The following is a 72,089-nucleotide window of genomic DNA, read 5'->3' on the forward strand; positions in this document are numbered from 1 at the left end:
TTCATGTACTGAATTATTTTGAGAAAGAGGTCTCCGTACAAAGGAGACTTTGGCTAAATTTTAAGATTTATATTTTATGTACAAACTCAAAATTAAATACAGATGGTGCTTTTAAAAAAGTTGCATTTTGCTTTAGCATAGACATGCATTCATATCACACATAAGTGTTTTTGTTCAAAAAGATTAATTTTTTAATGGGTTGTTTTATAATGTGTTTTGATTTGATGAGAGAAGTTTTTCATGGTTGTTTCATAGTAAGCATTATTTGTTATTTAGAGAACAATCCATTTCATATGTGTGCCTTAAATCCCATGTGGGAAGCCTACTAAGTAAGTGGCTAGTAGTATATGTTTTGAGATTGAGATTTGGTATCAATTTACAAGGCAAATCTAATCGCTTTTTGACAAATTACATTGAAACGATTGGTTTATTTTAATTTAGTATTCATTATATTTATTGCTTTAATGGTTTGTTCTCTTAACATCTATTGCAAATGAAAACACACTACAATGTACAGTTCTGTTCATTTGCAGTTCAACCTGTATTTTTGCAAAAGCATATGCTTCTAAAATTGTTATGTTACTAGTATACATAAAATAGTGGGTCATTACATTCCGTACGAAATTCGTATGAGGGGGAATGGCTCATTGCGAGAACGTCTATATCTTGTCCGTATGTAGGGGGGCAAGTTAGCAAGTAAGATACGTACATAGGGGGGTTTCTCTAATTTTGATGCACGCAGGTGACATCCCCCCATTACTAATAGCGAATCCCCCGAGGTCATGAGCGGTAAGCGACTAAATACCTAAGCGGTTACCTTTAAGTTGCAAGCCCTAATAAACCGTTTGAATACCGAGTAAACCTACACGAGTAGCCCTAAGTCGCTAAGTGACTAAATAACGAAACTAGCCGAGCTACGTGTTGGACTAAGCAGGCTCGGTTAAATGATTCTATACATAAGCAGCGAAGCGCTCTATTTAAGCAGCTAACCTTCACCTGTCTAAATGTGAACCAGTGCTAAGCGATGAAACCACTTATTACTTAAACGGTTAATGTTAAAGGACTAAACCTAATTAAGCGAATAAGTCACAATTACAAAAATAACAATATAATTTTTTAATTTCTAAATTTATTTACACAAAAACAACAAAACTAATTATAAAATAGCATAAATCAAAATAAATCTTTTTTAAATGATAAAATGTCGTTATATTTCTTAGTTAATGATGATTTTTAATTAATATTATTTATAAAATAACATTTTTATTGAATTGAAAAATATGTGTGTGCATCGTAGATAGTGAGTTTATATTGTTTAGTGTGCATTTTATTTACTTGCGTGCATGTTTATGTGAATGTGTGTGTGTATATGTGTGTATGCAGCAAAAAAAAATGTTCCAGCACTCACATGCGGCCTATATGAGCAAGAAACAATTGGAAAATGTCCTCAAACCTACAAAAACACACCTACATGCGCGCGCGCACACACACACACACACAAGTGAACAAATCTACAAGGAAACTTGAAAAGAAGCTTACCTTGTTGATGGGGAGTAGCCTACGAGTGACAATCTCAGCTTTGACAAGTGAGGCAACAGATCTGCAACAAGTAAGGAGGAGGAGGGAAAGACAAGAAGAGAGGAAAGGAGCAAAATGCGCAGGGGAAACTCGCGGTTCTATTTTTGCAGAATTCATTGGTACAGGCATCAGTATAGACATCGACTTGCGCGCCGATATGTTCATTGTAATACGCGTCGAGAATTTGAAAATTAATTTTTTTAAAAACTTGATCTCTCTCCAAATTTACCTACACATATACCGAAGCCCGCCATTGACGTCAGTAATCTGACGTTGGAATTTAAGCGATCCCTTGTAGTGCATGCAATTTTCTAAATTTTGTGCTTCATCAAATGTAAGAGGTTCAACCTTGTCACACATACTTGACATACCCAAATCATAACAATATGATGCACGAGAAGCATGATAAGAACCCAAGTACGACTAAACAAAGGTGCATCCGATTTACTATCAGACAAAGTATGCATGAGCCATTTTGGTATACCTCTAGCTTTCTCATTAACAATTATATCCTCATCAAGTGCATCATTTACATTTACATAAAAAATAGGTTGATCTCTGATATCACTTGAAACTTGCATAGGCTAAATATTTGCCTCATTTGGACTTACATTTTTATTCCCACCATCGAAAAGAGACAACAAGGTATCAAAAATGTCTTGTAAACTTACACCTCTCTGTTTAGTACATGACAACAAAGACTAAATTGTAGGTTTCACGAAAACTACGTCTCAAGAAGTTAAGATACATTTCAATCGCTGATGGTATAACGTGTGATCCTTACTTTCAGCACTGTAACCAGCAAAGATACATTTGATAGCTTCATCATCAAATATTGTGTGTCGTTGTTGTGATACTAAAGTATAAACCAAGCAACCAAAAACACACAAGTGACCAATAGATAGCTTTCTATCATGCCTTGCCTTATATGGAGCTATAGACTGCAAAGCTTTGGTGAGACACCTGTTAAGTATGTAGGTAGTACACATGATAGCCTTTAGCTAAAAATCATGTGGCAAAGATTGTGTTTTGGCCATACATCATACCATCTCCATAGTATTGTTTTTCCTCTTAGCTACACCATTTTTTAAAGATGTGCACTATACATTGGTGTTTTGTTCCACGACTAGCCAAAAATGCATCAAACTCTTTTGACATATTCTCCCTCTCTATATCAAAATGGAAGGTACCCATAGTACAACCATATACATTTTCAATCAATAGCAAAAACTATTTAAAGCATATATACACTTGCACCCAAGTATGTCATGAGTAATCATGAATGAAAGTCACAAAGTACAAATTTTTACTAAAAGAGGGAGTGTGCATCGAGCTGCAAGCATCACTTTGAACAAGCTGCAACTTGCAAGTAGCCCACATTGAACCATTTTATTGTAACTTAGAATGTTGCATTTTTCCCAAGATACACCCTTCAAACATGCTTAGATAAAGCCTCCAAAGGAGGCAATGAGGCAACCATATCAAATTTTTGTAAACACATCAAATTGACAAAATTCAAGTGTCTAGAACGTGCATGCCATAATTTAGCATATGAAACATTTTTAGAATTTGTGACTGAATTTGCAAAGTTTTTCACACACTTAGAATAAGATTTGCACATGTACACCCCACGAGACAAAGTACATGATACCATAATAGTATCACCCGAAGTAAGATTGTGAACAATGCATCCATCATCCACAAACTTTACAACAAGACCAAGTCTTGCTAACGCAATAATAGAAAACAACTTTTTCTTGATTTGAGCTACAAAAAGTACATTAGAAAGTGTGAAGTGAACGAGTCATGATGAGATGTAATTCGCTTTCTAGCACCACTTTCAAAATACTATAAATGTGCTCAATCACCTATGCATCATGAGAAAAAGGTTCATATTGACACTAAGCACTAGAAGCCCTTCCTGCAATAGAATTTGCAAATTCTACAATGGCTGCATTTAAGGAAGACTCACTTTCTTTTTTCCGTGCCTCTTTAGATTTTAGCTTGGGAATTTTTACCAAATGCATTGGAGGCATTTGTTGTGGATGGTTTGCTACTTGAGATAGGAACATTGGAAGTAGGAGCATTGTTATTGCTATCTCTTCTTTGAGAAGAAACAAGAGTTCGATCAACAACACATTTCTTAGCCCTCTTTTTCCTCTCATGGCCTCTTATAATAGCAAACTAACCAACCCATTAAACCTAACATCATCATCAATTCCTTGTGCAATAAGCCTCAAAGTTGAAGCAAAAGTCCAAGACAAATCTAACAATACATCCAAGACGGTCTGCAAAAGTGAATGGCTAAGAATGAATTAAATTGTGGCATCATTGATATCTTTGATTTTAGCAAGAAAAATTTCCATTTCATCTTCCTCATACATGATCTTTGATTTTAGTTTTTTATGCATATATGCTATTTTTGTCTCATCACGACCTACATAAAATCCTTGTTTCTATTGAACAAATGTGAGGAATGATGGTGCGCTTGAATGCCAACACAATCAATACATGCACTTGAGCGTCGCTACTATCCATACAAGTGTGTTCAAACAACATGGGCAGTAGGAGAAAAATGCTAAAACCTGCAACATCCTTCACATAACCTGGGCATACACTAGTACCTTTAACAATGCTCCATATACCCTTGAAAACAAGTACATACTACATCATGTAAGCCGATAATGGATAGTCATCTCCATCCAGCTTTTCATCAGTAGAAAGCATTTTGAAAACATCATTATTTTCAACCAAAGTGAAAGATTGAGCATGACGTAGAAAATGCCCCAACTTAATAGAAAATAAAGGGAAATTGTGTGTGCTATATAGCACAAACCACAATGGATTGTCAAAGACTTGTTATGCAAATTTTTTTGATCAAAGAAAATATGCACAACATGATGAAATTGGTTGTGCAGCACTTCCAAGTGTTAGAGTGTAGTGAAAACGGAGGCTGAAATGAGTGCAAATCAAAATTGTGAGCACATCAAGCTCTGCAAGCTATCTTAATGTGTTTATCAATTTGCTGGCGACTTCAGTCACTATGCAAAGGAGATTTGACCTAGTCTGATGAAATGCCTAGACCTATCAATGTCAAGAAAGTTCAAGCTTTCATGGCACATTGCGGATATTATTGAAGATTCATCTGCATGTATGCTGTTAACCCTCACGGCTCACGGACACCCTATCACCTACGAGACGGACGTTGTAACCTACGGTGGACATTGTATTATTTATTTGGTAGAGTCAGGTACCGGGCTTGTCGGTCCAATAGGAAAAGGGTAAGAGTGATCGCCGATGAGAGGCGCACTCTAACTAGGACATTCAAGGGATTAGTTGGCTAAGCATGGGCGCCCAAGTGTGAATGGGGTGAGCTCATATAAAAGCCAACTAAACCTAAAATTCACTCATTCTCTCATTTGTGCAATAGAAGAGTGCTCTTGCTCCATCTCCATCTCCATCTTCTTCTTCTTCACCTCCTTGTGTGTGTGTGTGTGTGTGTGTGTGTGTGTGTGTGTGTGTGAGAGAGAGAGAGAGAGAGAGAGAGAGAGAGAGAGAGTGCGATCGAGCATTGCGGCGGCACGACGGCGGTGAAGCGGTTGAGCGCGATGTAGCGACGTCTCCTTCTTCTTCGCGGCGAGTAATCCTCCACGGTAGGAGCATAGAGCGGTGAGTGACACACCATTGCCCTCTTTTGAGCTTACTAGTTAAGCTAGTTGTGTGCTTGGAGCCGTCTGTGGCTCGCACACAGTGTTAGGCAAGTCCCTTGCTTCAACAGTGCGGCAAGGAGTGCACATTTTTGGTGCCGCTGTCGGGGAATCGCCCTGCACTAAGCCCAAGAGGCACTTTGTGCTTCTTCTATGAGTTGTTTGTAGTAGGAAAGAAGAGGAAGAGGAAGAGGAATGAGTTATTTTTCTGCAAGTTGTTAATTTCTGTATTGTCTGCAAGTTCTGTGATTTTTGCATAATCTTGTGTTTTCTGTTTGCACACAGTCTTTGCACAATTAGTAGTCATTAGCTTGTTCGCAGTGAATGAGTAAGTAGGTAGACAGTTCGCAATTTCTGTTTGCACACAGTCTGTACATAGTTTTCTGTTAAGGTTTGCCTGCACACAGTCTTTGCACAGTAAGGTAGTGAGAGAGGAAGTAGGTGGACAGTTAGCTCACTGTCAGTAAGCAGTTAGCAGAGTGGTTAACAGATTAGTTAGTGGTTAGCATCACTGTTAGTAAGTAGATAAGGTAGTGAGCTGTGAGCTGTTGACAGAAAGGTTAGGTAGGTCTTGACAGTGTGTGTGGCCAAGAAAGGGTCACCTAAACCGCGCGCGGTCGTCGCCTAAAAGAAAAAGAAAAAAAAAACCGAAAATATTTAAGCGTGAGTGACTGGGGGGCTACACTAAAATTTTGATTGGGATCGTTTCCCCAAGCCCAAGCCCAAGCCCAAGCCCAAGCCCAAGCCTCAGTCCTCAGTCCTCTGACCGAGACGCTCGTTTTGAGCTATCATACGTTCTATTCTATCGCTGGGTCAAAAAAAAAGGACCAAAAAATAATAAAAAATAATTAAGAAAAGACTTAGGTTGCAAAACACCCAAAAATACTAGATGAGCAGCCTTCACGGGCACTCACTGACACTTCTATGGGATCCAAGTCATATGAATCTACGCTCCGGACGAGTGTTAGAGCACGAGCATATTGGTAGTGCCTCCATTTACGCGGGCACCCATTATTCCTCCACCCTAGGTTCTGGACCTTCTGCCGGGACTCAAGGTAGCGCGACCCAAGATCCTCATATCGCGTCTAGTGATTCTTCCTCTGACTACGAAGTCATGGAGGGGTATCCTACACCAAACCCTGATAGTTCAAGTCAAGACATGCATGCCATGGGCCCACGGCCCGGGTCCAGCGTGTTTAGCCGCTTAAAAGAGACCCTTAGTAGAGCTACTCTCTCCGAACATGCGGTTAATGAAATAAATGAAGGGAGTGGGGAAGTAAATTCGTCATTCATGTCTAAAATAGACCCTATGCTTCTTGAGAGTGTGCATGTGAATGTTCCATCCACTGCACCTCCTGATCCTTTAGGACTATCTCCCTCTGAGGTTTTACTACCCGATGGTAGGAGTCTTGCCGAAGTACAAGAGATCGAACGCTATATGCAAGCAACAAGGGAGAGGGAAATTGAGAACCTACGAAGGCTAGAACAAAGTCGAGCCCTGAAAGCAAACGCTCCTATGACAACAATCATGCCAGCCGAGCAACCGAGTGCTCCCAAGGTAGCAGTCACGGAGGGGCAAGCGATGGGGAGCAATAATGCTTCCACTTCGAGGGAAACCTCCAGCACGCTAGGCCTAGATGGGATATTCCTAAACGAAAATTGGGAGTATGACCTGCAAGCAGAAGCTTTAACTGATCGGTACACAGGACACACCTATCATGTGGGTTGGTTAGATGTTCTACAATCCACATTGGGTGCTACTAGCATAGATGAGCAACAACAGAAAGTTTGTGATGTCCTCCATAGGATTGTCGAGTTAGAAAGACAGAACACAGGGATCAACATGCCTTCAATAGGCCTAATGAGATTCTTGGATACGGGAAAGGCCAACCAACCAACCCTATCACAAATGGAGACTCCCTCCGTGAGCCCCATTGATCCTCCATATGTTGTTTCACCAGGAGCCTCAGTACAATCTGAGCCCACAAGTGGCAGCTTTACCTTCCCAGATCTAGCTCATCTTTCTCTTAATGACACTACGGCTACCATGCATATCCCAGTGGTGAGCATGAAAAGAAGTACACCATGGAGTTCATTTGTTAATATTGCGCCGATGCCTAGTAGCACAGTGCCCCCAACTATACCTACATGTATGTATCAATCATGTGCACCTGTCGTACCTCAGCCTCATGTAGCTCCTACACCTCTGATTATTCCAAGAGCTTACAATCCACAATGGCATTATCCAAGCTCTTATACAAGTGGAGCCATGCCATTTAATAATAACATGCCATATCAGGCACCCCCTATGCCTACGGCCACGCCTGTAAACTTTGGACCACCATCTGGTACACCACCATACAAAATATGGGACCCAAGAGCCGCGTGTATGCTAAGGCCAAGGCCAACTCCCATCTCACATGTGGTTCCGAGAGCACATACACCCATTATACCTGCTCAAATAGGAGATTTGGCAGCATTTGCTCAAACTATCGGTCGCTCTATTGCGGAAAACATGCGTAGTGCACCTGATAGAGAGCCTAGGAGCAAGGCAGTTCAAGTAGCTAAGCTCACACAGAAATTAAGTGGAGACGGAGATGCTAGAAAGCATATGGAAGTCTTTGAACATGTGTGCGATTCCTTGGAAGAGCACAATGAGCTACATAAGTGTAAGGCTTTGAGTTTGACCCTAAGCGGAAAGGCTGGAGATTGGTATAGAACCTTAAGAGTAGAAGAGAAAACAATCTACTCTACTCTTAGGAGATTGTTCTTAAAAGAGCACATACGAGAGGGAGTACTTTGGGGTGTAGCCTCTCAGCTCCAGAAAGCCCAATGAGAAGAAGGTGAATCCGTGATAGACTTCATTAGTCGCCTAAAGAATTTGAATTCTCGATGTAATCCAAACGAGCGATTCAACAACAACCAATTGCTCGATAGATTCATTAGGGGACTACGACATGAAAGTATCTATAATGGCCTAGTCATTAGAGGTATCACTACTTGGGAAGCAGTCACCATGAATGCAATCCAATTGGAGGATAATTTAATGATTGCAGGAGAAAGAGTGTCTGCCAAGCCGAAGTCTAGTAGCTCGCAAGCGTCAGGGCATGAGCCAATGAAGATAAAGCTAATTGTGAAAGAGCAAACGATATCTGAGATTACTTTGGCAGATCTCACCAAGGCCATCCAAGAAAGCCTTAGGGGTAATCGTGCTCCACAAAACACTCATATGTATCCAAGAAGGGAGCAACAATGGTACTCAATTTGCTTGGGCCCACATACTACGAGTGAATGCCCTACTTTCAGAGTAAAGTTTAACGGGACTTGTAACGCATGTGGCAGGTATGGCCATCAAGCGAAAGATTGCCTAATGCTTAAACGCATCATGGAAAAATAGACCGCCTATAGCTTAGGCAGACTCACCTCGAGTTCCTGCATTGATGCCTACCCCACCCATGGAGCAACAGTTGGCATTACAGCACATGGTCCCTAGAACCCAAAATGTGGTCCAAACCACACCGTTGCCACCTCCAGTGCTAGGACCGCAACCCCCTCATCCAAGAGTTACACCTATGAACCAAATAGGTTGCGAGTCATCTAGTACTTATGTAGATTGCGAAGAGGACATAGACTCTAGTATCACCTATGGAGTCGACATGAGGAGTGTCCCATGTACTATATGGAAGACCATTGGGGACAAATCAAACCGGTATATCAAGCTACTGCGCTAGCAGCAAGAGGCCAAAACATTAATAGTTTTGTCAGGAGACCACCTCTTCAGTGCTACGAATGTGGTGGACCACATCGAGTAGCTGAGTGCCCCATTAGAATGCAAAAGAATGCTGCACTAATGCAAACAAGTCAAGGGAGTGCATTGGCAATGCCAATACTCACTTGTAATCGTTGTGGCATAGATCATTTGATCGCACAGTGTCCTAATAATCCAAACGCACCAAAAATCACACCATTGAACTTAATAGAGATTGTTGATGGGACACCACCAACTATAAACATAGTACCAGTAAACGCACTCACACGATCGATGCTCCAAAAAAAAAAAATATTCTTGAGGAAAGAGACACGGCATGAATTGCCCAATCTCAGAAAAAGAAGAAAACACGAAGAAAGAGATTGCAAAAAGCAGCGAAGCCAGACCCCAGCTCAAAGACCAACATAGGGACTGGTGATGACCCCGTATATATGAACGACGCTGAAGAAGATTCTGATTCAGGTGAAATCATGGAGACCAAAACGACCACTAACATAGAAACCAACAAGGAAGATCTTCATGAGCCACAATGGCCAGGATCCAAAAAGAAGATAGGAACTTACCCAAACCCTACAGAGGAGATTGAGCAAGTGAAGCATTTAAGGAGTTTGGTAGAAGATACCCAAAGGGATCTAGAACCAGCACCTAGGAAGATCGAGATTACAGACACCGTGTTCCCTACACAACAACAACCTCACCAAGTCCATAGACCCTTGGACATACCTAGTGTCATCCAAGAAGAAAGTGACTTAAAGTCATGGGAAAGTGGGCGTACTCACTTCTTGATGGAAAGAATGTTTACAGAGGGACTACCTGATCCTATCGAAGAAATGGAGATCCCATCTTCCCCACGTCAACGGACTCAAGGCCAAAAGGTGCCGTTAAACATTGACAAATTGATGGATTTCATGTCTTCAGAAGTTAGAACCACCAAGATGCCCAAACTATATAAAGACCCCGAGCTAGTCTCAGCTCTTCGAGCCTTCCTCAATGGAGAATTACAAGCTGGATTACCACAGTTTGCACATATGAACAAACCTGACTCGGTAATGAATGATGAGGAACATTTAGCACCACGATCTGACCTAGCGGGACATGAATCTGTAATTGAAATACCCGTTAACAAGTTGGGGCAATACTTTGAAGGTGATGAATCTAATGCTACTCTACCAATCACTACTAAAGGATTAACTGTGAAGGGGGTCCTTGACGGTGGTCGGGAGTCAGCATGGTGACAAAGAGTTGTTGGGAGTCTATGGGGAGACCTCACCTTGAAGCCACAAGCGTAGTTGTAAAAATGGCTAATGGATCTATTGTTACACCTATTGGAATGCTAAAGGATCTCAGGATCAAGGTCTTGGGACACAAGGTAAGGCAGACTTTCATTGTTATGGATTTTTCCAAGCATCCTATGTCATTTGAGATGATCTTAGGGCGTCCATTCATGAGGGAAGCAAAAATGGTGCATGACTGGTCCAAAAACCACGTCTACTTAGAGTTCCAAGACTCTGTCATTCGAGTTGATCTTTTAAGTGGTCGAACGCATCCTCTAGGAAATAAATTCATCATTGATAATCGATCAGACACAACAATTCACTCAGCTCCATTACAGTATTGTTACACGTGTAACGAAGACACGGATATTGGGGAGAACTCTCCTTATATGGATATCCTACCCGGAATGGCTGAGTCAGACAATGTTGATTGGGTACACCTAGCGGCAACTATAGATACATGGGGAGCTAGAGGAACAACCTGGGTAACACCAGATGGGGAAGAGATAGCACACATTGCACCCAGTAAACATGTTAGGTGTAGCGCATGTAACATTCGATGATAAGAAAGAGGCACACCTACCTGAGAGTGAAACCGATGATTCCTCAAAGGCTTCAAGCCAATACACATAAGAAACGGAATCTCAGGGAGAAATGGATTCAGAACCTGAGGAAACATCGAGTGAACCAAGTATAGAAACTAAACACTCAAGGCCTAGTATGACCATCTATGGTAATTTATATGAGAGTGAAGAAGATACAAGCGAAGACCTATCAGGCGAGTCGAGTTCAAACATTTACCAAAATCAAAACCTTAACAAGAAACAAAGGTCATATAAGAGACGACGATATCGAGCAAATGTGAGAGCTAGGATAAACAAGGAAAGATCTACTGCAGAATGGCTTAGCTATCTAGGGGCATGTGATGCTCATCGAAAGCTAGTAGACAATTGGGGTGAACATCTCTAGAGTGTCATGTGGTGCAGCCCACGACCCATTGACCTCGCTCAATTGGAGGTTACAGAGCCGAAATTGAGTCGAACTATAAGAAGACGTCAAAACCGAGAGTTAGCACAACAATAAAAGGAGGCAGAACTAAAAGAAAGGTCTCTATCAGGACAAGAGCCTGCTGACTTACATACGGCTCCTGAACATTCTAAATCTTATACCACGGGGGAGCGAAAGGTTGTGTATGCCAAAGCCCACGAATACCTACCAATGGAAGCAGTGGAGTCTATGATGGTCCAGCGGTAGTTAAAGAGATAGAATTAGCAGAACCAGGTTAGGAGTCTAAACCAGTCTTTATTGCTCAAGACCTTACCGAAACTGAAGAGGCTGTACTTAAGGAGCTCCTCAAGGAATACAAGGATATCTTTGCTTGGACATATCATGACATGAAGGGCGTTCCACCTTCTGTGGTGCAACATACAATTCCCATGATCAACATTGCTAAACCCTTCCAGCAACAACCCTATCCAATGAATCCTAAGTACGCCAAAATTGTACAAGAGGAGATTGAAAAACTTATCCAATGTGGATTCATATACCCTATTGAGCACTCAGAATGGGTTTCTCCAATAGTCATTGTGCCAAAAAAGAATGGGAAACTAAGAGTGTGCGTGGACCTCAAGAAAGTTAATGCAGCTACTAGGAGAGATCATTATCCCTTGCCACATTCAGAACATGTGCTTGAAAGAGTTGCGGGCAAGGAAGCTTATAGCTTTTTAGATGAGATGAGTGTTTGCATTTCGTGTTATGGCTTTTGGCTTAACAAATGCCCCTGCTACATTCCAACGATTAATAAACACTGCGTTTAAAGAATTTCTAAGGGAGTTTTGTGAAGCTTTCCTAGAAGACCTTTGTGTTTATTCTTCTTGGGAGAAGCATTTGTTATATCTACGAAAAATATTTGAAAGGTGCAGATTTTATCGCATCTCATTGAACCCTTTCAAATGCCAATTTTGGGTTAAGCATGGAGTCATTCTGGGGCATATAGTGTCCAAGAACGGGATATCCACAGATGAGAGTAAGATTAAATCCATTGCCGATTTGCCACCACCTACGAACTATAAAGGAGTTCAAAGATTTATGGGCCATGTTGGTTATTATCGAAGGTTTATTTTAAACTTTGCCGAGATAGCACGTCCATTGTACAAGCTTCTTATCGAGTTTCACTGGACAAAAGAATGTCATCAATCTTATGAGTTATTAAAGAAGGCCCTAACAAGTGCTCCAATCCTGCGAACACCTGATTGGAATGTACCTTTTCATGTGCATATTGATGCATCAAACTTTGCTATTGGGTGTGTTCTAACTCAACCAGGAGAACATAAATTGGACTACCCTATTAGCTTTGCAAGTCGCCAATTAAATGATGCCGAGATGAACTACACTACTACAGAGCGCGAAGGTCTAGCTATGATTTACGCAGTAAAGAAATTTCGCTATTACCTTCTTGCTACCAAGTTTGTGTTTTATGTTGATCATCAAGCATTGCTATATTTGGTAAACAAGCCGTGTTCCACAGGTCGAATTACACGATGGTTGTTAATTCTTCTTGAGTTTGACTTCACCGTTGTTGTGAGGACTGGTAGGAAACATGTCATGGCGGGTCATTTATCTCGTATCCCTAATGGCGAAGCTCCTACGGGGGTTGATGATGAATTGCTTGATACTCCTTTGTTCATTGTTGAGACAATGCCTGAATGGAATGAAAAGATTGTTAACTTCTTAGTTAATGGTTTTCCACCCAACGAGTTGCGAAAAGATATAGCTCGAAAATTAATCAAGGAATGCGAACCCTATTGCTTACTGGTTGGAACTCTCTATAAGAGAGGAAAAGATGATGTTCTTAGACGCTGTGCCCGCGAGGATGAGTATTTATATATTCTACAAGAGGCACACATGGGCGTAGCTAGTGGTCACATTTTAGGAAAGTTGAATGCCGAAAAGATCTTACACTCAGGCTATTGGTGGCCCACTCTGTTTAAGGATGCATCACTTTTTGCAAAGGGATGTGATGAATGCCAACGCTTCAACAAGCCACAAAGAAGGGATAGGATGCCTCTACATCCCATCAAGGTAATCCAACCATTTGAAAAGTGGGGCTTAGACTTTGTAGGACCAATTAGTCGGGCTGCATGTAACACGCAATCATGATATATCATTGTGGCTACCGACTATGTAACCAAATGGGCTGAAGCAAAAGCAACACGAAATGCGGATGCAAAAACAACAGCTAAGTTCCTCTTTGAGAACATTATCACACGTTTTGGCTGCCCCTTTGAACTTGTGAGTGACAATGGAACTCATTTTATAAATGAAGTAGTAAAAGAACTCACATCAAACTTCATGATATCTCACCACAAGTTTACACCCTATTATCCCCAAGCAAATGGCCAAGCTGAGAGTACCAACAAAACTCTCATCTCCATTTTGACAAAGACAGTTGAGGCTCATCGCACTGATTGGGACCTAAAGCTTACATCAACTTTATGGGCTTATCATACTGCGTATAAAGTTGCTATTAATTGCACACCGTTTAAGATGGTGTATGGCCAAGAAGCAGTTATGCCATGGGAGTTTGTCATTCCTAGTCTTCGAGTAGCTTCTCAAGAAGGTTGGGATGGTAACCCCTTAGTGGAGCGATTATATATCTTGGAAAGGCTAGATGAAGAGAGGCAATTAGCTGTGCGAAACGCTCTAGTGGAGAAGGATAGGAGAAAGAAGTGGTTTGATAGCCATTTAAAGGATAAAGACATCAAGGTTGGTGATAAAGTTCTTATGTACGGGGTACGTAATGAAAGGAAGAAATTGAAATACGCTGGTAAGGGACCATATCGAGTGTGTGAAATTACCCCGCAAGGTACCATTTGTGTGGAGACTCTAGATGGAGTTGAAACCATTGGATTCCTTAATGGGAGTAAATTCAAAAGATATTATGATCCTCTAAGCCAGGAAGAGTTGCAAGCCATCCATCAAAAGAAGGATGCCAAGGAACAAGCAGAGCTTAGAAAAATCCAAGCAAGAGTTGAGGCTCGAGAATGACAACAACGTCTTAGACGCCAACGAGAGGCTAATTTGGGAATCACGCAAACATTTTTCGAGGACACAGATGACGACTCATTAGAATCTGAGCCACCCCTACGATACCGAATTGAGCTAAATAGCCCCTATGGGAAAGTACTATACAATGCCTTATTAGATACGGGAGCTAAACACAATTTGTTATCCTATGGAGTTTGGTGTCAATTAGGGAAACCGACCCTATCCCCGAGTTTGATGCAAGTCAAGGGCATTAATAAAAAGAAAACTGCTATTCTTGGAGTCCTTCAGACCCCTGTTGTCTATGACAATGGAATCATAGTGCAGAGGTTTCTAGTCATGCCCGCGGGAGCTATGGAAGGCAACGTAAACCTGGGACGCATGTGGATGTTGGCAACCAAATGCACTATTGATTGGGATACTGGTAGTGTCACGACGCGACCACCGACTCTTACCCCTATCATTCAAGCAAAGTCACCTACGTTGCAAACTTTAGCAAAGTTGAAGGATAGCCAACATTCACAAGCCAAGGTGGTTAACTCGTCTTTGCCGGCTACCCATGAACCTAGCACTTCAACACTTGTAGTTGCAGCAAGCAGTAATATTGCAAGTACTCAACCTGCACGACCTAAGAGTACATATCAATGGGTCCCCAAGGCCTTACTTCCAACTACCTCAACCCTCCCATCCATTCCAAGAAAAAATTTCCCTGGAAAACCAAGAGCGGGCTCTAGGAGAGTCAAGACCAAATCACGATGGATTCCAAAACGGCTATTAGAAGCCCAAGGCTACTATCATGGAAATGAGAAAATTTGGGTACCTAAACGTAAAATGTGTCCTTCCCTATCGACAACAAACCCATATGAGTCAAACAGTGTAATGCTAAAGCCAATGGCAGACCGTGGGAAGGGAAAGATCACAGAATGCTACACACCTAGTCCAGAGCTAGTTTGGGCTCCAAGGAAAAACCAATTTATTCCACCTAGATCAAGAAGGGGGGAGTTCCATGAAGCTTCTAGCTCCTCATGTAATACATCCATAGAGGTAAAAGCTTCTACACAGCCCCCACCTACAATAGTGGACCTCCATGAAGCTACAAAGGAATCCACACCTTCCAGTGTTCAAGAATCACCTGATGAACCACTTCAAGTTCGATCCTGGGAGAGTACCTTACCACCTTTGCAACTCGACGAGGCACCTAAGGTAATAGAAAACTACTGGCAAAAATACTCACCTATTACCAACTAGAACAATTGGTTTCAAAGGGTGACGACATCATTTCAAACGGTATGATCTACCCAAGTAAGGGGGGAGTGTTTGTGGACATCCATTATTCACTTGCTTCCCTCTCAACCTTTCTCTCTGACCTCTTAATCTCCAATCTTAGGGAATGTATATATAAAGCCTTATACTCACAAAAACAAGATAAAAAAGCAAAAGAGCAAGAGCCATAACACAAAATCATAAAAACAAATTATGCACAAGAACACAACCCTTGTAATATTTGCACTCTAACCATCATCTATTTGCGTGTACAGATATGGCTAGTACGCTAGAGTCATCCACTCTTGCCTTGGGTGAGAGGTACCCTCGTTACTTTTCACAAATATTTCACATGGTCTTTCCAGTGCTTGCATGTGAATGGGATTTGATAGGTACGCTAGCATGTGAGAGGAATTTTGAGGAGTTAGAATGGCTGATACGTCTCTTGACCATGTCTGATCCATACTTAGTACAGAGCGTTTCTCTCATTGCACAAGCCTACCCTTTTGACCAAGATGACTATAGGCGTCTAGTGACCTTCTTAGTAAACATGGGCACCTATGATGAAGAAGAAAATTTACAGGACTACACGGATGGCACATATGGTCTCGTGGATGATGACTTTGTTTATCTCGACGACGAGGATAGGGGTTTAGCCTTAGGGTTTCCCCCCAACCTCTACAATATCCTATTCCCTTGACACCCAAGGGGGAGTGCAAATAATTAGGTTAGGGTTCCTTATGTTTTTTGTTGTGTTCAATAAGTGTTGGTACCTTTTCCCACTAATGTGCCTCCTGGAGGTATTCCTTTTTTCCTAGTGTGTACAGGAGCGTGTTGCTATTGATAGGATTTGGACCTTCATGGAACCTTTCTCTCGTTCACACTTCAGATCAAGCGCGACCATCAACACAAACAGGTGTTTTTTGTCCATTAGCATTGCCCCTATCTATTTTGCATCCATGTTTGTCTGCTTTAATTGTGATTGGTAGCCTAATATTCACCGCATTTGCTTAGTATCAAACATTTAATTCAATGTAATTTTTTGTCATAATCACTTGTTTAGGTTTAAAAATCAAGCAGTCCGACTAAGCTAGTTTGACCAATCTAGGTGTTAGAAATCTTCTCTTAATACCATGGGGAATGCCTTCCTAATAAGCAATGGTTACTTAGGTTCTTAATCCGATTTAGGCAGCATTGTGTGAAATGTACTAGGGCTTTCTAGTGGGCTTGACCCTATTGACCTTTAGCTTAAGTATTATAAAGGGAGTTTACTAGTGTGATGAGCCTCGGGAGGTGTATCAGGGTTATATGACCCCCCAAAGCTACAAAATTAAAATGATGAAAACAAATAAAACAAAAAAATCAAAGTGCCACAATGTAAAATTTTAAGCTGGAAGAGAAATCCCTGCTTAAATTGGTACTCCACTCACATGTATCGCCTATGGTACTAGAGCCCTAGAGGTTCCCAGTGTGGGCACTTTTCCTTGAAAAGCAAAAAACCCAAGGCATACAAAATAAGCACACGCATCAAAATTGAATCACTGTGAAAATACTTTGGGGGGTCAAAGAAAAGGTAATCAGTCAGGCGATGATTTCATGAGAAATTCCTTTTATCGTAGCTTAACTACAAGGTCCTCTAGGTATAGCCTCTAGTCAGCTCTCCAACATGAAATACTTGGCTCTCGCGATTAAACAACTTAATTAACCAGAGAAAATTAAGAAGCTTACCCATGGTATTAATAGTCGATCTCTAGTGCCTTTCGACCGTTAAATTAGCGACCCCAGACTTGTTTAATTTTTTACCTTTACATCTGTTTATGCATTTGATTACATTGCAATTTAATGCTTATTGTTGACAAATTGTTTAAAATTCTGTTACCAATCAATTGTCTGACTAAAATTGCATATGCTTTTTAATCGCTTATGAGAATGCAATTACTGTGCAATGTTTTTTGATTTTGCAGTGACTGAAGAAGGCTAAGGACATTCATCTCAAATGCTCTTCCACCTCGACCAACGAGCTTCAACTCAATAGCTTCCGAGGACGGAATCTACATCAGGAAGGGGGGCATGTTAACCCTCACGGCTCACAGACACCCTATCACCTACGAGACGAATGTTGTAACCTACGATGGACATTGTATTATTTATTTGCTAGAGTCAGGTACCGGGCTTGTCGGTCCAATAGGAAAAGGGTAAGAGTGATCGCCGATGAGAGGCGCACTCTAACTAGGACATTCAAGGGATTAGTTGGCTAAGCATGGGCACCCAAGTGTGAATGGGGTGAGCTCATATAAAAGCCAACTAAACCTAAAATTCACTCATTCTCTCATTTGTGCAATAGAAGAGTGCTCTTGCTCCATCTCCATCTCCATCTTCTTCTTCTTCACCTCCTTGTGTGTGTGTGTGTGTGTGTGTGTGTGTGTGTGTGTGTGTGTGTGTGTGTGTGTGTGTGTGTGTGTGTGTGTGAGAGAGAGAGAGAGAGAGAGAGAGAGAGAGAGAGAGGGCAATCGAGCATTGCGGTAGCACGACGGCGGTCAAGCGGTTGAGCGCGACGTAGCGGCGTCTCCTTCTTCTTCGTGGCGAGGAATCCTCCACGACAGGAGCATAGAGCGGTGAGTGACACACCATTGCCCTCTTTTGAGCTTAGTAGTTAAGCTAGTTGTGTGCTTGGAGCCGTCTGTGGCTCGCACACAGTGTTAGGCAAGTCCCTTGCTTCGACAGTGCGGCAAGGAGCGCACTTATGCTATGATTGCCAAACAAATATATGGCTTGATCACACGATTTGTTTGAACTGAAGAATGCAAAGAGTCTTTTCAAAAACTTAAGAAATCTCTATCTTCTACTCCAATCTTAAAAACTCTTGATTGGAATAAAGTTTTCCATGTGCATGTTGATGCTTCTAAGTTTGCTATTTGTAGCATATTAGTATAACCAAGAGATGGAACCATGGATTTCTTATCACTTATGCTAGCAAGCAATTGAATACGATTGAAAAAAAATTACACCACGACAGAGCGAGAGAGGGCCTTCGATCCAAAAAGTTTAGACAATACTTACTCGCAAATAAGCTCTTGTTCTTTGTGGATCACAAGGAACTACTTTTTCTAATCAATAAACTATGTAATAGAGGTAGAATAGTAAGATGGTTCATCATTTTACTAGAGTTTGATTTTACAGTGGTTGTTACAAGGGTGCCACACACCAAAGGGCTCATCACTTATCAAGGTTCACTTGAGAAGAACCTCCCAAGGGAGTTGTTGATGATTTGTCTAATGCTTATTTGTTATCCATAGAGATGATACCCAGGTGGTTAGAAGACTTGGTTACATTGATTACTATAGCACAAGTAGACTCACGGATTTCTCTTCCTATAACACCAAAGTTGATCAAGAAATTGGCTATGTATCGACTATTAGTAAGGATATTGTTTGGGCAAAATAGAGATGGGATTCTACTCTTGTGAAAAAATATTGTTTAGGTACAAATAAAGTTGTGATCCTACTCTTGTGCATAAGCCAAGAAGAACAAGTCAACTACATAAATCAAGCCCACACAACAATAATTGGAATCCATTTTGTTGAAGACAAACTATGAGAAGGGTATATTGGCCAACCATGAAAAGAGATGTTAATGCTTATGTAAAACAATGCTTCAAATGTAAAAAGAGGTCATCTATACGTCATGCTATGTTCCAAATATTCAATGTACCAAAATGGAGCAAATATTTGATATGATACTTAACAAATCAGAGGTTTTATGAAGGCATGAGCAAACGTCACCAAAGAGCAATCAAACAGAAGCAAAAAATTATACAATGATTGGATAATAGTTGTACCAAAGAGGGAAAGATCAACAACTAAGAATATGTGCCAATAAGGATCAATATCTTAGAGCAAGCACATGCAAGTCTAGCGGAGGCCATTTTTTCCATGAGACCATGGCTAGAGAAATATTAATGGTTGGCATTTGGTGGCCAATGATGTTTACTTATGCCAAGGAATTTGTGAGAAGGTGATGTATGTCAAAAGCATGAGATGCTCACGCAAATAGCATGCCATTAGGTTCAATGATGGAAGATAGGGTATTTGGAAAGTGGGGAATAGACTTTGTCAATCCTATAGAGCCACCAGCCTACAAATCACAAGCATGATGTAGTATCGTGGCCATGGACTAGCTGACTAAGTGGGCTAAATCAAGGCCCACTAGGAAGAATGATGCACGAACCACGATCACATTCGTATATGAATGTGTTTTCATGAGATACAAACTTGTGAGCGACCAATGTACTCATTTTCTTAATGAGGTGATAGAAAGCTTGTTAAGTGAGTTTATGGTTATCCACAATAAACCTATACCATATCATTTTGAAGCTAATGGCCAAGAAAAGCATACAAACAAAATCCTTAGCTCAGTGCTAACAAAGATTATAAGCAGTGGACTTGGAGATGAACCTTCATTCACATCTACCTTTCAATTTGGCATATGGTTTAGACTGCTTTCAACACTCCCAATTGCAAATGAACTAGTCACAAACTCTCTACTAAATGTTTAGAAAACTTTGAACAATTAGGTGAGCAAAGGCTTGCAACCATTGTGTACGTTTGTGCTGAAAAAAGGAAACAAAAACATTTTTTGCCTCTCATTTATTGTCCAAAATCTTCAAGCAAGGAGATCTTGTGTTGGTATATTCCTTGAAATAACACATTCCCAAGTCCAAGAAAAAAGGACATGGTCCATTTTTTATTGAAAGTGTTTCAGGTAGTGAGGCTATTAAATTAGTCACTTTCGATAGAGATGCAATGGAAAATTGGATAAGTGATTGTCGCTTACATAAATATAATTTTCCACTAACCAATGAACTGCTAAAACAAATGCATGCAACAAAAGAATGCATACTCAAATCAGGGTATTGAAGAGAAAAGTATCAATGCGACTAGCCCATGAACCAATGTCTTGCAGATATAAGCTCTATAGTTTAGTCATGCCCTCTCCAAAGATTAAGTAGAGACAAATGATGAATGGTTAGATGAACTTGACATGAAGATCATAGCGACATTGAAAGAAAATTCAATGCCTCAGCCAATTCAAGTGCTGAAATCAATGTTGTTAGCCACTTCACCTATAAGAAGGGCACCACACAACGCTTGGAGGACTGTCGAGCCAAAGTAAAGGCTTTTTACAAAGAATTCACTCCAAAGTTGGGTATGATTAACTTCAACCTTCTAGTGCATGGATTTTTGTGCTCGCACACTTTAATCTACATCCTATGTGAACATATGAACGAATACATGGGATTGATAGTTCCTTGGATGAGAACTTACAAGGTCTTTCAAGATTAATCGTTTCTGCTAAAAGAAAAGTATGTGTAAAGACAAAATTTCCTTCCGCATTGGGGAAAAGAGGAATATAATGTCTGTTGTCTGCCTTGAGCTTCTTCATCTTCTCCAAGTTGTATGTGCAATTTGCAACCCTAATTCCAATGAAATTTGGTAATGCATCCAAAACAGTCTACAAAAGATAATGGTGGGGAATGACTCTACCTAAGCAATACGTTTCCCATTAATATCTTTGATTTCAACAAGAATGTTTTCCATTTCATCTCCCTCATGTATGATCTTAGATTCTAATTGTTTTCATAAATATGCTAGTTTTGCCTCATTGTGACCAACATACAATCTAGCTAGAATGTTTGTTTTGTTATTTTTGCAGAAAATAACAAAACATACAATCTAGCTAGAATGTCTGTTTTGTTTTTTTTTTTAAATTTTTGCCTCATTGTGACCAACATACAATCTAGCTAGAATGTCTGTTTTGTTATTTTTGCTGAAAAAATCTGAGGAGTAATGGTGCACTTGATAGACAATGCAATTAATGCATGCACTTTCACATATCTACTATCCCAACGAGCATGTTTATCGCTAGGAAAAAAACATGAGCAGTAGGAGCAACACTACTAGGACCCGCACTTATGCAAAGAGGACACACGATTGTATTTGAAAGTAAAAAGTTGAATCAGTCCAGCTTTACTACTCAATCTATGAGCAAGATTTAGTAGCGATAGTACTTGCACTTAAAAAGTGGAGACACTATTTACATGGTGCCATTTTGAGGTCCACACGGACCATGAAAGTTTGAAATGGCTTTTGAGTCCAAATGAAGGGAAGAAAAGCTCAGTGGGCAGACCATGAAAGTCTGAAATGGCTTTCAAGCTCCAAATGAATTGAAGGAAAGAAAAGATCGGTGGACGGAGATCCTACAGGAGTTTGATGTGGGTAAAGGCCCAATGGCTGGCTGCTCTAACACCCCCTACCCTCACTAACTCACTAACCTTTGTATTTTTCCTATATACATAAACATAAAGAAGCACACACATCTCCTTCTAAGCTATCTGTTTCCCCACAGCCTTGATTACTCTCTCCTCTCATCTTCTCCTTCCCCCTTCTTGAACGCACTCAAGCATGAGCTTCCTCAGCCCTGTCAAGAGATAGAGAAGGAGATTGATTGAGCTCTTGCAAGCACAAACACACACACACACACACACACACACAAATGGGGGCAAAAGATTTTACTTCTTTTTCTTCACTAACTCAAGATAAGAGGTCTACATAACATAAGTTTACAACATAAAAGGGAACTAGTACAACATTCTAATGTAAACCACTAGTGAGTGAGGTGAGTAGAAAGTGTGTCATCACTCTGCTAGGTAGACCAACTCGGCGTAGTACAATTGTAGTATCACTAATGAAGATATGCGTATCCACCAAGGAGCACTGGTGATGATGACTATCGATGCTAGTCATAGGAGTCATATATGTTGAACTTGACATCACAACACTCCTCAATCTCAATGCCATCTCCCGGATGCCAAGCATTGCTCAAAATTGTCGTAGCTTCTTTGCTCCAATGGCCTTTATGAAGATATCTAAAACCTGCTAATCCATTGCCACGTACTCAAGGTTGTTGTTGCCTGCCAATACCCTCTCTCTGATGAAGTGCTAGTGCACCTCAATGTGATTTGTCCTAGCATCAAAAACTAGGTTTCTTGCCAACTGTCTGCTGCTAAGGTTGTCACAATAGATGACAATCGGCCTCTGTACCTGTACTTCAAAATTGTAAAGTAGCAATCCTAGACATGCTACCTCACATGCCACCATTGCAACACCACTGTACTCTACTGCTGCACTCAAAAGAGAAATTGTAGGTTGCTTCTTGCTGCTCCATGTGATAGCAGCACTCCCAAGTGAAAACATAAAGTCGTTGGTAGGCTTGCGATCATATGTACTACCAACCCAACCCCCGCATCTGTGTAGTCATAGAGTGCAGCTCCACATCGGCCCTATAAAAGAGTGCATTATCCAAAGTAGCACTTGCATAGCACAAAGTGCACCTCACTGCATCCAAGTGTGGTTTCTTGGGAGACTGCATAAGCTTACTCACCAATCCAATTGTGTAGCTCAAGTCTGGACGTGAGATAGTCAAGGAGATCAAGATGCCCACAGTCTTCTTATGCATGGTAAAATTCTCAAGCACTTGACCTGCATCATTCCCCAACTTCAAATTCTAATCTAAGGGAATTGCAATTGGCTTACAATCATCCATACCATACTTTTTCAACATATCCAAAGCATATTGTCTTTGTGACAGCCATGCACCCTCTTCTATGCAAATAATTTCAATGCCCAAAAAATACCGCAAGTCTCCCAAGTATTTCATCTCAAACTCCTACATAAGTAGTGTGTACACCCTCTACTTCAGCTACATTATAATCTCCAACAATAAAACCATCCACATAAATTCATATCACCACAATTCCTATCTCATTCTTCTCCACATACTATGAATGATCTGCATCAGACATCAAAGCCCAATGAAATGAGAAATGCCACAATCCTCTCATACCAAGCTCTAGGTGCTTGCTTCAACCCATACAACGCTTTCTTTAACTTGCATAAAAGGTCACATAGCCTCATGTTTGCATAACCTTGTGGTTGCTCCATAAACACAACTTCCTCCAAGTCTCCATTCAAAAATGCATTCTTTACATCCATTTGCTTCACACCCATTTTAGCGCGGCAGCCACCACTGCAATAAACACATGAATGGTAGCTATCTTGGCTATGGGGCTGAATGTCTCCTCAAAATCAATCCCATAAGTCTATGTATAACCATTGGATACACGCCTAGGTTTACACTGCCATCAGCATTATGCTTTATTTTGTAAACCCACTTGCATCCAACTGCATTTTTGCCTTTTGGTAAGGGCACCAATTCCTATGTTCCATTTGCATCAAGTCCATCCATCTCTTCATGCATATATTTCCATCATTTGTCATCTTTGAAACCATCCTCAAAACATGTGGGTTACACCTCCTCTATAATCTTCGCCATATATGCACAATGACGACCTACATAGCTGTCATAAGTCAATCTCTGCACAAGATTTCTTACTCTTTATAACCTACATGATCCAAGATCACTTTTAGGTGCCTTGTCCCTGCTTACATTCTTCTTGCATCCAGAGTCTTCACAAAGGGTATGCCAAACTCCTCATCCAAACTATGCTCAAAATCACTGCTATAGCCATCATCATAACCAACACTAAAATTTGGCAACTTAGGGGCATCATCAACTTTTTGCTTGCCTTTCCTTGATACATTTGAAGAGTTAGCAGGACTCTCTCTTTCACATAATCTGCCACTCCATAGATTCTCACCATGATCTGTACTAGATGACCCTTGCGGCCCACTCAAGACTTGTGACTGCACACCTGTATTTTTTGCAGCCACATTGTCTCTTACATCAACCCCCAAATCATCCTTTATATCAACATACCAACTTGCCATTTCATAAAAAACAATATCCTTGCTCACCCTCACTTTATCCGTGACAGTCGCGTGACACTTGTACCATTTTTGCTCAAGGGAATAGCCAATGAACACACATTTTTCTGTTTTTGGATCAAGCTTACTTCTTAGCTCATCCAGCACATGCACATAAGTAATACATCCGAACACTTTAAAAGCTTATACATCCACTTTCAGGTGTCATATCATGTAGTACAGTAGTAGGGATCCTGCTCATAATGTACACACTTGTAGCAACAATAGTAGGGGTCCTATTCATAATGTATACCTGCATTAAAACTGTCTCTAAATTCCATGTTTTTTTAAGATATAAATTGAGCTGGTTGGGGAAGTATTCTCCCCCTCCATTTGACCTCAGGCACTTTACATGTTTCCTAGTTTGTTTTTCAACCACAACTTTGAAATTTTGAAAGTGCATATACACCTCACTTTTTTGCTTCATGAAATAGACCCATATCTTCCTCGTGTGGTCATCAATGAAACTCACATAGTATCTACATCCACCCGTACATGCAATCTTTGTCGGACCCCATACATCTGTATACACTAAATCCAATGCATTCCTGCTTACATGCTTATCATGAGGAAGAGATGCTTTTGCATGCTTTCCAAATCGACAAGATTCACAAGATTTCTGTATTTCAACAACTTTTAATGCTGGAAAACCTGTAACCATCTCTTTAGTTTGCATCATCTTTAGCCTCTGCAAATTTACATGACCAATACGTTTGTGCTAAATCTCTATACCTAGAATAACACCTACACCTTGTGCAAATATTTAGACCCATATCTTCCTCGTATGATCATTAATGAAACTCACATAGTATTTACATCCACCCATGCACGCAATCTGTGTTGGACACCATACATCTGTATACACTAAATCCAATGCATTCATGCTTGCATGCTTATCATGAGGAAAGGATGCTTTTGACTACTTTCCAAATTGACAAGATTCACAAGCTTTCTGTATTTCAAAAACTTTTAATGTTGGCAAACCTATAACCATCTCTTTAGTTTGCATCATCTTTAGCCTCTGCAAATATACATGGCCAATACGTTTGTGCCAAATCTCTATATCTAGAAGAACACCTACACCTTGTGCAAACATGACAACATACACATCGAGCACATTTACATCCAAAGAAAACATTTTTCCCACATTGTTTTCTTGCGCAACCAGCCTTCCATTCTTCTTATGCTCTTTGACAAAGAGACCATTGAAGTTAAACCTAACATGAAAACCCTACTCAACCATTTTCCCAACAAATACCAAATTCTTTGTGATGTTGGGTACATGCAGTACATCAGCCATATACTTTACTTTACCATCTATCATAGACAATGGCACATTTTTTGTATGCATAATGGGATTTATAGAATAATTCCCAGTCTCTACATAACCAGGACTTTGTCAAGTCTACATTTCCTTAAACCATTCACCATGACTAGTCACTTGATTAGATGCAACAAAATCAACATACCATACATTATCACTGGATTTTGCGACATTTGTAGACATAGTATTCAGCATGTGTTGCACCACAAATAGCATCTCAAGCTCATTTCCATTCCTACTAATGGTTGCATAATTGTCTTGTTCAAAGTGACCTTGTCTTCCACAACCCCAACATACTACATTCCGTGTTGACATGCATTATTATGTTGTGCATTTCCACGACCTCTTAGACTCCCCCTACCTTGATATTTTTCTTGATCACCTGTGTTCCCACCTTGATTGCTATTTTCTTGTTGTGTTTGGTGATTGCCTCGGCCTCGTGCACGACTTGTACCACGTCCTCTTCCTCTTCCTCTATTGTTGAAAAGGACCTATTCATAATTGTTTCCACCCTGTGTAGAGGAATCTTCCTCAAGTTCCTTTTCCTCACAATTTGTAAAGACACCAAATCTTTGAATGAGGGAATGTTCTCTCAAAGATGGATGTCACTTTTGATCTATTTGTATTCTGGACCCGAACCTCGTAGAAAGACTTCAACTTTGTCATCGTCATCGGGCTGTAACACCAATCGATGCAAGTGACTCACATATGCTCTTTATCTTTAGCAAATAGTGATTGATGGATAGGTTTCTCTTCTACATAATATTCAACTCAATCTTCAATTGTAGCTTCCTTGCCTTTGTGTTGGCCACATCTAGTAGTAGTAAAGTATCCCAAGTCTCCTTAGGGGTATGAGCGTCTTGTATATGCCCAATCATAGTGTCTTGCACACTCATAGAAAGTCAATACATGACCTTCCGAGCTCCTTGGTTTTAATCTTTAAACATCTTTATTTGCGCAGCACTAGCACCTTTCTTTGATAATGGTGGTGTTGTCTCGTGCTCTCCATCAACGTAGTCCCAATAACCTTTGCCCATAAGGAAATCGGTTATTCTAAACTTCCAAGCATGGAATTTGTTATTTTCTAGCTTCTCACTGACAATCTGGTTAAGCCCATCATTGCTAGATGACATGTTTCTAACCCTTCACACAGTCTCTGAGCAGCCTATTAAAAATAGTCAATTACCGCCTGTAACCATAATTTACGTACATACACATGTTTCACTGTGCCACATAGTATCTTTTCACACTTTATCCAAATTGAAGCTTTCTACACCACCAATATGAAGATCTGTAGAATCCCAAACTTTAGCATTTTTGCATGCGATCACACTCTAACTTCAAAGCGGGGGTTGAAACGTGCCTGGAATGGATATCCGACTACACAGTCTCAGTCAAAATGACTATATGGAACCTTGAGATACACAATCTCCAAAAGGAACGACCTCAATTGGAGATTGTTGACAATGGCCCCAAGGAATACCAAAGCCGAAGCAGCTTCCTACGCTGCTCTTGCTTGCTGCTCCAAGCTCCTCAGACACAACCGGGCTTTGATACCATGTCAAGACATAAATAAGAAGAGAGTGTGAGCTCTTGCAAGCACAAACACACACAAAGATGGAGGCAAAAGCCTCTATACTTCTTCTTCTTCACTGACTCAAGATAAGAGGTCTACAGAACATAAGTGAATGTACAACATAAAAGGGAACTAATACAACGGTTTAATGTAAACTGCTAGTGAGCAAGGTGAGTAGATAAGTGTATCATCACTCCAGTAGGTAGACCAACTTGGTGTAGTACAATTGTAGTTCACTAGCAAAGGTATGCATATCCACAAGGCACACCAGTGACAATGACTATCAATGGTAGCGATCCAGAAGTTGTATATGTTGAGCTTGACATCTCAATAAGCCCTACAACTAGTATCAGAGCAACGAAACCAATATCAGCGCTCCCCACACCCGCTCATGTGCATCTCCCTTGGAGATTCCATGGAATCTTGAAAAAAATCAAGCTCTGCAAAGTCGGTTAGACCCGTAGCATGTAGGGGAGAATTGGGATCTGCAAGATTGATTGACTGAGTGTGGTTATGTGTGTACATAGACACACACACACACACACACACATGCGCGCGCGCGCACACACACACACACACTGAGTATGTGTAGGGAATTGACCATCTAAAGCTTGGGGGAGAATCGAGCAAAGCAGTAATGCAAGAACTTGAGAGATTTGGGTAATGAGGTTGAAGCTGAAAACAAATCTCACTCCTGGCAGTGAATCAGGCACCATGTCGCAAGCAATCAAAAGAGCAAGGGAAAACAACACTGGTAGAGCTTGGAACTTTGAAAGGTAATGCACAGTGAGATCAAATGCAGAGGAATCACAGTGGGCTTCAATGTACTTGTAGGTGCACGCACGCGTGCACACACACACACACTAGCACAAGTTTGCAGAGTGCCAGGTAGTGAAAATTTGCAAAACAACTAGAGTAAGGCTTGGGGATAGAGAAAGAATTAGCATCTCTACAAAGGAAAGGTAATGAGCATTCAGGCAGGAGCGAGTCGAGAGTGCATCAGGCAGAGTTTTTCAAGTATCGAAAGCATCAGACAAATTAAGCAGAGCATTAATAGCTTATTTTTGGTGTTCCTTCTTGTAACATCGAAGCTCTTCAACAAGAGCATGTACACACACAATGTACCCCTCCCCATCGGCTAAAAAATCTACTCTCTCTCTCTCTCTCTCTCTCTCTCTCTCTCACACACACACACACACACACACACACACATACACACACACACACATTCTCTCTTCACATTAAAGAGAGAAATGGTACAACGTTGTTCGAGAGTGGCATTTGGCCATCCCAATTTGTTTACCAATTAGCGACTTGGGTGACTCATCACGTGTGAGCGCTGCACCAGCTTCACGAATTTGGCGGAGAGAGAGAGAGAGAGAGAGAGAGAGAGAGAGAGAGAGAGAGAGAGAGAGAGAGAGAGAGAGAGAGAGAGAGAGAGAGAGAGCACTTGCTTTCTTGACACTCTACATCAATGTTTGGCATCAACATCGGTGGGATTTTCTTAACATCGATGTGCTTGCGGATGCACATTCCCGTGGACAACGATGTTCAACGACATGCTCAAGTGAGGTACGTCTTTCAAAGAGGAGTGACACCCGGCATCGACGTCGATGACATCGGCCATGCTTTTGGCCTAGTTTTGGTTTAGAACATTGGTGTTTTTGGCATTTTTGTCTAGCGGCAAAAATCGGCATCGAATCCCTAGTCCACACCAACACACAAGTTTTCTCACAATAAGTTTATAGGGGGGCTTTTGAGCCCACATACACCTATATCTCCAGGTTTTCAGACACACGTAGGTACAACGTGTTCACAAGCATTCTTGGTAGTGTTTTTGGTGTAATTTTGTTGCAAGAAGAAATGCAAATGTGTATTTTCTTGAGTTCACACAGTGCCATTGAACTCTTTTGAGAGCAAATATCCTTGCAGGGATTTTTTTAAATTGCATGTAGCAGTTTCTAGTTGTTGTTTGTATGCAGTTGCATACTCACATACATTGAGTTGTGGATACTGCCCACTGTACACCATGTGGGGCCATTCTTTGGTGTTTTTTTAAAGTTTCCCGATCATTTTTGAGACTCATACTGGAAGTGCCCTTTTTGAGATTGTGGCTAGTCTTTGTGTTTGTTTAGCCTTTAGGAGGGTCCTGCGTGAGGTTCTATTGCGCTGGGGTATTCTCAAATGTTGAGAACCTTCAATTATAAAGTTTGTTGGAGTTCCCTATTACGGTACCCTCACCATAGGTTATGTATCTGATCGGATATTTTGCTTAACGTCTCGTATTGTAGTCGTTTGTCTCAGTGACAATCAACAATTTATGCCTAAATTACTTTCTTAAGTTGATTTTATGCGTTTTTGCATCACTTGGGTTGAGTTTTCACTCCTAAAACTAAGGAGACTACCAATTTTTCTTTGGCGAGTTTGTCTATGCATTTTATGAGTCTTTGAGCACTATTTTGGCTTCAAATTTTGCCCTCGCTTCAAAGAAGTTTCTATCCAAATCTTGTTTTCTTGCCATAAATTTTGGCCTTATCTCCAAACTGCTCAAGTCTTGCAAACATGGCCTCTGTTTACTGACATGGACATTTACAATATCAAAAAGTTTGACGACACAAATTTCTCTATATGGAAACAACAAATCCAAGATGTGATGGCCCAAAAAGGTCAATTAGAGCCGATCTTTGAGCATGTAGAGGGAGATGGCTATATTGAAGCACAATGGATGATGCTTGATGTGAAATCCACGTTCACTATTTGCGCACACTTAGCTGAGTCCGTGTATTTCACCATAGTCGATGAAGCTACTACTAAATCCTTGTGGGATAAGCTATGCAACACATATGAGAGCAAAAACACAAGTACCAAATTGTACTTGATGAAGAAGCTTTTTCAGCTTCACATGAAAAAAGGTAACAATTTCTGAGCACTTGAATGTTGTTAGAAATTAAGAAGTATCTAAGTAGAGATTAGAGTGGGTTACTTAATGGAGAGAGATAATTTTCACACACGAGAGACAATAGAGAGAGAGAGAGAGAGAGAGAGAGAGAGAGAGAACACATCATACTCATGGTTCACCCAAGTGCGGGCTACGTCCACAAGAAAGTAACCACGTAATGGCTTTGCAAGTCAATCTTGAAGTAGTTTACAAAGGGATTAGCAACCCTTAATGGAACTCCTGCATTGCTTCACTCTCTTATATCACCTCACACACTTTTCATCATACAACTGTTTTGCGTGTAGAAGATGCCTCCTTTTATAGGCCAAAATGAGTTGCCATCTCTTATGAGAAACAGTCGTGTATAGCCGCCTTGGGCAACCATGTTCAAGTAGAACTCTCCCATGCGTCCATGTGTAGTTGCCCTTGTGTAGATAGGTCTACCTAGATATGTGCCAAAGACTGTTGAATACTGGCCACTGAACATTGAATTTGGCCATCGGCCATATACTTTTGGCGTTGCCAACCGGCCACTAGTTGGCCATTTTTGGCCACTTTTTGATAGCCGTCCGGCCACATTATTCTAGCAAAAAGGAATATTCCAATGATTTAGTTTTTTGGCAAGTAATTTTTCTCACGTATGATGGATTCTCCTCATAATGGGGGCCTTACAAATGTGCGTTTTGTGAGAATAAAAATGACAAAGGGTGAATCACGCGCCATACTTAACAAATACATTCAATGTACTTTTCACTCAATTGATATCACAACGACTAGAATTTGACAATGAAGTGCGGTCCATCTTCTTATTGTGCTCTTTACCCTCTTCATGGGACATATTTTGCACAACAATTAGCAACTTTGTGCCTGAGGGTTAGTTGGTCTACGATGTTGTAGTTTCTAGTCTACTCAATGAAGAGATATGTAGGAAGTCAATGGATCTTGCAAAGCAAGGCAATACATATGTTGCCAGAAGCAAAGGTCCAAGAGGTCGCACTCATAATCGTGCCAAAATTAAGGATCATGGGAATTCTCAAAGCACATCTAGAGGCTCTTTGCTTAATTTCAAGTGCTACCATTGCCACAAGAAAGTACACTTGAAGAAAGATTGTCGCACATGGTAGAGAGACAAGAAAAACTCTCAAGATAGCAATAAGTCTAGCAATGATGGGAAGGGAAAAGCTAAGATTGAGGAGCTCAATGTGATAGAGTCTTATAAGATTATAGATGTGTCTGCAATCCATAGTTTCTTAAATGTTCTTGTCCTTACAACAAATCGTAGTCCATATGCACTTTTTGCACAAGATGCTAGCTTTAATCAAAATTGGGTCATAGATTATGCAACCAGTTTCTATGTGACAGCTCATAGAGAATGGTTCTCTATGATGGGAGTGAAGCCTACAGATTTGTGGATTGACATGGCTATGGAGAGTGAGTGGACGAGAGAGACGAGAGGATAAGTATTTAGTGGATAGCAAAAATGAAAGAGAGATTAGACTATGTTTTCTTAGCCTTTAAAAAGGCTTACATCCTGTTCACACACATAGATGGCCGCCCAAGTTAGGTTGACCCAACAATCGTCCCCTTCAGCAAACTTGGCACACAAATTAATCATAGCGACTGCTAAGACATCTAGGCATAGTCCTTGATACATCATGGTGGGTCTCATTACGGATGCATTGCCAAGGTTCACAAGGACACTCGTCCTAGGCTCACAAGGCAGTCATAAACTAGGTCATCGGGAAGGTATTACCTCCAGTGTCATTCATCTTCACTGGGGTAGTGTCTAGTCCCATTACAAATCATCATAATAAAAAACATGAGTGGCTTAAGAGGGGCTTTCAATCATTGTCGTACATTTTCATCATTACATAATTTCATACAATCATTTTTCTCGGCATATTACATATAACAATTGTTGGTATAAAAGTTTGTGTGAACAAACTCTTGAGATAATTTTTAAGGCCACTTAAAAATTTTATTTTTGAAAATTATTAAAATTAAAACTCTACAAAATTGGTCCATCATTGATGACGTCACTATGTGTGGTTCACTTCGCTCCACAGCCCGCCTTGGGTGTTGCTCTACTGGCCGCTACAAGGCCACCCTCTATCCAACCTCGAGCTCTATTGCACCCATGAAACAGACGACTTTGGCGCTATTTGTAGAGCGTAAAGATACAACAAGGCACACACATTTACATACATCCTTGCCTTCAATCCCTGTAGCACACCGTGCTTTGTATCTCAAGCAGAGAAGTAGCCGACAAGTGTTATCAAAGAACAAAGCAAATTGAGTGACGCAACTACCTAAGTGTAAACTTTAATAATTTGCTAGCTCATAATTATTGCTCACACCACTAAAGCATTGTATGACTGCCACTTGGTATGGCATCTTCAACCACCCTCGATTGAGCTCCTGGCGACTGCATCTCGTTTCCTTTGCTGGGTAGATTTGATGCTCCTCGTGCCTTCACCTGTACTTGCAATGCATGAACAACTCCAACCCCCTTTCGGGCAATCGATCTTTCCTTTGCTTCATGACCTCAACACCCCCAAGCATTCCAAGCTTTGATACCACTTGATGGGAGCAAAAGCCTACAAATTGGCGGATTGACATGGCTATGAAGAGTGAGCAGATGAAAGAGAGGAGAGGATAAGTACTTAGTGGATAGCAAAAAATGAAAGAGATATTTTATTTCATTTTCTTAGCCTTTAAATAGGATAACATCTTGTTCACAAACAAAGATGGTTGCCCAAGTTAGGTTGACCCAAAACTCTTCTATGCATATACTAGTGGCAAAGTAAAGCTCGATGATGCTTATGAGCTTGAGATACATGGTGTTGTAGACATCAAGCTACGCATGCAAAATGGCAGTAAATATAGTCAAGAATGTCAAACATGTTCCCAAGCGCAAACTTTAATATCTACTGGTCAACTTTTGACAACTTGGGTTAAACGACCACCTTTGGGAATGGTTCATGGTCAGTTTGAAACGGAAATTTTGTGATTCTCAGGGGTGAAAAACATGAAACACTTTACTCTATGTTTGTTTTGTGTGTAAAATAGGATTATATATCCATAGACGAGTTGTCGTCTACTGAGTTGTGGCATAGCTAGCTAGGCCATATGAGCCAAAAGCGAATGAGAACACTAGCTATGTTAAATTATTCAGATTTCTCTATGTGTGAGCACTATATTTATGGTAAACAAACTAAAACCACCTCATCACCATTGAATAGGAAGCGCTTGCAGCCACTAGAGCTTGTCCATAACGACATTTATAGTCCTATGCCAATCAAGTCTCTAGAGGGAGCTAGCTATTTTGTGACTTTCATAGACAACTCCACTAGGAAGGTGTAGATTTATCATTTGCAATATAAGGATCATGTCTTTTCTACCTTGCAAAAATTATAAGCACTAAGAGATGGTCAATCTGGTAAGAGAATCAAAAGCTTGAGGTTTGACAATGGTGGAGAATACGCTCCAAGGAGTTCAATAATTTTTGTAGCGAGAGATGTATTAAGAGGCATCAGACTGTACCTGACATACCTAATCAGAATAGAATTGTAGAAAGGATGAATTGTACGATTCAAGAGCAAGTCACAAAACCATGCTTTCTATGGTGAATATGACTCAAGGCTTTTGGGAAATACTAAGAACAATACATGTTGTCAATTGGTCACATAGTATGCCATTAAATTACTAGATTTCAGAGGAGTTGTGGCACCAAAAGAAATCATTTACATATCTTTGGATGTAAGGTATATACACATGTGCCCAAAGAGCTTCGGAAAAAGATAGACCCAAAGTCACACAAGTGCATTTTCCTTGGTTATGGTGTAGATGGATTGTCTTTGGCACCCAGAATCTTGCAAAGTAATTCGTAGGTCACATGTTATCTTCAATGAGCTGAAGATGCACAAGAAACCTATCAAAGAGGTTGAGTATAGAAAAGTCACATTCAAAGACATTCCCACAAAATATGTGAAAACTCAAAAGCCTAGTGATGTGCCTTCCACGAGCAACACCCCATTTGATAAGGAAGAGAGGAATAGCCAAGCTTTGAGATAATATGCTAGATCCTGGTATTAACCTAAGCAATTTCACTTAGGGTTGGACTATGTCATGATAACTAACTGCATTGAGTCATCTTATTACAAAGAAGCTATGAAAATGGATGACAAGGTCAAGTGAGAGTAGGCCACGCAGTCTAAGTACAACACGATTGTCACTAATGAGACATGGGAGTTGGTTGAAGTTCCACAAGGTAACCAGACCTTACCTTGCAAATTGATTTAAAACAAAAAGTTTACATATGATGATCCACAACTTAAATGCAAGGTTCGATTGGTTGCTAAGGGATTCAAGTGATAGAATGGAGTTGATTTTGATAAAATCCTCTCGCTCAAGGTCAAGATGACTACACTACGTTCAAAGCTTGGCCTGTTGAGATAGGCATGTCCTCTACATGTGCATACTATTTGCTATTGGCATTTGGCCTGGGTGCTATAAGGTATGTGTAAGCTAAGTAAACAGGGAGGAGCTCCAGCCGAATATCTACTCCAGGCTTATAAATAAATCCCTCTATGTACATATTTTTATGCTATGGTGTGTAATTTAATGTAACACCTTTTGAGTCAAAATCACGAGTACACACACACTCTCTCTCTCTCTCTCTCTCTCTCTCTCTCTCTCTCTCTCTCTCTCTCTCTCTCTCTCTCTCTCTCTCTCTCTCTCTCTCTCTCTCTCTCTGTAAGCTATGTTTGCGCACACACACAAACCTCCTTGAGCACACACACACACACACACACACACACACCATCAGCCCCAACAACTGGTATCAGAGCCAGTGGGCATCATGACAAGCTTAGAAATCATATTAGCATCACACAGAAGCCCAACTTACTGATTTTCAACTGCATTAATATTGATAAGAAGGTGATAAAGAAGCCCAAATCAACCCCTTAATCGAAGAAAATTGAGAGCATGGCTTGAAGTTGCTTCGATCCGAGCTCGCAGATGTTTTTCCCTCACTAAGGCTCTCTCTCCTGCAACTTTGGATCATGCAAAGCTGAAAATTTTACCTTATCACTTCATTCAACGGCTTCGGCTTCGCTTTAGAATCTCTTCCCGGCCTTGGAGTTTTCCGATCAGCCTCTGTGAATGCTGTCACAGCTCAAAAACGACCTCCCTACACCCTCTGATCGAGTGTAACTGCTTCTTTTTGCTTAGCAAGTCAAACAACCAATCCTACTTGTTCTACAAATTTCTCCATTTCATTGTACAAGTCGTTTTCTTTTGATTTTTTTATTTCACTTACCTTTGAGCTCACATGTGGCCGTCACACTAAGTGAAGACGACCTCATCTCATCAAAGTGGGAGAATTCAATCTGTTCAAGGCTTACAAGGCAGTTGTTGCCCACACCAAACAAATCAGCCCTTCAAATTTTATACACACGACGGCTCTTCACGCGAAGCAAGACGGAGGAAATCAAATCTACACAAGAAGGCGAAGAAATTCAAATCTTCACACAAAGCAATGCAAATCAAATGTAGTTTCTTTTAATCCTCTCAAGGGGGAATAATTCAGTGAAGAGGTGCTTCACAAATCTTTTATGAAGAGTGACTTCACGATCAAGGAATTTTTTTAATCTCACGCCACCTATTGTAAAGAGGTAGACACTGACCTTGACCAACCGTCCAGTGTTAAGACCCCTCTACTGGCACTATGGGAGAAAATGGAATTGAAAAATTTAATGGCGAAGGCTTCCACACCTGGCAAACCAAGCTACAAGGATATCTTATGAAAAATCGAGAGTAAGCGAACCATCCACTTCTATTGAAGGCACTCTCACTAGGGCCCAAATTGCACAAACACAAGCTAAAGATGAACAAGCACTCGGCATAATTATCACAACACTCCATGATAATTATGTGTACTTTATAGATAGCTACACCACTGCAATCCAAGCATGGGATATTCTAGAACATAACTTTGGTGCTAAACAAAAGCAAAGTAAGATTAGCTTAAAGAAAAATCTTTATAAACTTACTATGCTTCAAGAGGAGGATATTTCAAGCCTCGTTAAGAGACTAATGAGCGTAATCACGCATGTCACTTACATTCAGTGCCAAGTCCCGGAAGAAGATCAAGTCGTTGTGCTCTTGAGTGCTCTACCTGAAAGTTTTGACAACATAGTCACAGTCTTAGAGCAAAAGGAACCCATACCTTCTCTACAATATGTTACAGGGGCAATCCATGAGGAAGAAAAGAAAATAAGAAGAAATATGAATCAGTGGGAGGAGATTATTATACATCATCATCATCATCATGTAGGGCATCATCATCATCACCTAGATTAAATAATAAGAATTGTTATGAGTGTGGCAAGCATGGATACTTCTCCAAGGACTGCTACGAGAACAAGTATTGTAGCAATTGCGGCATCAAATGTCATCCACCATCAAAATGCCAAGGAAGCAACAACAAAGGCAAAAGTAGAGTCAATCTTGTAGAAGAAGAGGACGAAGATGCAACTTAACAGACAGAAAATTGTCTCCATGTGTGTACCACCCCCAACTACTTTTGCAAGTGTACTGATTGTAAATGGTCTTCCACCTTCTTTGTTTAAGTTGAGGATTTCTTAGTCTGTGTGACACCATATGATGAGACCACTCAGTCTGTGTGACTATTAGCCTGTGTGGCTTTAGGTCTCGATCCACTTTCATTAAATATAGTTCATGCCTAAGGGGAGGATTGTTGAGATAGGCATGTCCTTCTTTAGCGACTATGGGAAACACCTCTACATGTGCATACTATTTGCTATTGGCATTTGGCCTATGTGCTGTAAGGCTATGTGTAAGCTGAGTAGAAAGAGAGGAGATCCATCCAAATATCTACTCCAGGCTTATAAATAAAGCCCTGTATGTATATATTTTTATGCTATGGAGTGTACTTTAATGTAACACCTTTTGAGTCAAAATCACGAGTACTCTCTCTCTCTCTCTCTGTCTCTCTCTCTCTCTCTAACTGTGTAAACTATGTATGCGCACACACACAAACCTCCTTGAGCACACACACATACACACCATCAGCCCCAACATGGCCTAGTAGCCATTAAGGACATGGAACTCGTCCGAATGGATGTGAAGACAACGTTTCTTCATGGGGATCTAGAAGAGGATGTTTACATGAAGCAACCTGAAGGTTTTGAATAGCCTAGCAGGGAGGAGCTTGCATGAAAACTCAAGAAAGCACTTTATGGCTTAAAGTAGGGTTCAAGGTAGTGGTATCAAAAATTTGACGCTTGTATGTGGTCCCAAGATTTTAGAAGGAGTCAAGAGGATCATTGCTTGTATACAAAGAAACTCAATAATGGTTCTTTGGTCATTCTCATTCTATATGTAGATGACATGCTTATTCAAGGAAATTCCCCTGAGGAGATTGCCAAATTAAAGCAAATGTTAAACGAAAACTTTGCTATGAAGGATTTGGGCAAAGCAAGTCATTTTCTTGGTATGCGTATGCGTATCAAGAGAGATAAGAAGAGATGCATTCTTGAGTTATCTTAGGAATCCTATATCCACAAGGTCTTGCAACATTTCTATATGCAAGGGGAATGTAGTGAGTACCCCACTACCAACATATTTGAAACTTAGATAGGAAGATTCTCGCAAGTCAGATGCTAAGAAAGAAGAAATGACAAGTGTGCATATTATTTAGCTGTAGTAGTTGTATGTATGTTATGGTAGCTATGAGGTCAGGCTTTGCATTTGTAGTGGGAGTGGTTAGTTGGTATATGGCTAATCATGGCAAGCAACATTGGATAGCGATGAAACATATCCTCAAATACTTGAAGGGTACAACAAGGAGGTGTTTACGCTTTGATGACAATGATGCAATTATAATTGGTTACATGAATGCAGGTTATGCAAGTTACAGAGACAATAGGAGATCTAAGTTTGGCTACATTTTCATATTTGAAGGACGATCCATTCCTTGGAGATCATATCTACGAGGTTGTATGTGTTCTTCCACTATAGAGACTGAGTACACTGCAACATTAGAAACCAGCATGGGAGCTATATGTTTGGCACATGTAGTGGGAGATTTAGACATTCAATAAGTTCCAATTTTTCATTGTGATAGACAAAGTGTCATTGATTTGGCAAGGAATCACGTGAATCACCCCAAGTCAAAACACATTTAGGTGAGGTATCATCTCATTTGGGATGCGCTGACGAATAAGCGCTTAAAACTTGTCAAGGTCCACACTACTGACAACCCAGTAGATGCTCTTTCAAAAAGCCTATCTACAGAGCAGTTTGCACATTGCATCGAGATAATGGGTGTAGGGTGAACATATTTTTACAAGGGTGAAGCTATCATGCTTCAGGTTGTACATACTAGCTTTAGTCATCACTTACAACCACATTAGCCTTTAAGTGAGAGACCGTTGGGCAAAGACTTCGTGGTCGGCCGCCCGGACACCTTGTACCCTCACTAACTTACTAACCTTTGTATCCTTCCTATATACATAAAAATAGAGAAACACATACATAGACTTTCAAGCATGCATTCTTGAATAAAGTAATGATAGTCCAAGTGTGGGTATCCCGAGATTCAAATGACCTGTGCACTAGTTAAAAGACAATATTATTGGCTTAGTTTATTTAAGGACATCCGAAATTATGTGCTACAATGCAATAATTGTCAAGTCAATAAACATGAGGGTCTTAAGGTTGGGGGACTACTGAATTCTTAGGGAAGTGAAAAAGTATTTCCATGGATCTCGTTACCAGTTTGCCCAAAACTAGTCAAGCTAATGACTCGATGTGGTTGGTAGTGGATATGTCAACCAAAATGGCAAAGTTCATTGCCATGAAGAAAACAATTAAAAATCCATAGTTGGAAGAACTCTTTATTGAACATTTCTACCATCTATATGGCCTACACACAGATATAATGTTAGTGATAGGAAGTTCAATAGTCAGTTAACCAATCCTAAAGTACATGTTGCTTTCTTATGTAATTAAGAAGCAATATAACTGGGAAGAGTAATTAATGTGGGCATCTGCCACATGTATCGAAGCAAGGGCCTTGCCAAGCATTGTGTGCGAGCCACAGATGGCTCCAAGCACACAACTAGCCTAAACTAGTATGCTCAAAGATGACGATGGTGTGTCACTCACCGCTCTACGCACACACACACACTCTGTCCCTCTCTCAAGCACGCACACACACACACACTAGTACACAAGGGAGACAGAGAAGGAGATGGAGCAAGAGCACTCTTCTTGCACTGTACACATGAGAGAATGAGGTATTTTAGGTTTAGATTGACTTTTATATGGGCTTGCTTGTTCACATTTGGGTGCCCACACTTAGCCAATCTTACCCAAACATTATAGGTTGCAGTTTTAGAGTGCGACTCTCATCGGCAATCACTCTTAACTATTCCTACCTGACCGACAAGCCCGGACATTAACATAATACACTACTAGTGGGTCCGATAAGCCCGGCCCATGGCTACATAAAAGGTGGTCGCTTGGTGGTGGTGATCGCTTGGTGGTAACATGCCCCCCTTCCTGATGTCGATTCCACCCTTGGAAGCTAGTGAGAGAAAGCCCGTTATGTCCATGTTGTATAGCATCTAGATTTGAATCTGCAAGGCAAAGTCACTGTTTTATGTAAGTGGAATTATATGGCCATAAATCATGAGAGGAATGTAAAGTATATGTGGAAATAAGTAAATGCAAGATTTATGAAATGCTAGACTGCAATTAAGGACAAATAAATTGCACTTTGAGGAAATTAATTAATCAAGAGTTTTGGGCTTATGGGTGAGTTTATCAATTAGTTAGCTATGACTAAGGTTAAAACAACTACTCTAGTACTAGCTAAGCTAAGAAGATTATCTAAATGCAAGATTCCCTAATTGTGCTTTTCAGCTTTGATTAGCCAACTAGCTCTCACAACTCCAAACAAAAGCTTGAAATTTCAATTGTAAGCTCGATGGAAGTCTTTTAAATGTCATTTTTTTTCTTTTTTTCTTTTACTTTGGTTCACAATCATGATGTGTGTGCTTATTTTGTATGTCTTGGGCTTTTTGCTTCTCAAGGAAAAGCGCCCACACTGGGAACCTCTAGGGCTCTAGTACCATAGACAATACATGTAAGTGAAGTACCAAATCAAGCCAGGATTTCTCTTCCAGTATAAGATTTTTCATTTGTGGCACTTAAGTTTTTTGCTTCCATTTCCTTGGTATTCTCACTAGTGTCTTTTGTTGTTTAAGTGAGCAAGCTTCTCTATGCCTAAAACATTCCTAAGGTCTCAAATACTCAAATAATTTTATCAGCTAGGTCTAATGGTCAAGTAAACGAGTTAACCTAAAGTCATGGTCTCTTAATCTCAAGGCTCATCCATAAGATTAAACTCTAGTTCAATAAGCTTAATCAAAGACAAATTTATACATCTATAATGGCAGATAACAACCATAACTATTGCACTTAAACAAACCATGAAAAACCACAATTGGCAATTATACATATCCACCAGCATGAATCATGGAAAGTAGTACACCTGGAGGTATGGAGTTGCTCATTTTGTCGAAGCAGATGTCCTCAACCATGTGGATGGAAAACCATGTGGATGGAAATCCATATAAGTCCTACATAACAATATCAAACAACAAACAGTATACCTCTAGGAGGCATGTCAGTGTGGAAAAATTAAAACTCCTAGAAAACAAACTCAAAACACAATCCAGACCCCTAACCTACCTATCTGTTGTCCCTTTTAGAATCAAGGAAAGAGGATATTATATAAACCTGGTGGCCACCCTAAGGCTAGGCCTCTATCCTCATCATCTAGATAATGAAATCATTTTCTATGAGGCCATAGTATTCCTCGGTCTCTATTATTTCTTCTTCATCATCCTCTTGCGCAAGTGTGTTAATCAAGAACCTCGCTATGCGTGGATACTCATCTTGTGCAAAAGACTAAGCATGTGCCACTGGAGAAACATTCGCCACTAGGTAGGGATCACTACCATAGATGTATCAGCCATTCTAACCCCTCAAAATTTCTCTCACGTGCAAGTCTCTCTACCGAATCCCATTCGCAAGAAAGTACAGGGTAGTAGATGTGAAACACTTGAGAAAAAGAACAAGGGTACCTTTCAAAAAAATAGAAGCTCATGCCTCTGGTGAAGTAGCCATCTCTGAGAATACAGATAGATTTGGTTAGGCTTTTAAAACATAAGAGTTGTATTTGTGTGCTGCTTGATATGACATGGTGAATTTGGACTTATGTGTAGGATCTGATAGGGTGCTCTCTCGTTGCTAGTCACTCTTGCTCTTTACTATTTGTTACCTTTTTTTGTTTGTTTGCTAGAACTAGTATAAGGCTATGTATATATAGTCCTTCAATTGCAAAGTTCAGATGTCAGGGAAGAAAACTTAAGAGGATGAGGATCCAAAATATTGACGTGAGTGAGGACTCCCCCCTTCCTTTAGTAGGTCATACTATTTGAAATGTGCTCGTCACCCTTTGAAACCAATCGTTCCAGTTGGTAATAGGTGAGGATTTTTGCCAGTAGTTTCCTATTACCTTAGGTGCCTCATCGAGTTGCAAGGGTGGTAAGGTACTCTCCCAGGATCGAACTTGAAGTGGTTTATTAAGTGATTCTTGAATACTGGGAGGTGTGGATTCCTTTGTAGCTTCATGGAGGTCCACTATTGTAGGTGGAGGTTGCGGAGAAGCTTTTATCTCTATGGATGCATTACATGAGGAGCTAAAAGCTTCATGGGACTCCCCCCTTCTTGAGCTAGGTGGAATAATTTGGTTTTTCCTTGGAACCCAAACTAGTTCTGGAATAGGTGTGTAGCATTCTGTGATCTTTCCTTTCCACGATCTGCCATTGGCTTTGGAGTTACACTGATTGACTCACATGGTTTTGTAGGTGATAGGGAAAGACACATTTTACGTTTAGGTAACCCAATTTTGATCATTTCCATCATAGTAGCCTTGAGCTTCTAATAGTTGTTTTGGAATCCATCGTGATTTGGTCTTGACTCTCCTAGAGCGCGCTCTTGGATTTCCATGAGAAGTTATCCTTGAAATGGATGAAGGGTTGAGGCGTCTAGAAGTAAGGCCTTGGGGACCCATTGATATGTACTCTTAGGTCGTACAGGTTGAGTACTTGCAATGTTACTGCTTGTTGCAACTACAAGGGTTGAAGTGCTAGGTTCATGGGCAGCTAACAAGGACGAGTTAACCACTTTTGAATCTTGGCTATCCTGCAACTTTGCTAGAGTTTGCAACGTAGGTGAATTTGCTTCAAGGATAGGGGTAAGAGCCGGTGGTCACATCGTGACACTACCAGTACCCCAATCAATAGTGCATTTGGTTGCCAACATCCACGTGCGTCCAAGGTTTATGTTGCTCTCCATAGTCCCAATAGGCATGACCAAACAGTCTTGAGCTACAAACCCATCGTCATAATTGACAGAAGTGTGCCAGATACCAAAAATCACAGTTTTTTTCTTTTTGACACCCTTGACTTGGATAATAATCTCAGATAGAGGTGGATTTCCTAATTGACACCAAACTCCATATGACAACAGATTATATTTAGCACCCGTGTCCAATAAGGCGTTATATAGAACTTTTTCAGGTGCTATTTAGCCTATTTAGCTCAATAGGGTATCGTAGAGGTGTGTCAGAGTCCAAACAATCATCCTCTATTTCAACGTGGAATGCATGTGTAACTCCAAGGTTGGCCTCTCGTTGGCGTCTTATGTGTTGTTGCCTCTCTTTAGCCTCAGCTTGAGCTTGTATCTTCTTCAACTTTGTTTGTGCCTTGGCTGCCTTTTTTTTATGGATGGCACGTAGCTCTTCCTGGCTTTGAGGATCATAGTACCTTTTGAATTTACTCCCATTGAGGAATCCAATAGTTTCAACTCCATCTAGAGTCTCCACATGAATGGTCCCTTGTGGCGTGATTTCACATACTCTATATGGTCCTTTTCTCGCATATTTCAACTTTTTCTTTTTGTTACGCACTCCATACATGAGGACTTCACCAACAGTGAAATCTTTGTTCTTTAGATGACGATCAAACCATTTCTTCCTTCTATCTTTCTCCACAAGTGCATTTTGCATAGCTAATTGCCTCTCTTCATCTATCCTTTCAAGGATATATAATACCTCTCAACTAAGGGGTTACCATCCCAACCTCTTGAGAAGCTAATCAAAGGCTAGGAATGACAAACTCCCATGGCATAACTGCTTCTTGGCTATACACCATCTTAAACATTGTGCAGTTAATGGCAACTTTGTGCGTACTACTATAAGCCCATAAAGTTGATGTAAGCTTTAAATCCCAATCTGTACAATGAGCCTCAACTGTCTTTGTCAAAATGGAAATGAGAGTTTTGTTGGTACTCTCAGCTTGGCCATTTGCTTGTGGATAATAAGGTGTGGACTTATGGTGAGCTATCATGAAGTTGGTAGTGAGTTCTTTTATCACTTATTTATTAAATGAGTACCATTGTCACTCACAATCTCAAAGAGACAACCAAATCTTGTAATAATGGTCTCAAAGAGAAACTTGGCAGTTGACCTCGCATCATCCTTACATGTGGCCCTGGCTTCCGCCCACTTTGTTACATAGTCAGTGGCAATGATAATATATCGAGATTGAGTGCTACGAGCTACTAGACTAATTGGGCCTACAAAGTCCAAACCCCATTTTTCAAATGGTTGAATCACTTTAACAAGATGTAAGGGCATCTTATCCTTTCCCTGTGTGATCTTGTAACGTTGGCATTCATCACATCCTTTTGCAAAAAGTGATGCATCTTTGAATAAGGTAGGTCACATTAACTAGAAAGTTCACAATCTTCTCACTCCATTCAGGTATGGTCTCGACTAGGAATAGAGAAGTATCAGGAAATTCATCATCGACTATAGTAGGGGCTTCACCATTGGGTTTGTGAAATGATTAGCCATGACATGTCTTTTACAAGGTCTCACCACAACGACAAAATCAAACTCAAGGAGAATTAACAACCATCGTGTAATTCTTCATGTGGAACAAGGTTTATTTACTAGAAACAACAAGGCTTGATGATCAACATAGAAAACAAACTTGTTGGCAAGAAGGTAGTAGCAGAATTTCTTCACTGCATAAATCATACCTAAACCTTCTCGCTCGCTAGTGGTGTAGTTTCTCTCGGCATCATTCAATTGACAACTTGCAAAGCTAATGGGGCAGTCCAATCTATGTTCTCCTGGTTGAGCTAAAACACACCAATAGCAAAGTTTGATGCATCAATATGCACATGAAAAATTACATTCGAATCGGCACTCGTAGAATAGGAGCACTTGTCAAGGTCTTTTTCAATGACTCATAAGCATGGTCACACTCTGTGGTCCAGTGGAACTCAATAAGAAGCTTGTACAAAGGACGAGCTATCTCGACAAAGTTTAAAATATATTTTCGGTAAATAACCAACATGGCCCATGAACCATTGAACTCCCTTATAGTTTGTAGGTGGTGGCAATTCAGCAATGGCTTTAATTTTGCTCTCATCTGTGGAAATCCCATTTTTGGACAATATATGCCCTTAAATGACTCCATGGTTAACCAAAAATTGGCATTTGAAAGGGTTTAAGGAGATGCGATACAATCTGCACTTCTCAAACACTTTCGTAAGCATGATAGATGCTCTTTCCAAGAGGAATAAACACAAAGGTCATCTAAGAAAGCTTCGCAAAACTCCCTCAAATATTCTCTAAAAGCAGTGTTTATCAATCTTTGAAAGGTAGCAGGGGCATTGGTTAAGCCAAAAGCCATAACACGAAATGCGAAAACTCCAAATTCGGTTATAAAGGCTGTTTAGCTTGGTCCTCTAGCACAATTGTGATTTGATTACAGCCAGAGTACCCATCTTAAAAGCTATAAGCTTCCTTTCCTACAACTCTTTCAAGCACATCTTTTGTATATGGCAAGGGGTAATGGTCCCTCCTAGTGGCGGCATTGACTTTCTTGAGATCCATGCACACTCTGAGTTTCCCATTCTTTTTTGGCACAATCAATATTGGAGACACCCATTTTGAGTGCTCAATAGGGTATATGAATCCACATTTCACAAGCTTTTCAATCTCTTCTTGAACTATCTTTCCATCTTTAGGATTCATTGGGTAGGGTCGTTGTTGAACTGGTTTAGCCATGCTATTCATGGGGATTGTGTGTTGCACCATGGAAGGTGGAACACCTTTTATATCATGATATGTCCAAGCAAATATATCCCTAAATTCCTTGAGAAGTTCTTTAAGTACACACTCCTCAGTCTCTGTCAGATCTTGGGTAATGAAAACAGGTTTGGACTCTTCTCATGGTTCTGCTAGCTCTATCTCCTTAACTATTGCTGGACCATCATAAATTCCGTTGCTTTCATCGATAGGTTTTCTTTGAGCCTTTGTATACACAACCTTACGTTCCTCTGTGGTGTACAATTTGAAATGTTCAGGTGCAAGGTGTAAGTGTGGGGGGTCCTGTTGTTCTTTGGACTGTGATTTCACTTCCAATTCCTTTTGTTGTTGAGATAACTCTCAATTTTGTCGTCTCCTTATGGTACAACTAAACTTTGGTTCTATGTAGCCTCTAGTTGTGTGATGTCAATGGGTTGTGGACTACACCACATAACCCTTTGAAGGTATTCACCCCAGTTATCTACAAACTTTCGATGAGCATCACATGCCCCTATATAATTAAGCCATTCTGCAGTAGATTTCTTTCCATTTGTTCTAGCATGCACATTTTCTCAATATCATCGCCTCTTATATTTCTTACTCTTCTTGTCTAATTTTTTATTACGGTTGATCTCAAGTGAAGAGTCACTAGATGAATCGCTACTTATGTTTTTTGCTCCCTTGGATAGGTTGCCATCTAGGGTACCACTGGGCCCTGAATGGTTTGTCCCCGCATTTGCGCTAAGATTTAACTCAGATTCTTTGTCCTCAAAGTCAATTTCAATTGATGACCCCAAATCATGCCAGTCAAACCTTCATCTTGTGGGTCGTCAGAAGCTATATGCATTGCTTCTAGCATATTTAAGGGTATGACTGGTGGCATTTCATCCCCCTCGGGTGTTACCCAGGTCGTCCCCCTATTTCCCCAAGTGTCTATGGTTGCTGCTAGGTGGACCCAATCCACATTGTCCGACTCAGTCATCCCAGGTAGTACATCCATATAAGGAGAATTTTCCCCAACATCAGTGTCCGTATTACACGTGTAACAATACTGCAATGGGGCTGAGTGAACTGTGGTGTCAGATCTATGATCAATTATAAACCTGTTTCCTAGAGGATTTGCTCGACCAGTTACAAGATCCACTCGAATGACAAAATCTTGGAAGTGCAAGTAGACATGGTTTTTAGACCAGTCATGCACCATTTTTGCTTCCCTCATGAAAGGACGTCCTAAGATCATCTTAGATGCCATAGTGTGCTTGGAGAAATCCATAACAATGAAGGTAATTCTTATTTTATGTCCAAAGACCTTGATCTTGAGATCTTCTAGCATCCCAATAGGTTTAACAATAGACCCATTGGCCATCTTTACTACTATGGTTGTGGTCGCAAGGTGAGGTCTTCCCATAGTTTCCCATCAATTTTTAGTAAAATGGTAACCCAGTGCCACCATCAAGGATTCCCTTCACAGTTAATCCCTTGGTAGTGATTGTATGGTTGCATTGGATTCATCTCCCTCAAAGTATTGTCCCAACTTGTTAACAGGTATTTCTACAACAAGGTTCTTATCTAGGTTGGGTTGTGGATCTAACTATTCCTCCTCTATTGGAATCTGCCTAACTCCATCCATTTGTGCAAATTGTGGTAGCCCAACCTTCAACTCTCCATTGAGGAAATCTCAAAGAGCTAAGAATAGCTCAGGGTCTCCATATAGTTTGAACATGATGGTGGTTCTAACCTCTGAAGCCATGAAATCCATCAATTTGGCAATATTTAACGACACCTTTTGGGCTTTAGTCCGTTGACGTGGGGAAGATGGGATCTCCATTTCTTCGATAGGGTCAGGTAGTCCCTCCATAAACATTCTTTCCAACACGAAGTAAATACGCCCACTTTCCCATGACTTTAAGACACTTTCTTCTTGGATGACACTAGGTATGGCTAAGGGTCTATGGGCTTGGTGAGGTTTCTGTTGCGTAGGGAACACTGTGTCTGTAATCTGGATCTGCCTAGGTGCTGGCTCTAGATCCCTTTGGGTATCTTCTACCAAACTCCTTAATTGCTTGACTCGCTCGATCTTCTCTGTAGGGTTTGGGTAAGTTCCTATCTTCTTCTTGGATCCTGGCCATTGTGGCTCATGTCGATCTTCCTTGTTGGTTTCTTTCCTAGTGGTCGTTTTGGTCTCCATGGTTTCACCTGAATCAAAATCCTCTTCCACGTCATTCTTATACATGGGGTCGTCACTAGTCCCTATGTCGGTCTTTGAGCTGGGGTCTGACTGTGCTGCTTTTTGCGATCTCTTCCTTCGTGTTTTCTTGTTTTTCTGAGATTGGGCAATTGATGCCGTGTCTCTTTCTTCAAGAATATACTTTTGTTTTTGGAGCATCAATCGTGTGAGTACGTTTATTGGTACCACACGTGTCCTTTGTGATGGCTCCTTGGTAACCTCAATCAAGTTTAATGGCATGATCTTCAGCGCATTTGGATTATTCAGACATTGGACAATTAAATGATCTATGCCACATTGATTACACATGAGTATCGGCATTGTAGACGTGCTCACTTGATTGGTTTGCATTAGTGTGGCATTCTTTTGTAGCCTAATAGGACACTCGGCTACACGATGTGGACCTCCACACTCATAACATTGAAGAGGTGGTCTCTTGGTAGTGTAATTGATATTTTGGCCTCTTGTAGCAAGAGCAACTACTTGATAAACAGGTTTGACTTGTCCCCAATAGTCCTCCATGTAGTATTGTGGACTTTCTTCAAGCGCATCCATCCCATAGGCAATATTAGGGTCTACATCTTCCTCACAGCCTTCCAAACAAGCAATACATGACTCACAACCCACTTGATTCACAGAAGTGATTCTCGGATGTGGTGGTTGCGGTCCTAGCACTGGAGATGGTAAGGGTGTTGTTTGAACAACATTTTGGGCCCTAGGGACCATGTGTTGTGCTATTTGTTCAAGAGGTGGGGCCGGCATCAAGGCTTGCAGGCACTCGAGGTGTGTCTGTCCATGCTAAGGTTGGTCTATTGGCCATCGCGCGCTTAAATACTATGCAATCCTTAGCTTGATGACCATACCTCCCACATGCATTGCAGTTCCCATTTAATTTTACTCTAAAAGTAGGGCATTCATTGGTATTATGCGGACCATAGCATACTGAGCACCACTATTGCTCCATTCTTGGATACATATGATTGTTTTGCAGAGTATGATTGTCTCTAATACTCTCTTGAATGGCCTTGGTGAGATCTGCTAAAGTCATCTCAGATATCTTTGGCTCCTTAGCAATAGGCTTTAGGGTCATTGGCTGATTCCCCGATGCTTGTGAGCTAATAGATTTAGGCTCAACAGACACTCTTTCATCCTAAATTATCCTCCAATTGGATCGCATTGGTGGTGACCGCTTCCCAAGTGGTGATACCTCTAATGACTAGGCCATTGTAGATAGCCTCATGTCGTAATCCCCTAATGAATCTATCAAGCAATTGATTATTATTGAAGTGCTCATTTGGATTACAACAAGAATTCAAATGCTTTAAGCGACTAATAGAGTCTCTCACCAACTCTCCTTCTTCTCGTTGGGCTTTCTGGAGCTGAGAGGCTACACCCCAAAGCACTCCCTCTCGTATGTATTCTTTCAAGAACAGCCTCCTAAGAGTAGTGTAAATTGTTTTTTCTTCCACCCTTAGGGTTCTATACCAATCCCCCGCCTTCCCACTTAAGGTTAGGCTTAAAGAATTACTCTTATGCAGGTCATTGTGTTCTCCTAGGGAATCGCATATTTGTTCAAACACTTTGATATGCTTTCTCACATCCCCGTCTCCACTAAATTTTTGTGTGAGCTTGGCTATTTGGACTGCCTTACTTCTAGGCTCTCTATCAAGCGTGTTACGCATATTCTCAGCAATAGATCGACCGATAGCTTGAGCAGATGTTGCCAAGTCACCTAAGTGAGCAGGCATCCTGGGTGAAGGCACTCCAGAGACTACATGTGGAGTAGGTACTGGCATTGGTCTTGGCGCATAGGAAGCCCTTGGGTTCCACGTTTGGTACGGTGTTGTGCCATGTGGCGGCCCAAAGTTCATATGTGTGGCCCTAGGCATAGCAGACGTCGGATGTGACATGCTAATGCTAGCCGGTATGGTCCCACAGAAATAAGAACTTGGGTGTTGTGGTTGTGGAGCATAGGTAGTTGAAACAATGGGAGGGGTAGGAACTACATGAGTACGAGGACCCATGGGTGCATACAATTGGTACACACTTGTAGGTACTGTTGTAGGCGTTGAGCTACCATGTAGCGGTGCTTTACTAACAAATGAGGTCCATGGAGTGTTTCTTGGCATGCCCATCATGGGGGTAGGCATGGTAGCCGTGGTGTCATCAAGGGAAAGATGAGCTAGACTTGGAAAAGTAAAGCTATCACTGGTGGGCTCATATTGCACTGAGACCCTTGGCAAAACCACATATGGAGGATCCATCGGACTTACCGAGGGAGTCTTCATTTTTAATAAGGTTGGTTGTTTACCCTTCCCTGTATCCAAGAATCTCATGAAACCCGTTGAAGGCATGTTGATCCCCTTGTTTTGTCTCTCTAACTCAATAACCCTATGGATGACCTCACAAACTCTTTGTTGTTGATCCTCCACACTAGTAGCACCCGTTGTGGATTGTAGGACATCTAACCAACCCACATGATAGGTGTGAACTGTGTATAGGTCGGTTAGAGTTTCCGTTTGTATTTCCTTCTCCCAGTTCTCATTTAAGAACGCTCCATCTAGGCTTGAGGTGCTAGGGGTATCCTTTGAGCTAGATGCACTGTTGCTCTCTATGGGTTGGCCCTTAGCGGGCGGTTGCTAAGTCAGGAGCACTCGATTGCTCTCCTAGCAAGGTTATTGATATAGGGGCTTTCTCTTTTAACTCTCTTCGTTGCTCCACCTTGCGTAAGCTCTCAATTTCCTTTTCCCTAGGCGCAATGATATATCGCTCAACCTCTTGCACTTTGGCAAGGCTTCTACCATCAGGTAATATGACCTTGGAGGGGAATAGCTCTAAAGAGTCAGTGGGTGCAGTGAATGAAGTATTCACGTGCACACTCTCTAAGGGCATAGGATCTACGTTGGTCATGATTGGAGAATTTACTTCCCCACCCCCCTCATTTACATCGTTAGCTCCATTTTCGGAGTGAGTGGCTCTACTAAAGGTTTTCTTCAAGCGGCTAAGCACACTCGGCTCGGGCCGTGGACCCATGGCATGTATGTCTTGGCTTAAGCTATCAGGATTAAGCATTGGGTAACCCTCCATGACGTCGTAGTCAGAGGAAGAGTCACTAGACGCTATATGCGGGTCCTGAGTGGTACTACCTTGGGTTCCTGCTGAGGGCCTAGAGCCTAAGGTAGAGGAATAATGAGTGTCCGCGTAAACGGAGACACTGTCAATGTGCTCGTCCTCTAGCACATGACTAGAGCGTAGGTGCATGTGACCTCGACACTCTATAGGTGTTGGTGAGTGCCCATGGAGGCCGCTCACCTAGTTTTTTAGGTGTTTACAACCCATTTTTTTTTGTATTTTTGGTCCCTTTTTTAACCGATCCACAAATATGGCGTGCGATAGCTCAAAACGAGCATCTTGGCTAGAGTGACGTGCCGTGATTTACAGTCCCCGATTCGGTTACATACAGTCCTCAGAATCCTAAAACTAGTCTTTTCCTAGGTGGGGATAGGGCTAGAATTAGTAAGTCCAAAGGGTGAGTGTGAAGGGGATGGTGGAGGACTTGAGGAACTTGTCCCACATGTCCTCATTCCCTCTTGTGGGGGTAGGGTATATATATATATATATGAGTGAGTTTAATATATATCAGACTGAGGACTGACGCCTGGGCCTAGGCTTGGTCTTAGGGAAATGATGCCGATCCAAAAATTTTGTAGAACACACTCACACCTCACGCTTAAACATTTTTTATTTTTATTTTATAAAAGGGCGAGCTCTGTGCGCACGGTTTAAGTGGCCTTTTTGGACCACACACACACTACACCTTTGCCTACTCTTAACTAACTAACCTTATCTCTACAGCTAACTACTCTGCTAACTAAGCTTAACTACTCTACTCACTGCTAACTCATAGTACAGCTTCCTACTGTGCTAATTGCTTCCTCTTTCACTACTTCATACACTAACTACTTACTGTGCAAATAAAAAACTTTGTAAAAGCAGACATTGACAGAAATCAATCCATTCACTAACTATGTAAAGACTATGTGCAAGCAGACATTGGCAGAAAAACAATCATTCACTACTAACTACTAACTGTGCAAATTATAAAAACCTGTGTAAAAGCAGACATTGGTAGAAAGCAAAGATTATGCAGAAAATTAAAACTTGCAAAAAATAACTTCTTCTTCTTTCTCTTCCTTCCTAACACAAACACTCACAGAAGAAGCACAGAGTGCCTCTTGAGATTAGTGCAGGGCGATTCCCCGGCAACGGTGCCAAAAATGTGGGCATCTACTGCACGTATCGAAGCAAGGGCCTTGCCTAGCACTGTGTGCGAGCCACAGATGGCTCCAAGCACGCAACTAGCCTAAACTAGTAAGCTCAAAGATGACAATGGTGTGTCACTCACGCTCTACACTTGCTGTCGTGGAGGATTCCTCGCCGCGAAGAAGAGAGAGTTGCCGTTGCGTCGTGCTCAACCACCTCGCCGCCGTCGTGTTGCCGCAATGCTCGATCACTCTCTCTCTCTCTCTCTCTCTCTCTCTCTCTCTCTCTCTCTCTTTCAAGCGCGTACACACACACACACACACACACTAGTACACAAGGGAGATGGAGAAGGAGATGGAGCAAGAGCACTCTTCTTGCATTGCACACATGAGAGAATGAGGAATTTTAGGTTTAGATTGACTTTTATATGGGCTAGCCCATTCACATTTGGGCGCCCACACTTAGCCAATATTACCCAAACATTATAGGTTCCAGTTTTAGAGTGCCCCTCTCATCGGCGATCACTCTTAACCATTCCTACCTGACCGACAAGCCCGACCAATAACATAATACACTACTAGCGGGTCCAACAAGCCCGGCCCATGGCTACATAAAAGGTGGTCGCTTGGTGGTGGTGATCGATTAGTGGTGATCGCTTGGTGGTAACACTTAACCATTTTGGAATTTGCTTGCAATAGTTTCGAACATTCAAAAACTAGATTTACACCATGTTAAAACACACAAATAGAGCTAGGGTGGGTGGAATCTAATGCCTAACATGATGCGTATGTGAGTGTCTCTGCATAAACAATGTTAATCAAGAAAATTAGGTCCTAAGATGGAAGCTTGGGCTCATATACATGATCTTGAGTATGCACAAGGTGATCACAAGTCTATAAATAGAGCATTGTACTCAAAGGAATAAACTTGGATGGTCTTTCATTGAGAAATGGACCTCTTTTATAGCATACCATACACTACTACATTGCATATGGGTTTTGTGTCCCTTCACCTTCCACCAACCTTACTATAATCTTCAACACCCCCCTCAAAAATACAATCTTTGCACTTTTCTAATCCCTTTACTCCACTGTGAGTAACCCAAATAAGATGCTCCAGACTTCTATAATCTAGTCCAAATTTCCCATCCCTATAGATTAGCCCAAAAGCCCAAGTCTTGACATGTGCATACATACATCATGGGGGTTTACAACTTATTCTACAATATATTTCACATTGTAGCCTCTTCCCTAGTCGATGCCTCTTCTTCTCCTTCCTCTTCTCTTCTTCCAATGAAATTTGCCTCCTCTTGAGGGCAATCTCAAGAAAACTTTTGTGGTTGTTCACACTTCTGACAGATAAATTGTCCTCTGCCGCCACCTCAGCCTCCTCCTCTTCCTCTTGTCATGGTAGCTCTACCTCCTTTGAATGCTCCTTGGTTGAAGAACACTCGATCTCTTTGTACTTCTACCGGAGCAACACCTTTTGGCTCAGTCCTTTGCTTTGAATCAAATTCCATAAGTGCAACAATTACTTCATCAAGCTTCTTTTCCATATTTTGCAAAGTAGACGTAAGCATGTCAAACAGTGCCTTGTCAACACTGTTGAGTAAAATTGCAATGGCCTTATCAAGAATCTGCTTTTGTACTCCTAGTAGTTGTTGCTTCAATGCCTTAAAGTTGTTAAGGTGAGCACGACAAAACCTCCTAGTGAGGGAAAAAATGCCCCGGAGGTCCTAAGTGTGTTCACACACATCACTACCACATGTATATGGTAACAGGTCTCTTGCTGGTCTTTGTCTTCTTGTAATGATTATGAAAGTGATTCGAAAGTCTTGTTAGAGGAATTTAAAGATGTTTTTCCTATTGATTTGCTAAAAGGTTTGCCTCCTGAAAGCGGTGAAGTAGATCATACTATTGATTTAGTTAAAGATGCAAAGCCTGTCTGTAAACCACCTTGTAGATTAGGCCAAGCACAACACGTAGAAGTAGAAATTCAATTGGAAGACTGTGTAGGTAAAGGTTTTATTAAACCCAACAATTCTCCATGGGCTTTGTCATAATAATCAATATCTAATTCTCCTAAATGATTTTCTCATGTTAAACTGATCATTTAATATGGGGAAGTGCCAGGGGAGAAAAAGCTAGAATATGGGTTAAGCTAGTAGACCGGCCACAGTAGGGATCCAAAGGAGGGAAAATAGGGATCCAAAGGGGGGGGCATTTGCAAAAGAGCTATGTGCAACAATGGGCTCAAAAGACCCTAAGGTTCAGCCCATTAAGACTTCCAAAATGCTAAGGTTCCAAAATTCAAAGGTTGTGTTCAAAGGTCAAACATTAGGGGAATTGGATGCTTTGTGTGTGTCCCAAAAAGTCTTTGTCAAGCCCTACATAGGAGGGGGCAAGCCCAAGAAGTAGGGTATGAGAGAGAAACACCCACACACACTCACAAGCTTCATTTGTACACAAGGGGAAAGAGGGACACATGTCAGCTCCCTAGGCCAGATGCCCACAAGGTGTACTCAAATCCTATTGGATGGCCATGGAGGTGGACGAATGAGAATTAGGCTAGATTAAATCTAGTTTAATTAATTTAAAAACACTTAATAAAAGAACCAATAAGAATTAAGCTCTCTAGAAGACTATTGGACAGTCTCCCAAGGGGACCAATGAGCATTCAATAACCCCCTGGCTTGCCTGATTCCTATTGGCCAGGAGGCAAAGGGCTCCAATGAGAGTATAGTTGCATTTATTAATTACCTAAGCTCTCACAAAAGGGGAAAAGGGGAAAAGGGGACACATATCTGAAGGCTATCACTTATGCTGCTTAATTTCCATTGGCTGAGGCTGGGGAGGTCCAATAGGGCTGTAGCATGAGTAATTAGCAAGGGGGGTCGACCAAGAGAGAGAGGGGGCTGATTTTTGCAAGGCATTATCACACAGACACTCACACAATCTCATGTGTGAAGCAAAGAAGACTCTCTCTCCTTCTCAAGCTTTAATGGAAAGCTTACCACCTACTCCAAGCTTGTGAGAAGGGAGGCCTACACCAACAACTCTTGGCTTTGTGATGCAAATCCAACCAAGAGCCAAGTTTCAATGCATGCTCATCTCCTCTACCATGCTAATTACTAAGCTAAGCTATGCTAATATGAGTGATTATGTGAGAAGATGTACATCTTTCTTGTAAGAATGCTCCTTCCTCTCAATCTACTCTCATACCCCGCTAGCTCTCACCATCTTCGAAGGTGTGTGAGGTCTTGGGTCTGAGACCGTGAGGGAATTGATGTTGTGTTTGATAAGTGTTTTGCTTAGTGCATGAAGTTTCCATCTTCATTGCACTAGCTAGTATTGAAGGAACACAAAGAATTGTATTGTAAAATGTTTCTCTTGATGGGAGAAACCATAATACAAAGCCTTTTGGAGGGGGGACCGGCTCCATGCAAATCCGGTCCTCAACTATTGTCAATTGCTTAATTTCTCTCTCTTTTGAAGTATTGTTCATGCTATCTAACTAGGTGTTATGCTTTTTGTTGCTCTCTCCACCCAAGCGCTCTTGATAATCTCATAAGGAATCTATTCTAATGAAATGCTCACTATGTTCATGCTATTTTCCGCTACACACAAGTTACTAGGCCATTAAATGTTACAGGCTTTGCCAATCTTATTCATGAAGAAAAAAGATGGTTCTATGCGACTTTGTGTCGATTATAGAGCACTAAATAATCTCACAATCAAGAACGGGTTCTCTATGTCTAGAATGGAAGATCTTTTTGATCAATTAGAGGGAGCTAAGTATTTTACTAAGATTGACTTATGGTCTTGCTATCATCAGGTTAGAATAAGGGCTGAAGATGCTGCAAAAAATGCCTTTAGAACTAGAAATGGGCATTATGAGTTTTTGGTAATGCCCCTTGGGCTTACCAATGCACCAGCTACCTTTATGAAGCTGATGAATAGTGTTTTACAGCCCTATTTAGGCAAATTTGTAGTAGTCTTTCTTGATGATATCCTCATCTATAGTTGTACTCAAGAGGAGCATTTAGGACACCTTAGAAAAGTGTTCCAATTGCTTAGAGAAAATTATCTTTATGCAAAGGAGTCCAAATGTGAATTCTTTACCGAAGAGGTGAAATATCTTTGTTATATCATTTTCTAAAGATGGAATTAGGATAGATCCAGAGAAGTTCAAGCTATTTTAATGGCCTGAACCTACGAACATAGAAGAGCTACAGGTCTTCTTAGGAATGTTTGGATTTTATCATAGATTCATTAAGGATTATGCCAAGATTGCTGTTCCCATGACTTTGGTCCCTTTACTGATTTATCATACCTCAGATTGATGATCATTCCTAGGGTATATCAAATTTTATCCTAGGAATGAATTGATATACCCTAGGAATAAATTGAGTTTAGACACATTCATTAGTGCTCAAGCTTGCTCCACATACTTCACCTTGTCTTCTACCATTTCAATACCATTTCTAGATACAATATGTCCTAGAAGTTGACCCTTCTAGACCATGAAGACTGACTTGAATGGGTTCAGACAAATCCTCTATTCCCTGCATCTCTCAAACCCTGTCTCTAGAAATAAGAGATGAACTTCCTTCATTGAAAAAAATTGTAAAGTCATCCACAAAGATAGTCAAAAACTTGTGTAGGAGCTCACTACAAATGATGATGATGACAATGATCAACCTCATCCTCTAGCACATGGCTTAGCTATAGGTGGATAGCAAAACGGCGACGTGCAAGGAGCAAAGGGAATAGTTGGACAGACCAGACTTAGTAGTAAGGGGGTGAAGGGAATAGTTGGACATACCAGACTTAGTAGCAAACGAATCAAACACAATAGCAAACACGACATGGTCAATGGTACAACAACAAGCTCATGTTGTTAGCAAGCTAAGTAAGATCAAAGCAATATTGTTAGATCAAAGACTAGGATGAGTTTGAGGGAACAAGAGATGGATTTGAAGAGTCTCTTCCATTTGGATAAAATTTTTAGAAAAATGTTCATGCTAGAGAATCAGGTTGTGATGAACTTCATAGAATTAGTCATTGACTCTCTAGTCATTATGTATACCTTACCCATGAAAGATGATAACTTAACCAAATTTTTCTCTACTTTGTATCCAAAGTGCAATGAACTGGCATACCGACAGAGGTATTTATGCATTGTGGATCCGTTAAGGGAATGGTATGAGCAAAATAATAAAGTAGAGTAGGTGCCTTGGAAGAATGTGTTAAATGACACTAAGCAGAAAATCACCGTATCAGAGCTGAAGGGGGATCTGCATAGATTCTGAGGTATGATGAATCAATGGAGGGACCAAATTTGCACATTGATTGGTGCACCATTGAGCTCCTCCATTTGTCAATAAAAGCCTCCAAGATTCCAAAATAGTACCTAGTGAACAAAGCAATAGTGACACCCTAGAGATAACGTATGGAAAGCCCAAGAACCAAGGTGTTACACAACACCTGTTTTAGAGAAGTCTAGAATTTGTTATAGAAGAGCGATCTTGAAGGAAAGAGGGTGGATTCAATACACCTATCCATGAGGATATCAGTCATTTTCAAAAGCATACCTAGAATTTTGGAATACACCAAAATTCAAAGAAAGGGAAGGAGGAATATAGAGGATGGAAATAGGCATTAGTGGCAATTACCACAATAACTACACAGTGTGTAGTCAATCAAAGGGTAGTTTAGGTACCTATAAATAGGGCCCATTACTTCCTTTTGTGGGCTAGTCATTCTGGAGTCTAAAGTTACCTTTTTCTACTCGCTGATAATTTGCTCTAAGCATCAATTAGCTCTTTTGTAGCTCTATTTGGTGCCAATTGTATACTTTATTAGTTCGAATCTCTTGTCTTCTATTTCATTTTAGTCTTTGATTGGTTTGTCTGCTATTTGAAGTCTGAACTTGAGATATGCTATCTAATCTGATCTAATTAACACCAAGTCTCTAACTTGGAATAGTTGTAAGATTTGATAGGACTAACATCAAGTATCTAACTTGGAATGGCTGTAAGAAGTGACCAGCTTCTTCATGGGAGGGAGGTAGCTGTTGTGACAAGGTCGATCAACCTCCAGTGGTAGAGCCATGAGGACAAGGTACAAGGAGAGATTGCCCGATTGTAGTGCCTAGGCAGCCGGACCAATGTGGATGGCATGCCACATTTCTATATTAAGGTCCGAGAATGAGGGGTAAGCCTCATTCTCTCAAGATTGGCTGGAGAGCTAACGACCTTAGCCACTTAGGCAGGGTTGCCCATAGCAACATTACCATATTCTAACACCATTGAATTCAAACATTAGATTATTATGCTCATGCCTTGCTGTAATGAGGACCCCAACCCATGCATGCACTCCCAACTCAAAACCACATTTGCCCTATGCATATACATAACATGAAAATCCAAGGTTGTCTGATATCCCCCTGTATCTTACACCTTAGTATCATGGCCGTTTGTCATAGCTACCTTGTAGCGATGGGTACTAGGGGTCTGCAATAGATTGATATGTTTCACCATCAACTTATAGTTAATGAAATTGTGAGATACACTATCATCTACGAGGACTGTGGCCTTGCGACCCTTGATAGACCCATGTATTTGCACAAGCTCATGTGGACCAAAAGTCGATTGCCACGTAGAGTCCATAATATAACACTTATGCATGGCTTCGGTGTGTGTTACTTCCACCTTGGAATAGTTAGAAGAGGACTCTAGAGAAAGCAATTGCACCATGTGCACAACTTTTTGATTGCCTTGGGCATCAAATTTCCGTTTGAGGCAATCCCTTTTGCCATGGAATAGTGAGAAGAGGACTCTAAAGAGACTCTAGAGGAAGAAATTGCACCATTTTCACAGCTTTCTGATTGCCTTGGGCAACAAATTTCCCCTTGAGACAATCCTTTTTGCCATGCCCACTTCCCAAGGGCCTTGCCAAATCAAATCATGAAGCTGAGATGTCTTGGCAAATCCAATCTGATGTCGATGTCGGCTACAAAATTTTGATCAAATAGTTATATGCAACTTTTCATAAAAATATTTAGAACCAAGCTTTGCCATGTGGAGTTTTGATCGCAGGACAGTTTCCCAAGGCTAGTCGTAGAATGTATCATCAGAGCATTCTTTGCAATGGGATTGCTTACTTGAAAGTGTGTGTGACACATGAAAAATTGGAGAAGAACTTTGTAAAAAAAAATGTAATTCCTAAAAACATTTCTTTCAGGAAAATTTTCCCTGAAGTGGTGAGCTCCATCAAGCTCAAAATCCCAAAAACTGCTTGAACTACTTGTCTCCCGTTGTTTCTAGGAATTGTTGCACATGAAACGCCTCTTGTCCAACATGAACCCAAACTTTGAAGGGTTTTTTAACCAAGTGTGAAGGTCAAATCTTCCAACATGCAACAATGGTGGTGGTTGCTTGTGCAAGAAAGGGGAGAGAGAGAGATCAATGAGGCAAGGCTATTGTGAAACCAACTCTATTAACAAGACTCGGCTATAGCCAAGCTAGGAGCGATTAATCAACCATAGGAGAGACACACACACATGGCGTCGCCTCACCCTTCTCGAGACATCCCATGAGCCGCCACACTCTACATGAGTAAAATCTCCTTCTTTTTAGACCTGCCTCACTAATCTTTATCCATGAGTGTAGAGTCAATTCTTACGGTCTCGACCCCTAGCTGGTGGTGCATGCGTCCTAGCTATAGAATACTTCACATTCCTTCCCCCTTAAGGATAATTTTCATCCTTGATTGGAAGGAACAATCCTACAACTAGGAAACCTTTCCTTGAGAGTGATTACTCGCTCCCATGTTTACTTCTCTTTAGTACAATCCTTCCATTTAACTAACACTCTTTATATATAAATTGTATTCGTAGTTCTTTTTTTTCTAGTGTCTTGTATTTTCTCTCGCTCATGTAAAAGAGATTAAGTGTTCATATGAGTACCACTATCTGATCATCTTGAATAAGATTATCAAATTGACCCATTTCTTCTTGAGTTTTCCAATGTGGAATATTGGATGTATGCCACTTGTCTTTGGCCCATTGGAGTTTGTAAGCCATATCTCCGACTTTCTTTAGTATTGTGTAAGGTCCACAATACCTTGGTGATAATTTTGGACATAATCCCATTTTCATGGTTTCAAAATTTTCAGGCACTTTTGAATAAGCTTGCTCCCCTTCCTCCAAGGTAAGAGGCCTTCTATGCCAATTAATATATGTCTTTGCTCTATTGTGAGCCCTTTTAATACTATCTTTAGCAAGTTTATAAGCATTTTAGTCATATCTTCTAGGAAGTCTTTAGCTCCATGGATTTTTTCCTTTTGCAATCCTATTGCATACAGAGCTCTAGGCTGAAACCCATACATTAACATTAATAGACTATATCTAGTGGAAGAGTGCTTTGCACTATTATATGCAAACTCTACTATAGGTAAGTACTCTTCCCAATCAATTTGCGGTTTACTTACATATGCTCGTAGCATATCTTGTAGGATTTGATTAACCCTTTCAATTCGACCATCTGTTTGAGGATGCCCATTTTTTCTCATGCTTAGTTTGGTTTCCAACCTCTTAAAACAACTCTCCAAAAATGACTATTAAACGTCCTATCTCTATTTGATACAATGTCTAATGGTAAACCATATAGTCAATATATATTTTCTACCAATAATCTAGCCAATGCAAGATCTTTAACATCAGATATGATTGGAATAAACCTATCCATTTTGGTTAATCTATCCACTATTGCCCACCAGACAGAGTTGTGCCCCCTCTCTGTTCTAGGTAATCCAATTATAAAATCCATGGAGATACTCTCCCATTTCCCTGAAGGAATGTCTAATGGATGGAGTAATTCTTCCATCTTAAGCCTTTCAACTTTATTCATCTAGAATTTATTACATTTAACCACATATTCTAGGACGTCCTTATCCATTCCATACCAATAAAATTGCCTCTTAACAAGGCTACAAGTCTTGTTTACACCTGGGTGTCACGCACTTGAACTATCATGACACTCATAAAGTATCTTGGCACCTAATCTCTTTATCTTTTGGGACACATGCTCTACCTTTGTAAATAGCCATTATCTATGGCAATTATTTTTTCACTTGAATCCTTCTAAATCACCCATCTTGCTGCTTGATTCTCATTGGAGACCTCTTGTTATGGATCCCCTTTTTGAATGGTTTCCACTATCGTGGAATATGCAGGATCAACCTGACATTTCCCTCTTAATGATTCATGTAGATCATTGTTGAATCAAGTAAAACTCACTTCATTTATCATAGGCATCCTACTAAGAGAATATGCTACTACATTATATTTCCCTTTGCAATACCTAAGCTCATAATCAAACTCTTGTAAGAGTTTAGCCCATCTACCCTTATGACCCTTTGATTGGAAAGCCACTTGATGCTTTTTTAATCAAACACTATCATAACCTTAGCACCATATAAATAGTGCTTCCATTTCTTCAATGCATGTACAATATCATACAACTCCCTCTCATATACTGAGTAATTGTGTTGTGCATGATCTAATTTTTTACTCTCAAAAGCTATTGGTCAACCCTCTTGAGTTAGAACCCCACCTATAGCAAAATTACTACCATCAATCTCGTCAACAAAGGGTTTATTGGGATCCACTATATATAAAATTGGAGTTATAGCTATTGCTACCTTTAATTTTTGCATATTTTTCTTTTGATTTCCCCCCCCCACGCAAAGGTTTTTTCCTTTCCTTTGAGTTGTTCAGTCATGGGAAATGCTATCTTGGCATAATTCTTAATGAATCTACAATAAACTCCAAACATTCCTAAGAAGCTATGTAGCTCTTCTATGTTCTTAGGTTCAGGCCATTGTAAAATAGCTTGAACTTTCTCTGGATCCATCCTGATTCCATCTTTATAAAATGATGTGACCAAGATATTTCACCTCTTTAGTAAAGAATTCACATTTGGATTCCTTTGCATAATGAGAATTTTCTCTAAGCAATTGGAACACTTTTCTAAGGTGTTCTAAATGCTCCTCTTGAGTAGGACTATACATGAGGATATCATCAAGAAAGACTACTAAAAATTTGCCTAGATAGGGCTTAAAACACTATTCATCAGCTTCATAAAGGTAGCTGGTGCATTGGTAAGCCCAAAGGGCATTACAAAAACATATAATGCCCATTTCAGCCATTATTCTAACGTGATGATAGAGAGACCATAAGTCAATCTTAGTAAAATACTTGGCTCCCTCTAATTGATCAAAAAGATCTTCCATTCTAGACATAGAGAACCTATTCTTGATTGTGAGATTATTTAGTGCTCTATAATCGACACAAAGCCGCATAGAACCATCTTTTTTCTTCACGAATAAGATTGGCAAAGCCCATGGAGAATTGATGGGTTTAATAAAACCTTTACCTACATAATCTTGCAACCGCATTTCTACTTCTAAGTGTTGTGCTTGGCCGAATCTATAAGGTGGTTTACAGACAGACTTTGCATCTTTAACTAAATCAATAGTATGATCTACTTCACCGCTTTCAGGAGGCAAACCTTTTGGCAAATCAACAAGAAAAACATCTTTAAATTTCTCTAACAAGACTTTCAAATCACTTTCATAACCATACAAGAAGACAAAGACAAGTAAGAGACTTGTTACCATATACATGTGGTAGTGATGTGTGTGAACACACTTAGGACTGCCGAGGCATTTTTTCCCTAACTAGGAGGTTTTTTCCCCCGTGCATTGTATATACGCCCATCACTTAGGGCTAACTTATCTTTCCATTGCACAATAAGTAATACACTCTCTGTTGTGTGTCTTGAGCTTCCTTCATTTGCTCCAAGCTGTGTGTGTTTTCTTGCAACCCTGATTCCAACAATTGGTATTAGAGTAGGTTGCCTCCTCTGGACTTAGTCGCCAGCAGCTCCAGCACACGCCTCCTCACTTTCTTTTGATTTTCATGAGATTTGACAAGCGTTCGCAAGTCAACAAACATTCTGGATATGCTCCTAGAGCTCAGTCTGCTCAGATTTTTGATTCGGGCGCATTTCGGCCTCCATTTCCACTACAAGGAGTACTGCACAAGCTATTTCATCATTTTGTGCAAAAATTCTGCCAATGTCATTTTTTGCATAATAGGTCCCTTATAGCCTTCTATGGTTTATGTTATATAGCACACGTTGTTACCGCTTTCTTTCTCCGCTTTTTGGGCAATTTTCACATCAGATCGATCATTTATCATGGCTGACGACAATGCAGATGTGTTCAAGATGTTTGCTGCAGAGGACAGATTGGATGGGGACAATTACCCTATGTGGGCTTATATGATGCAACATGTTGTGTCGAAGGGCGTTTGGAACATTGTGTAGGGCATTAATGTATATACTGCTTCTTAGGATACGGGCAATGTTGAGGATGTTGCGGGTCTTGTTAGGATTGTTGTTGTTAGAGTTGTTTTGCCTACGGCTAAGCAAGCTCATTAGGATGTAAATGATGCACATGCTCATGCATTGATTGTGTTGTTTGTGAAGCGCACTATTACTCCCCACATTCGTTTAGAAAAATCTGCAAAATAGGCTTGGAATATTCTGGCTGGTCTTTATGCAAGTCGCAATGAGGCAGAAATTGCATTGCTGCATAAAGAGCTAGAGTCGAAGATTATGCATGAGAAAGATGACATGGACACGTTCCTTGCTGGTGTCAAGGATATCAATGAGCAACTTATTTTTACAGGTGAAGTCATTTTAGACAATTCCCTTGTGCAGATTGTTCTTGATGCTTTGTGAAATTCTTACCAGACTTTTGATAGTACTTGGAGACTTATGACGCAAGGAATCTCCTCATGCTTGGTATGAGAAGGCTGACACTCATTTGGTCAAACGAGGCTTTCATAACAATCAAATAGAAAGCACATTGTATGTGAAGCGTGAGGGTAATGTACTTCTCATTGTGGTTCTCTACGTAGATGACTTGTTGATCATTAGACCAAACATATTGCTGAATTTAAGGCTGATTTGAATGCTACTTTCAAGATGAAAATTTTGGGGATGTCGCATCATTACTTGGATATACAGTTTAAGCAATGTGATGGTGGTATTGCCTTGTGTGAGAAAATTTACATAGAGACATTGCTATGTAAGTTTCGACTTGAGGATTGCAAACCTATTGCCACTCCCATGGAAACACGTTTGAAATTGAGTCTTCATGATGTTGATGATCCTGCCAATGTCACTCTTTACCAAACTGATGTTGGTTGCGTCATTTATGTATGCAACACACAAGGCCGGATATTCAGTTTGCAATCTCACAGGTCAGCAAATTCATGCATAGCCCAGGGTCTAAGCATTCGCAGGCTGTCAAGAGAATTTTTTGCTACTTGAGTGGCACTTTATATCTTGGCTTGTTTATCTCAAGGGGGGATCATTGCCGCTCGATTTACATGCTTTTTCGGACTTAGATTGGGTTGGTTGTTTTGACACACATGTGTCCACAAGTGGTTTTTGTTTCATGCTTGGTAGCTCATGCATATCATGGTTGAGCAAGCAACCTACTGTGGCCACTTCTAGTTGTGAGGCCAAGTACAAGACACTCTTCACAGCTATGGTTGAGTGTGTATGGCTCAGACGCCCTATGGTTGATTTGGGTGTTGGACAGGACACTGCCAACACTATCTACACTGACAATCAGAGCTCATTGGCAGTTGCGAGTAGCCTAGTTTTTCATGCTCACACAAAGCAAATTGAGGTACATTACCACTATGTCAGGAAGAGGCTCTCAGAAGGAGAGATCAACTTGGCTTATATGCCATCACAAGACAACCTTGCATATCTTTTCACAAAGGTATCATCTCGTGATGATTTTGAAGCTTTCCACAAAGCTTTGGGCTTACTCCCCTTTCTGGACTGATCGTGTCCTTAGGATATGGAACTTCCTTATACTCTATTTGTCAGCTCTCGTTCACCGCATCACTCCCAGGGGGGACTTGTTATCATATACATGTGGTAGTGATGTGTGTGAACACACTTAGGACTGTCGGGGCATTTTGTCCCCTTACTAGGAGGTATTTTCCCTCTACATTGTATATACACCCATCACTCTAGGGATAACTTATCTTTCCATTGCACACTAATACACTCTCTGTTGTGTGCCTTGAGCTTCCTTCGTCTTCTCGAAGCTGTGTGTTTTTTGGCAACTCTGATTCCAACAAAACCTAGTCCTTCATTTCTACATCAGAGTCCTTATTTACAATAGATTGACACAAAAGCATATATACATTACAAGACCTCTTATTTACAAGCTTTTGTAACTCAAGAAAACATATGAAAGGACTATTTTGTACATCATGCTCACCCTATATAACAAACCTTTTACCTTCTTTTTCAAATTCAATTAAGTTTTACTTGTAAATCCATTATAAAGAAGCCAACAACCATTCCCTTCCCAAAACCAAATCCGCACGATCCATGTTGATAATTTGGAAGTCAAGTGTATCTCTATATCCTTGTATCTCAACTTCCAAATTGGATACCAAAGTATCCCATATCTTCTTGTCCTCACCATGCATCATGTAAATGACATATTGGTGAGCACTTAGTTGTTGAGAAAGTTCTAGTTTATTGACAAGAGCATAATTTACAAAGTTATGAGTAGCAAAGTCATCTATCAGGACCCTAATCCTTTTCTCGTTTACAAATCCATGCATTTTTACCAGTTCATGTGGACCAAAACTCAATTTCCACATGCTGGTTGACAAACAACAATAGTGCTCTTTGTCTTCATGCAAAATTTCTATAAATTTGTACTTTTCATTACCATTTATTGGAAGTGTTTGGACAATAACGATTTGCCTATCTTTATAACTCTTGTAAGGACTCTTACCCTTTTCATCATCTTTTTTCCTTTTGTTCTTTGAACAATTCCATTGAGAAGCATAAGTTTTACTTTTGGGCCTTTGCAAAGACCTCTTGGTTCAGTGTAGGTCATGGTGTAGCCCTCTTTTTAAACATTGGTTTACCCTCCTTATTAAATGGAAATTTCCTCTTCCCCTTTTGAAAAGGCCGTGACACCCTCATATCCATGGGCTTGGGCTCAGTCTGAGTGGGGTTAGAAGCTGTCAAGCGAGTATTTTCTTCATAAATTTGTACAAATTTAATTGCTTTTTCCAAAATTTGGTGCACTTCTTTTTACCTCTCACTTGAATTGTCTATCTAACCCCTGTATAAACCCCCTTTATGCTGTCTAGAAAAGGGTCTCATTAGCCGCCAAAGCATTGGCATCATCAACAAACTGTCAAAGGCATTATTGAAGACCAATAGGGATTTTAATACCTTTGATCAGCCCTTGGTGAATTTTATCTTTGACAAAGGAGTTTAGCTCAGCAAACAATAAGGGGGCTAGTGGACACCCTTGCCTAACTACTTTCCCAGAGGGAAGGGGTCGAAGGGTTCTCCATTTATGCACACTTTGGCATTGGAATTGCCAAAGAGTAATTTAATGAAGAGAATAAGGTTGGGCTAAATTCCACGAAGTGCAGGGAGTTAAGGATGAAGTCTCAATCTAGCCTCCCAAAGGCCTTGTCAAAATCCACATTAAAAAGATGCAATCTTACTTAGTGGATCATATGCATAGTCAATCCCCTCAAAGAGGGAAATAACTGCCTCAAAGATTTTTTCTCCCTTTATAAACACCTTTTGTTCTTGGTTAAGCTGTTTGGAGAGGGTGTGGGATAATCGAAGGGATGTGGATATAAAACAAACCTAAGCATAGTTAGAGGTCGCCATTTGGAGAGATCTTCTTTTGGGCCTCTCTTGTGAAGCGGCTTGAAAATACCAATGTTGATAAGAACTGCAATGGAATTGGCCTATTAACTTGAGAGAAATGAAAATTAATGAGAGTACTTTTGAGAAGTTACTTTGTGAGCATAGCGGGTGATAATAATTGAAGATAGTAACATAAACATAGCAATTAGTTAACTTGGCATGAACAATACTTTTGCAAGACAGAGAATTTAGAGAACATGACAACAGTTGAGGACCGGATTTACGTGGAGCCGGTCCCCCCTCCAATAGGCATTTGTATTATGATTTCTCCCATCAAGAGAGACTTGTTACAATGCAATCTTTGTGTTCCTTGTGACCTAGGTGATGCAATGAAGATGGAAAGCTTCATGCATCACAAGCATAACATAAACTTTGAAGAAAGCATTAACTATCTCAAGCATCAGTCCCAAGACCTCAAACACCTTCGAAGGTGGAGAGAGCTAGCAGGGAATGAGGGTAGGGAAGAGGAAGAAGAAACATTTCATAGAAGAAAAAATTAGTTCCTCACTTATCATCACTCTTCTTGCTAGCATACTTAATAGCATAATAATGAAGATGGAGAAGATGGCAAGGTTACGCATTGAAACATGGCTCTTGGTTGGATTTGCACTCCATAGCCAAGAGTGTTGGTGTAGGTTCTCAACCTCTACTTGCTTGGAGAACGAGAGGGAGCTCTTGCACTTTGCACAATGCACAATGCACAATGAGAGTGTGTGTGAATGTGTGTGGGAGAGTATACCCCCTAAGAAAACCCCCTACTAGCTTTGGTCGACCCCCCCTTGTAGCTCATGCTTGAAGCTCGTTGGACCGCTTCAGGCCTAGCCAATCATAAGCAGGAGTCATACCAAGCAACAAGGGTAGCCTTGGGACAAGTGTCTCCTTTCCCCTTTGAGAGAGAGGACTTGATAAATGCAAAATCAATTAATTAAATCTACTAAATTATCATTGGACCCCTTGGGTGGCCAACCAATAGGCTTCAGGTACACCATAGCAGCAACATGAGGAGGAACATGACAAGTGTCCCTTTTGCTTTTTTTGTACCAAGCATGCCTTGTGTGTGTGTGTGTGTGTGTGTGTGTGTGTGTGTGTGTGTGTGTGTGTGTGTGTGTGTGTGTGTGTGTGTGTGTGTTCTCTCTCATCCCCCCTCTTGTAGTGCTTGTCCCCTCCTTGTAGGGATTGAATCTTGACTTTCTGGCACATCAAGCCCCTCAAGCTTTGGCCTAGTTCCCACCACAATCTTGGCCCTTAAGCACCTCAAGCTTGGGCTGGGTTCCCACCTCAAGTACATCCCCAGCATCTCAAGCATGACAAGCACCTCAAGCATCTCAAGCATCTCAAGCATCAGGCACCTCAAGCACCTTAGTCATCAAGCGCGACAAGCACCTCAAGCACCTTAAGCATGGGCCGGGTTCCCATTTCAAGCTCAGCCCTAGCTTACCTAAGGTCAAAGGACTTTTACACTAATTATTGGAGGTCTTTTATGAAGCTAACCCTAAGGTCTTATCCTCCATCGGTTAGCCTTGCTCTTTGATAGACTATCTCTCATTTGGGCCCCTTTACCATTGGCCCCCTGTTGAGATAGATCTACAAGCACATGTGTATATCTTAACCCTTGTTCTCGTTTATTCTCCCATATTAAATGATCAGTTTGTATGAGAAAATCATTTGGGTTGGTTAGATATTAGATTTTATGACATTACCTCTCTCTTGAAATCATAGTCGTCCTCGACTATGAGGTAGAAGAGATAAATCTTTAGTCATTAGTCAATCTTACTTAGCGGGTAGAGGATCCCTTTTTACCCTACAACATCTTTCCAATATGGATGACTAATCCATTTGGTGCTTGGGAGACATAGCTGCCACAAGCATGTCTGCTCTTTAGTCCATTTCATTCTCCCAAAGTAGAGTGACAAATTCTACTTGGTGTTTGAGAGACGTCGTCATCACAAACATGATTCTAAGCATGCATACTATTTAAATTTGTGCACAATTAAAAAGAGAACTAGTCTTATAAGACAAAAACATGGGTCATTTAAAAGAAATTTGTACATTTTCTTACTCTAATGTAGCATTGTAAGCATTGACAAGGTTCATACTATCCTTAAGCTGTATTCCTTGCACCCATCTAGCATCTTCAAAAGGATAATTTTTGAACTTAATAAGAAATCATTGGATAATATTACCATGTCGTAGTGCCATGTCTTCATGTTGAAGGATAGCTTTGGGTTGTAGCACCTCTTCTTGCTCTTCAACTTTGGGAGGGTCTTCAATAATTGGTTCGCTTGGTGGCTTGCCTTTGTAGGGCTTGATTGGGCTCACATGAAAAGCATTGTGTATGAGCCAATGGTTGGGCAACTTGAGTTGGTAAGCCGTATCATTGACACGCTTCAAAATTTGGAAAGGACCATAGTATCTTTTTGCTAGCTTAGCATAGTACTTTTGATGGCCCGTAGGATTTTTGCTCGTGGTTTGCCTCAATCGAGCCTTAGGAAACTTAAGCAAGACCCAATCATTTTCTTTGAATGTTAAGGCCCGTCTATGCTTGTCAGCATCAGCTTTTTGCCTTTGTTGAGAGATGCATATAGCCTCCTTAATCTTTTGAAAAGATTCTTGTAGGTCACGGATATAGTCATCGTCAGCGAAGATCTTCCCATGTACTTTAAGTAGCAAGGGACTTTTAGGTCTTCCCGCAATGATCTCAAAAGGTGCTTTTCCCATAGAAGTATGTACAATATTATTGTAGGCATACTCTACAAGAGGTAAGTACTTTTCCCATTGTGAGCGTTGATCTACTTCGGTAACATAAGTCTTGAGTAGATCAAATATCGTAAGATTGGCTATCTCACTTTGGCCATCCGTTTGTGGGTGATAGGCCGAAGAGAAATTCAATCTTGTTCCTAGGTTTTCAAGAGACCTTTCTAGAAATTACAGGTCATTCTAGGATCTCTATCTAACACGATGGATATGGGTAATCCATGGTGTTTGAAAATCTGAGATATAAAGAGAGTTGCCATTTGGTGTGCCTTAATAGTCTTTTTGACAGGAATAATGTGTGCTTGCTTGCTAAAGTTGTTCACTACTGTCCATATTCCCGTATTCCCGTAGATAGACTTGGGTAATCCAAAGATGAAATCTATGGATATACTCTCCCATAGTGAATTTGGGATAGACAATGGTTGGAGTAATCCAGGTTGCTTCCCTCTATCATACTTGGTCTTCTAACATACTACACATTTTGAAACATACTCTTGTATGTCCACTTTCATGGTAGGCCAATAGAAATACGTCTCTACTCCTCAAAGAGTAGGCTAAATACCTCTATGCTCCGCATAGGGAGGAGCATGGGATTCATATATAACTTTCTCATGAAGGGAATGAGTAACACATAGCCTATTGACGTGGAGAAGATAACCATTCTGCAAGGTGAATGGTTCCTCTTTCGTCCCCAAAGCAAGGACTGACATTATGTCTCTAAAGTCAGGGTAAGTAGCATACTCATCTATCATAGAGGATATATCATTATGAGTAGATATAGACACTGCATTAACTTTCGGTCCTCGTGATTGTGCTTACCAAAAATGTGAGCAATATGGAAACTAAATTGCGAAAGAAAATTTTCCCACCTCATTGGTTTGTCGGAAAGCTTGGTTTGCGTCACGAAAAACTTGAGACTTTGTTGGTCGGCTCGTAGAATAAATGGAGTCCCCAATAAGTAGTGCTTCCATGTGTCTAGGGCATGTAGAACAGCTAAAAGCTCTTTCTCATAAATGCCTAACTCGTTCAGCTCTCATATGCTATGTCATGCCCTTCTTGAAGCAAAACTGCTCTAAGGAAGTCACCACAAGCATCACATTGGACCTCAGATGGCTTTGAGAGATCCGGAAGCATGAGGACTAGTTGGGAGGTAAGGCTTTCTCTGAGCTTATCAAAAGCATTTTGCTCCTTACCAGTCCATACATATTAACGTTCTTCTTAGTCAAGTCATGTAGTGGTCCTGCTATTTGAGAGAATTTTGCTATGAAGCATCTATAGTATGTGTAGCATTTAATGGTCTAGTAACTTGTGTGTAGTGGAAAATAACATAGACATAGTGAGAATTTCATTAGGATAGATTCCTAATTAGCATAGAAAAAGTGCTTGTATGGGGAGAGCAACAAAAGCATAACACCTAGTTAGATAGGCATGAACAATACTTCAAAAAGAGAGAGAAATTAAGCTATTGACAATAGTTGAAGACCGGATTTACATGGAGCCGGTCCCCCCTCCAAAAGGCTTTGTATTATAGGTTTCTCCCATCAAGAGAGACATTTTACAATACAATACTTTGTGTTCCTTCAATAACTTGCTAGTGCAATGAAGATGGAAACTCCAAGCACTAAGCTTACACTTGAAAACACAACATCAATTCCCTCACGGTCTTAGACCCAAGACCTCACACACCTTCAAAGATGGTGAGAGCTAGCGGGTATGAGAGTAGATCGAGAGGAAGAAGGAGTATTCTTACGAGAAATAAGTATGTCTCCTCACATAATCACTCATAATAGCTTAGCATAGCTTAGTAATTAGCATGGTAGAGGAGCATGCATTAGAGCTTGGCTCTTGGATAGATTTGCATCACAAATCCAAGAGTTGTTGGTGTAGGACTCCCTTCTCACAAGCTTGGAGTAGATTATGAGCTTTGCACTAAAGCTTGAGAAGGAGAGATAGTCTTCTTTACTTCACATTGTGATAATGCCTTGCCAAAATCAGCCCCCTCTCTCTCTTGGTTGACCCCTCATGCTTTTTACTCATGTTGGCATCCTACTGGCCCCTCTGCAAACCTTAGCCAATGACAATTAAGAAGCATAAGTGATAGCCTTGTGATTGTTACCATATACATGTGGTAGTGATGTGTGTGAACACACTAGGACCGCCGGGGCATTTTTTCCCTCTTTAGGAGGTTTTTTCTCCTGAGCATTGTATATACGCCCATCACTCTAGGGCTATCTATCTTTACATTGCACATTAAGTAACACACTCTCTATTGTGTGCCTTGAGCTTCCTTCATCTTCTCCAAGCTGTGTGTGTTTCTCTGCAACTCTAATTCCAACAATTGGTATCAGAGAACGTTACATCCTCCCGGGCTTAGTCGCCAGCAGCA

The sequence above is a fragment of the Adiantum capillus-veneris genome, chromosome 14 (genome assembly GCF_014529385.1).
Source record: "Adiantum capillus-veneris isolate H3 chromosome 14, ASM1452938v2, whole genome shotgun sequence".
Taxonomy (NCBI): Eukaryota; Viridiplantae; Streptophyta; class Polypodiopsida; order Polypodiales; family Pteridaceae; genus Adiantum; species Adiantum capillus-veneris.